The following is a 69,073-nucleotide window of genomic DNA, read 5'->3' as shown; positions in this document are numbered from 1 at the left end:
CCAGTGAGAGCTCAGAAAGAAAGGTGCAGGTCCCCCACTAGAGCCCAGCCCAGCAGAGCAAAGCAGAGCAGAGCAGGCTGGAGAATGTGTGTCTGGGTCTGACTACTTCTCCCATGCTCTTCCATTTGAGCTAACTTCCCCCAGCTGTCTCCAGCCTCCCAGTCAGCGCAAGGGGGAGAAGGGCCGGGGAGGAAGAGCTTTGTGCTCCGCAAGGGCTGGCTTTTTGGGAGGCCAAGGGGGAGAGGGATGGAGGCCACTGGAGGAGCTGAGCCGGCTGACTGACCATGGCTTCTAAAAGAAGGGCAAGCGAAGGTCCCGCGGCTGCCTTGCCGCTGGAGAATGCAGGCATTGATCCCGCTGCCTCTCGCATGCGAAGCGAGCGCTCTACCACTTGAGCTAATTCCCCTACCTTGGCAGATGGCGTCTTGATCCATCCATTCGATAACGGAGGCCACATCGTTCCCTGCGCCAGCCGGTGACTCCTTCCAAAAGGGTCAGGCAAGAAAGGGCTTCCCGTAGGCCGGCTAGCTCAGCTGGTTAGAGCATGGTGCTAATAACGCCAAGGTCATGGGTTCAAGCTCCATGCTGGCCACTGCGGGAGGGAGAGGGTGACTTCTGCTCTTTTGGCTGACTGCTAGGGGTGGCAGAGGCCAAAACCAGGTGGGCCGGGAGTGGGCAAGAGCCCTGCTGGGCACCAGGCAGGACGAGGCTCCGGACACCTCCTTGGTCTCCCCTCCCTGGGCTCCTCACTCCACCTGCTGCCTGAAAGGAACTTGGGCCCGGGGAGGAGACGGGTGAGCCCGGCCAGCTGCCTTCCAGGCTCATAGGAGGCCAGGCTTGAGCTGCCCGCCCAGCGAAGCCAAAATCACAGGCCTGCCGGCTCGCCCCCATTGTCCACAGAGGGTTGACCTGATGGCCCGAATTCTTGCCGGCCGCCAGCTCCACCCAAATGGACCCGACGCCGGATCACGCTCCCCAGCCCAAGCCACAGAGGAAGGCTTAACACTCGGCACCCCAACCTAGGCGAGAGGCTTCACACTGGCCGGCGCAGGGTGACCTTTGGGACTTCCTGGACACCATCCTCCCACCGCCCACAGCCAGACCCCCAAGCCCACACTCGAGCCCACCCCTCTGACAGGAAGGAGCAGGAGGACCACTCCACCCAGGGGCACCACCACTCGAAGTCAGCTTCACTTGCTTTCTCTTCTACCCCTTTCCTCCCAAGTTATGCGCCTCCCGGGAGCCGGCCCTGGGAAGACGCAGGCACGGCACTCTGAGTGGCGGAAGCCAAACGCCCACACCGAGAGTTTAGCACGGGCTCTTGAGGCACTGGAGGAACCCCATGCAGACGCACTGACGGAGCTAAGCTTTACGGCCAAGGGCCCTACCTGTGCAGAAAGCCAACGTGCTTGTGAAAAGACTCCTCTTTCGGCTCCTTCCAAACTTCCAAATGCCTCCAAATGGGAAAACACACACACTGAAACACCCAAACGGTCCTAACGCTGGGGCCAGGTGGAAAAGAAAAGCCAGGAAAAGATTTCTAAATGGCCACCATGCCAGAGTCGTACAGCTCCGCAAGTGAAACCCGTGGGAGGGACATTACACAGAAAAGGGGAATGGAAAGCTGCCCAAATTGAGATGCTGTGGAAAGGTACAGCCCCATCGCTACTCCTACTCTGCACACTTCTTGCAACAGCTGATTAACGGCCAGGTGCTTTTCGCATCCAAGCCCACACCAGGGGAAGACCTTGAGAAGCTTCCCATGGCTTGCCTGGTTCAGCTGGTCAGAGTGCAGCACTCGTGGAGGCCATGGGCACCAACTTATATGGGCTCCTGGGGCTAAAGCCCCAGGAATATGCACAGTCAGGGGCTCTGCTCCACCAATATTTGGAGCTAGGTTTCTCCCCTGCTTGGAGCGCCCCGCCTCTCATTTCCCCCCGCCGCCGCTGCCCGCGCTGGAGCGTCCCCCACTCCCCGCCCTGGAGCGTCCCTGCCTGAACGTAAAGAGTGCGCAGCGCGCGTCTCTCTCCCTTGCTGCTGCTGCTGCCGCCGCCTAAGGGCTACAGCATAAGAGCAGTGCAAGCTGCTGGTGCTGTAGCACCTCAGGAGGGGGAGGGGAGTGGAGGGGGCCGTGCCGTGCTTGGCAGCCCTCCCCTCCCCTGCCCCTACCTGGAGGAGACGCGAAGGGGACTTCCGGCCAGGAGACAGACATCACTCACCTTAGCAGCTGCTGGGGCTTCCGTGAGTGTTTGACCCTGTGATTCCCCCCCTGCCCCAGCCCCAGCCCCCACTCCTGCCCAATGCTGGGGAAGGGGCAGCCCCATCCCCTCCCACCGTCCCCCAGTGAGGCTGTGGTGAGGGGCAGCAGGCTGCAGCAGGGGTCAGGGAGGCAGGAAGCCACATGTGAAGGCAGTGCCCCTCCCCACCACAGGGCAGATGGGGGAGGGGGTTCATAGACGTACCTGAGCAGCTGGGGCTTGGGTGTATTGTGTGACAACTTGCTCTCCCTGTCCCCCCCCCGCCACCACCCTGCAACCCCCCCACTCCTGCCCCACGCTGGGGACGGGGAACCCCATCCCCTACCCCAGTGAGGCGCAGCAGGCTGCACAGGGAGGCAGGAAGCCACATGTGAAGGCAATGCCCCTCCCCAGCACCCACCAACCCACCCGCCACAGGGGGGATGGGAGAGGGAGGCTTCCTAGATCTAAGCAGCTGGGGCTTGGGTGAATTTTATGACACCCTGCTCCCCCCCCCCCACCATAGCCACCACCCTGCCGACCCCACTTCTGCCCCCTGCGGGGCCCGGGGCAGCCCCATCCCCCCGCCACAGGGAAGTTATGGTGAGGGGGAGCAACATGGAAGGCCACCTGTGATGGCAACCCCCACCCCCACCCAGTACCCATCGTAGGGGAGGGGAGTGAGCTTTCTGGACCTGAGAGGGGCTCTAGGAGCATGTGTAGAGTGTGTGTGCCGTGGGGGGCAGGAGGGGTCCCTCCCCTGGAGCTTGCTGCTGCCAGTGGTGGTGATGGGGAGTCCTCTCTGGCCCTAGCCCTGGGGCAGCCTGTCTGCACCCCAAGTTCCTCATTCTTAGCCCTGCCCCACCCCAAAGCCTGCACTCCCAGCACCGAGCACCCTCCTGCACTGTGAACCCCTCATCCCCAGCCCCACCCCAGAACCCTCACCTGAGGGGAAAAACATGCAACTTAAATTTGGTGGTCAGTTTGGGGTATCATTGTATTTAGCACAATATTTGATTATTTTACACCCTTCAAAGTATGTAACTGGTCGTATGCAGGTGTTACGGAGTGGGAATGTTCTTAATGTTTTCTCTGAATACTGTGTGGGTGCCTCAGTTTCCCCAATGCATTTCTCAAGGCTCTAGATGGTGGGATAAGGGGGTGTGATTGTTGTAGAGCCCGAGAGGGCCAGTGTGATGCTGTCTGCACAGAGAATGGCCGACACCCTGTCTCCGGGCAACTGATGGCCTGGGCTCCTCCCCTGCAAAGGTGCCAGCTGAAGGTGTTGGAGACAAAGAGATCAGGTGACCTTCTGTCCCGGGAAAGGAACTGAGCAGAGAGGAGTGGGGGCTGGAGGGGGTTTGGGAGTCTGGAGCTGGCTGGGGACCAGGCGTGAAGTGCAGACAAGGGGGGTCTGGCTCACTGCCCCCAGAATGGACCCGACCGAGGGGTCCGGTTCACTGTACCTACAAGCTCTGTTTTAGACCCTGTTCCTGTCATCAAATAAACCTATGTGTTTATGGCTGGCTGAGAGTCACGTCTGACTGCGAAGTGGGGGGGGGCAGGACCCTCTGGCTTCCCCAGGACCCCACTGGGGCGGGCTCACTGTGGGAAGGGCAGGGAGGGGCAGAGGATGCTGAATGCTCCAAGGAGAGACCCAGGAGGTGAAGCCGTGTGAGCTTCTTGCCCTGCAGACAGTCTGCTCCAAGGGAGAGGAGGCTCCCCAAAGTCCTGATTGGCTTGGTGGGGAGCAGTTCCAGAGCATCGCCCAGGGACTCTGTGACACCTGGTACCCACCACAGGGGAGGCGAGTGGGCTTTCTGGACCTGAGAGAGTCCCTAGGAGCGTGTGCAGTGACTGTGGTGCAGAGTGAGTGTGCTGCGGGGGGGTGGGGAGGATGGGTCCCTCCCCTGGAGCTTGCGGCTGCCGGTAACGGGGACGGGGAGTCCTCTCTGGCCCTAGCCCTGGGGCAGCCTGTCTGCATCCCAAGTTCCTTATCCCCAGCTCTGCACCCCCAGCACCCCAGCCCTGAGCACCCTCCTGCACTGTGAACCCCTCATCCCCAGCCCCACCCCAGAGCCCTCACCTGAGGGGAAAAACGTGCAACTTAAATTTGGTGGTCAGTTTGGAGTATCATTTTGTTTAGCACAATACTTGACTATTTTACACCCCTTTAAAGTGTATAACTAGTTGTATACAGGTGTTACAAAGTGGGGCTGTTCTTAATGTTTTCTCTGAATACTGTGTGGGTGCCTCAGTTTCCCCTGTGCATTTCTCAAGGCTCTAGATGGTGGGAAAGGGGGTGTGATTGTTGTAGAGCCCTAGAGGGCCAGTGTGATGCCATCTGCACAGAGAATGGCCGCAACCCTGTCTCCTGGTGGCCTGGGACGCTCTCCTGCAAGGTGCCAACTGAAGGTGTTGGAGAACAGAGAGATCGGGTGGCCTCCTAATGCCTGGAAAAGAGACAAAAGCCAGAGGAGGGAGTGTCAGTGCCTGTGCAGACTTCCGGGAAGCGCATGGTGTGGAAGGGGATGCTGTGATGCTTTGGAACTACTCCATACAAAGCCAGTCAGGACTCTGGGGGAGCCTCCTCTCTCTGAGCAGACTGTCTCCAGGGCAAGAAGCTCACACCTTCCTGGGTCTGACCTCGGAGCATTCAGCCCTTCCACACTGTGTGCCTTACGCAGCGAGTCTGCACAGGCAGGTCCTGGGGGCAACCAGAGGTCCCTGCACCCCAACTCTGCAGTCAGATGTGCCTCTCAGCCAGACAGTAAAACAGAACGTTTATTAGACAACAGGATCACAGTCTAAAACAGAGCTTGTAGGTACAGAAAACAGGACCCCTCAGTCAGGTCCATCTTGAGGTGTGGGGAGCCCAGACCCAAGTTCTGGGCCTCTCCTGATTTCCCCAGCCAGCTCCATAGAATCATAGAATTCAAGATCAGAAGGGACCATTATGATCATCTAGTCTGACCTCCTGCAAGATGCAGGCCACATAAGCCGATCCACCCACTCCTGAACTAATTCTCTCCCTTGACTCTGCTGTTGAATGCTCCAAATCGTGATTTAGAGACTTCAAGTAGCAGATAATCCACCAGCAAGTGACCCCTGCCCCATGCTTCGGAGGAAGGTGAAAAACCTCCAGGGCCACTGCCAATCTACCCTGGAGGAAAATTCCTTCCCGACCCCAAATATGGCGATCAGCTGAACCCCGAGCATGCAGGCAAGACTCTCCAGCCAGACCCTCTGGAAAGGGCTAACAATATCCCAACATTCACCCTTTGTACTAATTACCAGTGGCACGGTATTGACCTATTGACTAAACCCGTTATCCTATCGTACCATCCCCTCCATAAACTTATCCAGCTTAATCTTAAAGTCATGGAGGTCCTTTGCCCCCACTATTTCCCTCGGTAGGCTGTTCCAGAATTGCACTCCTCTGATGGTTAGAAACCTTCGTCTAATTTCAAGCCTAAATTTCCTAACTGACAATTTATATCCGTTTGTCCTCGTGTTCACATTAGCACTGAGCTGAAATAATTCCTCCAAACTGACACTCCCTCATCTGGCCTTTGTGTCTCTTCCGGACAAGAAGGCCACCTGATTTCTTTATCCCCAACACCGTCAGTTGGCACTTTGCAGGGGAAACTGAGGCACCCACACAGTATTCAGAGAAAACATTAAGAACATTCCCACTTTGTCACAACAGGTGCAACAAAATTTAATACCGTATATTGAAGCAGGCAAGTGCTGCTTCTGACTTTCCACTTTTAATTGACCCTTGTAATCTTGTGGTGCTGACGCATTGTAGCTTCATTTTATATCAGCTTACAGGGTGAGAGCGGGAGGGGGGGACCACCATTTTGGGCCCCACCAAAAATTATACGAACCTGCCGCCTATGATTGAACTGGTGCCCCTGTGCCTGATCTGCTCTTAGCAACAGAAATATAAGCTTACACTATTGGAAAACTTGCCACATTCACGGTATTAAAACCAGTTTAACTTAATGAAGCACACTGTAATGCTGACGCACTAGCACTAAAGAAGTAGCACTATAGAAAAAATTCTGATGTGACAGAATGATGCAAATAATATAATTTTTTAATTTGTCAAAATTGTATTGGAAATTTATATAAAGAGGTATTGAAACAAAGATTTTTTTTTTAATTAAAAGCAATCTTTCTGGCTTTTTTGGCTGCAAAATCAGTTTAATAAGCTGGGTTTCCAAACAGTGGGAAAATATAACCCTAGTTTTACTGCTAGGTAAAGCACAAAGTGACCAAAATGAAGTCAGCACAGAATCATCTCATCTAGATTAAGGTCGCACAGAAATGTTACAGAAGTCCTATTGTGCCTTATTTTTGTTTGGAAAGACATTAGCAATAGTAGCACATTCATATGATAAAATACATGATAAATCACTGCCTCTAAAGTTCCATCAAAAACTGACATTTTCACAGCTCTAGCATGAGCTGCTGTACAGATTCTTCACAAGGAAGTGTCCGTGGCCTTTTTAACTCATATTAACTATGTATTTACTTTATGAAAGTTGGAGAAAACATTGTGAAAACGTAAAACATTGGCTGCCCAACTTCTGGGCTGGCAAAAGCTATACAGACTCACAGGGGGAAAAAAAGCAGGAGAATCTTAGTACAACATATGGTCAGTCTATACCAGGGGTCAGCAACCTTTCAGAAGTGGTGTGCCAAGTTCACTGTAATTTAAGGTTTCTCGTGCCAGTAACACATTTTAACGTTTGTAGAAGGTCTCTCTCTATGTGTATATTATATAAATAAACTATTGTTATTATCTGAGGTCCTACTCAGGCCACTGCCAGCTGAGTAAATGGAACCCCAGACCGGCAGCGGCTGAGCGGGGCTGGTGGCTGGAACCCTAGACAAGGATCCCAGGCCCTGCTCAGCCCGCTGCTGGTCTGGGGTTCTGACCACCAACTCCTGCCAGCCAGGATCCCGGCCGCCAACCCCCCTCAGCCTGCTACCAGCCTGGGATTCTGCTCACCCAGGCTGGCAGGAGGCAGACAGGGGCCGGCGGCTGGGCTCCTGACTGGCAAGGGGCCGGCAGCCGGAACCCCGGAGTAGCAGCAGGCTGAGTGCTGCCGGCACCCCAGACTGGCAGCAGACTGAGCCACTCAACCCCCCACCGGCCCTGCTCAGCCCGCCTCCAGCCCACTCAGCCCGCTGCCGGCTGAGTGAATGGAACCCCAGGCTGACAGCAGGTTGAGTGGTTCAGCCGGCCTGCTCAGCCCGCTGCCAGCCTGGGGTTCCTTGGGGGGTCCCCAGGCCAGCAGCAGGTGCTGAGTGGGGTCGACGGCCGGTATCCCAGCTGGCAATAGGGCAGCAGCCGGAACCCCAGAGCAGTGATGGGCTAAGCCGCTCAGCCTGCCGCTGCGTACCATCAAAAATCAGCTCACCTGCCACCTTTGGGACGTGTGCCGTAGGTTGCCGACCCCTGCTTTATACACTAGTAAGGAGATGAGCATATTACAGTTGTTGGAGGGCTCTTATCAGGAGTAATAGGCTATAGGAAAGTCAGTCGACATTTTTTGTTTCTCTGATGAAAACTGGCCCACTCCCTGCTTCAAACCAAACCTGTCACTAATAATTGTCAACAACTTAATTTTCTGTTTTTGGCTAAGATATTGATTTTTTTTAAAAAAAAATATTGAAATTGGATTCAGGATTGTTAGCAAGAATTTTTGGCAAACAAAGTTGTTAAATGACAATCTAAATGGCAACACAGTACTGCTTTCATGCTTGGCTCACCCCCAGCCTGCTGGTCCAACAGCTGCAGTAGACCCCAAAATCCACCTCTTGGGGTGCAGAATAGCAACAGCAGCAGCAAACCCTCAGGTCCAATCACACGCCAATGGGCACCACCACCAGCCTTACGGACCATGGTGAAGTTAGCCCAGCATCTGATCTCAGGGACAGGTCACCCATGGAGCCACAGCAACTCATCCTGCCCTGTGCAGCTCCCCCCCCGGATGAGATGGATCGCTGGCAGCTGCCAGCCCGGGGGAGAGGCGCTCCCCAGCTAGGGTGACCAGATCCAGATGTCCTGATTTTATAGGGCCAGTCCCGATATTTGGGGCTTTGTCTTATATAGGCACCAATTACCCCCACCTAGGGTGACCAGACAGCAAGTGTGAAAAATCAGGAAGGGGTGGTGGTGGTAAAAGGAGCTTATATAAGAAAAAGACCCCAAAATATCTGCTCACCCTACCCCAACCCCCTGTCCTGATTTTTCACACATCTGGCTAACCCCAGCCCAGCCCTGTGTGACATTCCAATCCTGGCAGAGGAAGTGAGTTACTTTCACTTTCATTCCTCAGCAGGTAGCCAGCCTCCCCCCACCTACCCCCCAGCACCTCACCCAACCCAGCCCTGACGGAAGGGAGGAAGGAGAGAGAGAGGGATGCTCCTGGGGACAGAGGAAAAAGGAGGGGGTGCTCCATGGGGCAGGGCGGGAGAAGAATGGATGTTATGGGGGACAAGGATACTGGTTCCAGAGCTGCAGAGCCTGCCTCACTTCACCTCAGCCAGAGGGAAAAGAGTCACACTAACAGGTGAGCTCCTTCCTCAACCCCTCCCCCCTTACCTTCCCAGAGACCCCAGCAGCCAATCCCCTCCCTCAGACTGTGCTGCATTCAGCTCTCTCTAGGATCCAGCAGCCTGCTCCACTGCTTCCCATCTGTCCAGGCTCCCCGGAGAGCTGTGCCCCATGTGGTTGCCTATGGCTAAGGACAGCCCGGGAGACGTGAGAGAGAGATCAGGCTAGAGCAGAAAATGGCTGGGGGCGGGGTGAAGGGTTTGAAATGCAAAGAGAAGAAAAATCTTCCTCCTGCTCCCTCTCATCAGAGCATCTAAAAACCAGGTGAGAGATACCTCTCCCCCACTGAAACATCAACTCTGGTGGGCTCGGGCTGAGGGAGGATCTTCTCTCTCCAGCAGCTCCAGCACACCTAGGCTGGGACATGGACATCTCCCCCCCAAAGATCTGGTGTGCCTGGCCTGGGACAGGGGAGGGGCTCCTCTCCTCTCCATTGGGGACATGGCGGGATGAGAGATGTGACAGGGCTTTATGGGAAATCATTATTTGCCTGATTTATGTGCCAGTCCTAGTCCTTGCTGACCCAACAGACTGTTTATCCTGCATGCTGATGCCAGTTTGGAGGGTCTGGGAGCACTCTCCTACCAGGAAGTGGAAGGTAAATGTAAATCTGTAGCCTTTGCCAGCTGAGGACTGTCTGATAGCGAAACTCGCTATCCCATCCACCGGCTGCAGTTCTTGGCCTTGAAATGGGCCATCACCGTGAAATTTCCAGACTACTTGTCCAGTGCTCAGTTTCAGATATGGACAGAGAACAATCCACTGACTTCTGTGTTAACAAGGGCTAAGCTGGATGCTACAGGGCAGAGATGGGTGGCTACTTTTGCTAGCCATAACATCAGCATTCAATACCAGTCAGTTGGTATAATAGGGAGTGTGATTTATCAGGATCACCAATTCTTGGCTGGGGGGAGGATGTAAGCAGGGTCAGAATGAACTCTACCCTGCCATCTGTTGGTGATGTGTTGTAAAGGCCTTTTGTTGCTGATGTGCATGGTCACACCCACCCCGCATTGCACGATGGGGGTGCTTGGCCAAATGGTGATTTTGGCTGCTGTGGGATCCCCAAACTCTTTCTTAATAGGGCAGGAGTAATAAAATGTAGTAATCCTGGTCATATGAATCAAAAACAGTAGAACGGTACTTAGCAGTTCATGATTTCGGGACTCACCCGAACCTACATAAAAATCATTAGACAAGGGACATGGGTTCCAAAGAATAGCAATTTAAGACAGATTGAAAAAAATATATGTGTTTAACATCATGAGATTCTTCTGAACTCTCTAAATGCATATTTTATGGTTTTCTTTTCTCTTTAGTTGAAAAATAGAATTAATTATTATCCTATTACAAATAATGTGTTAAAGCATACACTTAAAATCTTAGACAGATAAGTGAAAAATTGAGTTATACTGAAGGAGATGGACTCTGATGCTATTTAAAAGCTTAAGTTCATAGGAATATAGTTTGGAATAAGAACCTGGCAGAAAAGTTTTTCTGGAAGAGTTAGCAGAGCGAGATTGTTAGTCACAGGTCAGTGGGTGGGTTTATGCAAATACTGGACTCTTGAACGGGGGCAGGGGCAGGACCAAGACTTCTTTGGCACATGCACCACCTCTGCAACTAACGTTTGCTACATCACTCCCTAACAAAACACCTTTTACCTCTCAGGGCCAAAATACACCATGAAAGAGATCTAACGGCATAAGCTTAGGGCGAGCAACTGCAGCACTCACAACAATTTGAAGAGATTCAAAACCACCTCTGCCTCTGTCTTTCCACACCAGGGACAGCAGAAAGGACATCAGCAGCACCTGCAAGAGACCAACAAACATCCATTTCTATCTCCCTCCATGTGCTGCCGTTAGGAACCCATACCCCTTAATGGTGAGTACTTGTCAGGCGAGGGTGACGCTCTCAGGCCTCAAATGCCAGGTACAGTTACTCTGTCCTTGATCCAAAATCAACAGGAAAATACACTGGATTACTCCTGCCCCAATAACAAAGAGACTGGGGAACCCGCAGCAGCTGAAATGACCGTTTGGACAAGCACTCCCATCATGCAATCCGGGGTGGGTGTAACCATGCAAATGACATCAGCCCCAAAAGGCCTTGATGACAGATCACCAACAGATGGCAGGGTAGACTTCATACTGACCCTGCTTCAACTAGATTGTGGCAAAGATTCCCAAACACCGAACGTTAAAACTCACCTAACGCGGGTCAATCCATCCTCATCGTCGTAGCCGCTCGTTATACTCCACACCCGATCGTAGCCCTCATATGGACAACATACCCTCCTAACTCAGTGTCTGTACGTTAACCTTTTACCCCCCCTCAGGGCTATTGCAGATTATGTATTCCTTACGCCACCCCATTTTAAACCAAATTTCGCACCCCTTGGGTAAGCTGTACGTTGTTCCCTGAGCACCAGAAACTTCTACGCCGAAACTCTGAACCGCACACTTTTTTTTCCTTTGAACCTCATCTTAATAAAATGCTGACTTTTGTTCGAGATCCCGGCTCCTCTTTGCAAGGCGTGTGCGTTCGCGCCGCGTTTTAGTCTGCTAATATGGCGGGGGGCGATTGAGCCAGAGGTGCTTGCTTGCTGCAGACACGGATCCTAGGCTGAACCTCGTCCCCCACAAGCGTAACTGAAAACAGTTTAAGAAGTGCTCCCGTCTCCGGCACTCAGCTACCCAGCTCCCAGTGGGGTCCAAACCCCAACTAGATCCTTTTTACCCTGTAGAAGCTAGCTGTAAAATCCTGTGACCAGGGCAGCTGCCTAGCAGCCTGCACATCTGCCTGCCAGAGCGAGGGCATGTAAGGCACTAATCCGGATAGTGGCAGCTAGGTGGCAGGGGAAGAGTGTGAAGAAGCAGCAGAGTGGCGCAGCGGGAGCGTGCTGGGCCCATAACCCAGAAGTCGATGGATCAAAACCATTCTCTGCTACACGTGCGCTTGTTTCTTTTCCCTCTGGGCCTTCAAGTGAGCCGGTGACCAGCAGATCCCCAAGAGCCTAGGGATGAGGCAAGAGGTGGCTGAGGCAAAGCGGTGGCCTGCCAGGGAGCTCCCTGGCACCTCTGGCTGCCTGGGCTGAAGGCAAGAGGCAGGCCTGGGCGTGGCGAGGGCCTCCTGTCCTGGAATGAGGCTGCAGTGCTTCCTGGTCCCCTTTTCCCACCCACACCGGCAGGCGGCTGCTGCGGGAGAACACGAGGGAGGCTCTCGGGGCGCTAGGCAGCGCTGTGTGTGTGGCTGTCAGGGGAAAGAGCCGAGGCTCCCGACTCGACCTGCCATTGACTCGCGTGGCTCTGCGCGGCCGTCGGGCGGGGCGGGGCGGGGCGGGCCAGGCCGCGGACGTGACTCAGGCTTGGGCCGCATGGCCGTGCTTTCCTGACGAGGCATGAGGCAGGCCAAGAGCTTTGCACAGCGTACAGGGAAGTGGGAGGGAGGCGTCTTTGAGCCGGCCTGTCTCCTCCGCTTCTCCCTTGCCGCTTGGGCGGAGGCGGGAAGGGAGCGAAATGTTCCCGGCTGAACGTTTTTGTGCTCGGCTTTGAGGATTAAGCCTGAGCCTCCGGCACGGCTGCTGGCAGATGGGTTTCTGAATGGCATCCAGCCTGCTCTTTGGACCACCGGCTGAAAGCACTGAGGCAGCAAAATGGGACCTTTGAGGCTCCCCCCCACAGGCCTCAGGGAAGCAAGGAAGTAGCACGGGCTCAGCGTCGTCCCTGGGTGGGTTCGAACCACCATCCTTTCGGTTAACAGCTGAACGCGCTGACCCATTGCGCCACAGAGACATGGAGGAGCACGGCTGTATTGAGCACAAAAGCCGGGAATCAGCTCAGGGTACGGTATAGCACATGCATGCAGTGGTTAGCCAAGCAACAGCAAGGAACTGGACTGCTATGGAGGGAAAGTTCTGTGGGAAGGAACCGAAAAGAGCACCGGGGCTGTGGTACAGTGCTCGCATACACTTTCTTTGGCCTGTTTTTCTGGAAGAGTTAGCAGAGCGAGATTGTTAGTCACAGGTCAGTGGGTGGGTTTATGCAAATACTGGACTCTTCAACGGGAGCAGGGGCAGGGGCAGACACAAGATTTCTGTGGCACATGTACCACCTCTGCAACTAACGTTTGCAACCTCACTCACTAACAACACACCTTTTATCTCTCAGGGCCAAAATACACCGTGAAAAAGATCTAACAGCATAAGCTTAGGGTGAGCAACTGCAGCACTCACAACAATTTGAAGAGATTCAAAACCACCTCTACCTCTGTCTTTCCACACCCGGGACAGCAAAAAGGACATCAGCAACACCTGCAAGAGACCAAGAAACATCCACTTCTACCCCCAACCATGTGCTGCCGTTAGGAACCCCTACCCCTTAATGCTGAGTACTTTTCAGGCGAGGGTGACGCTCTCAGGCCTCAAATGCCAGGTACAGTTACTCTGTCCTTGATCCAAAATCAACAGGAAAATACACTGGATTACTCCTGCCCCAATAACAAAGAGACTGGGGAACCCGCAGCAGCTGAAATGACCGTTTGGACAAGCATTCCCATCATGCAATCCGGTGTGGGTGTAACCATGCAAATGACATCAGCCCCAAAAGGCCTTGACACGGGCTGGGAGAGTAGTCACCCTGACTTTTGGGAGCGTAGGCGGTTGCCCCGGCAGCGCCTCTGCCGCGTGTTCTACATACTCTGCTTTCTCTTCAGTTCGTATAAATCTTTGCCTTTTACTAAAGATTTCCATGGAGAGGAATGTTGATGAGTTTGTAGCCAATTTTTTAAGGCTTTGCTTTGGCAAGGCTGTTGCCTGCTGTGAGAAAAACAGAAGAGTGCTCCCTGAGCTGGTGTCACTGGCTGAAGCTTTTCTATAGTATGAAAAAAGTATAGTAGGGGGCACCTGGCATTGGCTGCTGTCAGCAGACAGGATACTGGGCTAGGTCTTTAACTTGGACGGGTAGCTGGGAAGACAGTCAATCAGACAGAACCCGTTCAACAAACCTTTTCATTTCCTTGTTATTGCCTGACTCCTTTAATTCTTTTCCTTTTCCTTATTTCCCAGCAGACCGACTAGCCACCAGATTTGGGTGCTAGCAGAGGGACCTGACGAGCTCCTTCTTTTCGGCAGCGTTGAACATGCCAGGGCACAGTCAGATTCTGGATTCTGATCTGAATGTAACGCCTAGCTCTCACCTTTATTTCTGTTTCTTAGCTCTTTTGGGCCATCGATCTTTGGTCTGACCCGTAGGATCCCTGCATTAGGAGAGATGGCTAATTAATGAGCCCATAAACCTTGGAAATCAAATGAAACCTGAAGTCCGTAGAAGACCTCGAAAGGCCCTTGGGGGTGGAGTGCGAGCTGAGGAAGAGTTCCCTGCACAGCTTACATCTCCATTCTCATTTTCCTGTCCTGAGCGGAAAAGCCAGGAAGCAGCTCCGGGTAGGGCGGGCATACCATATGTGTGCAGTGGTTAGACAGGAAACAGCAAGGAACTGGACTCGTATGGAGTGAAACTGTAAGCATCTTCTGTATGCCTGATGACTGCAGGTTTGAGAGAGTTATGTGGGAAGTGGAGGCTTTCGGTGGGCTTTCAGAGGAAATGTAATGGAAAGGCAGCCGAAAGTGGAATCCCAGGTTTTTAAACAATCCTCCACTAACACGCCAAACAGCTCAGGTCTAGTTACTCATTGAAAATTAGAATAAAGTTACAGCAAGATTTCATCATAAATGAAGTCAAACCCTAAAGATTTCAGAACACAACTGCTATAAGGAGCCACGAGGGAAGCAATACAAAGTCAACCTTGCCTCAGAGAAAGGCAGTTAAACAATTTCTCTTTTTTAAAGCAGCATAATCTCCCCAAACGGAAGGGCACTGTTCCCGGAGAAGGGTCCTGGAGAGGGTTTTCCTCGTTGGTGCCGGCCATCCACCTCCCCAAAAGGCGGGAGCTAGGTCGACGGAAGAATTCTTCCGACCAAGGCGCGGACTGACGAGCGCGCCCGATTTACGTTCCCCGTGCAGCCCAGGCCCGAGGGTCGGTGCGTGCTGAACAGTTAAGTCAAAACAGCTCCGTCCGTCAGAGGTGTGCAAAAGGGAAAACCCGCTCCTGGGCGACACGGCCACGCCGCCCTAACCCGCAGCGTAGCTAAAGGGCATTCGGGCAGGCGGTGGGTGGGCCTCAAGCGACGGAAAGCCCTCCTCCAGCTAGGGGTTGTGACAGCCTAGTCTCCGTAGCACAGACAGGGTGGCCACCAAGAGACAGGAACAGACAACGAATGCCAAAGCGTCCCCAGGGCAGGGGGCGAGGCTGCCTGTTGGACGAGGAGACCAGGTGGGACAGGCGTTTTGGACAGGCCGTCCTCCCGTCAAAGGAGGAAGAGCCCGAGAAGAAGGGCCGGGCAAGAAGCTACAAGCAGGGAAAGAAGCAGAGCAGGTAGGCAGGCAGGTCCCCATAGAGCCAAGGAAGGCACCGGTCCAAGCCCCCCAAAAGCAGACTAGAGAGCAGATCAGCTGCAAAAGACCAGGGAAAACCAAGAACACAGAGAGACCCAAGTAAAGTTTCAGAGCTGAGCTTTGCTTACAAGGAGGAACGTGTGACAAAGATACCTAGAAATACAGGGCCTGTGGAAGAGAGCACTCCCAGAGGCCCAGAACAGCAACTGCTTTCCTAAGAATCTGCTTTGCAGTGCACTAAGCCTAAACAGCCCACTGTCAGTTGTCTGTTGTTCAAACCAAACAGCAGGGGAGAGCGCGAATGCAGTACCCCACTATCACAAATTATGCAGTTGAGTTTCCCGCATTTGGGGAAATCGCAGGGGTCAGCACACCCGCAGTGCAATGGATGAGCCTCACCCTGGGAAAACCACCTTCGTGATCATGGTATCTCCCCTGCCAGGTAAGTATGAGTTCCTGCTGCCCGGCCGCCGCCCGCCCTCGCTCGCCCCACACTTATAACACACGGGGCGGACCGCCGCGCCCCCACCGACGGCCTCGCCCACACCGGCCCCCACTGCCGACAGCTGCCCCGACGCGGCCCCCGGAGACCGTCCCTTCCCCACCCCGAGCTCCCGGTGCCAAAGTCGGGCCCTGCCTGGCAGCCTGCGTCCGCTCCCACGATGCTCTGCTCGCACACAGATCTGCATACCTGCTCACGCGGCTCCGCCCCTCCGCTCGGGCCCCTCCCCCTGCCCGCCCAGGCCGCCGCTCTTGCGTGCTCAGCTCTTTGAGCTCAGATGGGGTGTAATGCTCAGATCGAGTGCGACAGACCTTAACTTTGCCATGTGAGGGTCATTCTATCCCCATTACCTGGCTTGCTTATTTATACCTATGACTGTCTTTAACTGTTGTATGCGTGATGTACCCTCACTGCTTGCTGACTGTATCTTGAACTCACCCACAGTATACCCCACATAGGGGACATTGCACACTGTATAAGTTATGTGCTGTCCAATACCAAAGTACTAGCATCCCCGTATACTCTGTATGTCACCCCTGATGACCAGTAACTGATGTTACAAACTCTCTGTATTATCTATTCTTAAACATTTCATAATAAACATTTAAAACTAAAATTGCCCTATACTCTGTATGTCACCCCCGATGACCAATATCTGACATTTCAACTCTCTGTATCGTTCATTTTCAAATATTTTCTAATAAACTTTTAAATCTTGGCCTATCCAAGTGCTTGGCCGTGATCAAGTGTCTTGATGTTTTTGGTCTTTTGGCCTCGAGATGAAAACCTTGTCTGTGTCTTGGGAACCTTGAGGTAAAAAATTATCTAAGTTGTAGCGGGTCCCGTCCCGGGAAGCCAGGCCATCAGAGAGACGACGTGGCCCACCTGCTGCTGGGTAAAGAGTGCAGCTTGCATTTCGCTTCTCTCTCGCTCTCTCCCCACCGGAAGTTGGTCCAATACAAGAATGACCTCCCCTGCCTTGTCTCACGTCAGTTTCTCCTCAGGGCAGAAGGTTGGGCGTTGTCAGCCACTCTCCAGAAACTGGACGGCCACTCGATCCCTTTTGTTACCTGCCAAGTGAGGCTGAGTGCACTGGCAGGCAGCGCCGTTTGAAGAAGTGGAAGATTGGACAAATGACCAGGGAGGAGTATAAAAATATTGCTCAGGCACGCAGGAGTGAAATCAGGAAGGGCAACTCACGCTTGGAGTTGCAGCTAGCAAGAGATGTTAAGAGTAACAACAAGAAGGGTTTCTTCAGGGAGGTTAGCAACAAGAAGAAAGTCAAGGAAAGTGTGGGCCCCTTACAGAATGAGGGAGGCGACCTAGTGACAGAGGATGTGGAAAAAGCTAATGTACTCAATGCTTCCCCACCCTCCCCTTCGTGATTTTGTCTTCACGAACAAAATCAGCTCCCAGACTGCTGCTCTGGGCAGCACAGCATGGAGAGGAGGTGACCAGCCCTCTGTGGAGAAAGAAGTGCTTCGGGACTATTTAGAAAAGCTGGATGAGCACAAATCCATTGGGCCAGATGCGCTGCATCCGAGGGTGCTAAAGGAGTTGGCGGGTGTGATTGCAGAGCCACTGGTCATTATCTTTGAAAATTCATGGCCATTGGGGGAGGTCCCAAATGACTGGGAAAAGGCTAATGTAGTGCCCATCTTTAAAAGAGGGAAGAAAGAAGGAGGATCCGGGGAACTACAGGCCAGTCAGCCTCACCTCACTCCCTGGAAAAATCATGGAGCAGGTCCTCAAGGAATCAATTCTGAAGCACTTAGAGGAGAGGCAAGTGATCAGGAGCGGTCAGCATGGATTCAGCAAGGGCAAGTCACGCCTGACTAACCTAATTGCCTTCTGTGAGGAGAGAACTGGGTCTGTGGATGAGGGAAAAGCAATGGATGTGTTCTTCCTTGACTTTAGCAAAGTTTTTGATACGGTCTCCCACAGTATTCTTGTCGGCAAGTTCAAGAAGTTTGGGCTGGATGAATGGACTATAAGGTGGACTATAAGCTGGCTAGGTCCTCGGGCTCAACGGGTAGTGATCAATGGCTCCACGTCTAATTGGCAGCCGGTCTCAAGCGGCGTGCCCCAAGGCTCGGTCCTGGGGCCGGTTGTGTACAATATCTTCGTTAAGGATCTGGAGGATGGCGTGGACTGCACTCTCAGCAAGTTTGCAGATGACGCTAAACTGGGAGGAGCGGTCGATACGCTGGAGGGTACGGATAGGCTACAGAAGGACCTAGACAAATTGGAGGATTGGGCTGAAAGAAACCTGATGAGGTTCAACAAGGACAAGTGCCCAGTCCTGCCCTTAGGACGGAAGAATCCCGTGCACTGCTCCAGACTAGGGACCGAATGGCTAGGCAGCAGTTCTGCAGAAAAGGACCTAGAGGTTACAGTGGAAGAGAAGCTGGATATGAGTCGACAGCGTGCCCTTGTTGCCAAGAAGGCTAACGGCATTTTGGACTGTATACATAGGGGCATTGCCAGCAGATCGGGGGATGTGGTCGTTCCCGTCTCTTCGACGTTGGTGAGGCCTCATCTGGAGTACCGTGTCCGGTTTTGGGCCCCACACTGCAAGAAGGATGTGGAAAAACTGAAAAGAGTCCAGCATAGGGCAACAAAAGTGATTAGGGGGCTGGAAGACATGATTTATGAGGAGAGGCTGAGGAACTGGGATTGTTTAGTCTGCAGAAGAGAAGAATGAGGGGAGTTGATCGCTGCTTTCAACTACCTGAAAGGGGTTCCAAAGAGGATGGATCTAGACTGTTCTCAGTGGCACCACATGACAGAACCAGGAGCAATGGTCCCAAGTTGCTGGGGGGAAGTATTAGGTTGGATCTTAGGAAAACCCTTTTTCACTAGGAGGGTGGTGAAGCACTGGAATGGGTTCCCTAGGGAGGTGGTGGAATCTCCTTCCTGAGAGGTTTTTAAGGTCAGCCTTGACAAAGCCCTGGCTGGGATGATTTAGTTGGGGATTGGGTTGGACTAGATGACCTCCTGAGGTCCCTTCCAACCCTGATATTCCATGATTTGAAGCTGTTCCCGTGTATCAAGGTGAGCTGCAGCTCAGCGAACCCCAAGGATCTGAGCGAGGCGAGCTACTTTGCAGCAGAGGCAGACCAAGCGGCAGGTACAACGCGGGGTCGCACCCCGGACGGCAGATAGAATCTCATGTGCGATATCCCAGCTCCTGTTACTTTGCAAAGTGTGTGCGTTTGCTCCGGGTTTGAGCTGTGGGCCAAGTGCCCTCTGGCTTCTCGTCCGGGCTCCGTCCTCCATGCGCCTGGGCATCAGCGGGACTGTCTCAGGAGAGCAGCTGCCCCAGCCCAATCTCCGCCCAGCCGGGGAAGGAGCAGAGGCAGCCCGGAGAAAAGACTCCTTTGAGCGCCGGAGACGGCCGGAGCATCTTATTTGCATAGCCACAGTGCATTGCATGCAGCGAAGCGAGTCCCTGGTCGAGGGGCTGGTTTTGCTCCCTGTGTCCCCGGTTTCGATGATCCAACTCGGGCTGCCAATCGGTTCAATTCCATTTCCTCTGAAAGCTAGCGGTGTAGCGGGCTGGGAGAGTAGTCACCCTGACTTTTGGGAGCGTAGGCGGTTGCCCCGGCAGCGCCTCTGCCACGTGTTCTACATACTCTGCTTTCTCTTCAGTTCATATAAATCTTTCGCCTTTTACTAAAGATTTCCGTGGAGAGGAATGTCGATGAGTTTGTACCCAATTTTTTAAGGCTTTGCTTTGGCAAGGCTGTTGCTAGCTGTGAGAAAAACAGAAGAGTGCTCCCTGAGCTGGTATCACTGGCTGAAGCTTTTCTATAGTATGAAAAAAGTATAGTAGGGGGCACCTGGTATTGGCCGCTGTCAGCAGACAGGATACTGGGCTAGGTCTTTAACTTGGACGGGTAGCTGGGAAGACGGTCAATCAGACAGAACCCGTTAGACAAACCTTTTCATTTCCTTGTTATTGCCTGACTCCTTTAATTCTTTTCCTTTTCCTTATTTCCCAGCAGACCGACTAGCCACCAGATTTGGGTGCTAGCAGAGGGACCTGACGAGCTCCTTCTTTTGGGCAGCGTTGAACATGCCAGGGCACAGTCAGCTTCTGGATGCTCATCTGAATGTAACGCCTAGCGCTCACCTTTATTTCTGTTTCTTAGCACTTTTGGGCCATCCATCTTTGGTCTGACCCGTAGGATCCCTGCATTAGGAGAGATGGCTAATTAATGAGCCCATAAACCTTGGAAATCAAATGAAACCTGAAGTCCGTAGAAGACCTCGAAAGGCCCTTGGGGGGTGGAGTGCGAGCTGAGGAAGAGTTCCCTGCACAGCTTACCTCTCCATTCTCGTTTTCCTGTCCTGAGCGCAAAAGCCAGGAAGCAGCTCCGGGTAGGGAGGGGATACCATATGTGTGCAGTGGTTAGACAGGAAACAGCAAGGAACTGGACTCGTATGGAGTGAAACTGTAAGCATCTTCTGTATGCCTGATGACTGCAGGTTTGAGAGAGTTATGTGGGAAGTGGAGGCTTTCCGTGTGCTTTCAGAGGAAATGTAATGGAAAGGCAGCCGAAAGTGGAATCCCAGGTTTTTAAACAATCCTCCACTAACACACCAAACAGCTCAGGTCTAGTTACTCATTGAAAATTAGAATAAAGTTACAGCAAGATTTCATCATAAATGAAGTCAAACCCTAAAGATTTCAGAACACAACTGCTATAAGGAGCCACGAGGGAAGCAATACAAAGTCAACCTTGCCTCAGAGAAAGGCAGTTAAACAATTTCTCTTTTTTAAAGCAGCATAATCTCCCCAAACGGAAGGGCACTGTTCCCGGAGAAGGGTCCTGGAGAGGGTTTTCCTCGTTGGTGCCAGCCATCCACCTCCCCGAAAGGCGGGAGCTAGGTCGACGGAAGAATTCTTCCGACCAAGGCGCGGACTGATGTAGCCGCGCCGATTTACGTTCCCCGTGCAGCCCAGGCCCGAGGGTCGGTGCGTGCTGAACAGTTAAGTCAAAACAGCTCCGTCCGTCAGAGGTGTGCCAAAGGGAAAACCCGCTGCTGGGCGACACGGCCACGCCGCCCTAACCCGCAGCGTAGCTAAAGGGCATTCGGGGAGGCGGTGGGTGGGCCTCAAGCGACGGAAATCCCTCCTCCAGCATGGGGTTGTGACAGCCTAGTCTCCGTAGCACAGACAGGGTGGCCACCAAGAGACAGGAACAGACAGCGAAAGCCAAAGCGGCCCCAGGGCAGGGGGCGAGGCTGCCTGTTGGACGAGGAGACCGGGTGGGACAGGCGTTTTGGACAGGCCGTCCTCCCGTCAAAAGAGGAAGAGCCCGAGAAGAAGGGCCAGGCAAGAAGCTACAAGCAGGGAAAGAAGCAGAGCAGGCAGGCAGGCAGGCAGGCAGCTCCCCTTAGAGCCAAGGAAGGCACCGGTCCAAGCCCCCCAAAAGCAGACTAGAGAGCAGATCAGCTGCAAAAGACTAGGGAAAACCAAGAACACAGAGAGACCCAAGTAAAGTTTCAGAGCTGAGCTTTGCTTACAAGGAGGAACGTGTGACAAAGATACCTAGAAGTACAGGGCCTGTGGAAAAGAGCACTCCCAAAGACCCAGAATAACAGCTGTTTTCCTGAAAATCTGCTTTGCAGTGCACTAAGCCTAAACAGCCCACTATCGGTTGTCTGTTGTTCAAACCAATCACCAGGGGAGAGCACGAACGCAGTCCCCCACTACCACAAATTATGCAGTTGAGTTTCCCGCATTTGGGGAAATCGCAGGGGTCAGCACACCCACAGTGCAATGGATGGGCCTCACCCTGGGAAAACCACCTTTGTGATCATGGTATTTCCCCTACCAGGTAAGTATGAGTTCTTGCTGCCCGGCCGCCGCCCGCCCTCGCTCGCCCCGCACTTATAACACACGGGGCGGACCGCCGAGCCCCCACCGCCGGCCTCGCCCACACCGGCCCCCACTGCCGACAGCTGCCCCGACCTGGCCCCCGGAGACCGTCCCTTCCCCACGCCGAGCTCCCGGTGCCAAAATCGGGCCCTGCCTGGCAGCCTGCGTCCCCTCCCACGATGCTCTGCTCGCACACAGATCTGCATACCTGCTCACGCGGCTCCGCCCCTCCGCTCGGGCCCCTCCCCCTGCCCACCCGGGCCGCCGCTCTTGCGTGCTCAGCTCTTTGAGCTCAGATGGGGTGTAGTGCTCAGATTGAGTGCGACAGACCTTAACTTTGCCATGTGAGGGTCATTCTAGCCCCATTACCTGGCTTGCTTATTTATACCTACGACTGTCTTTAACTGTTGTATGCGTGATGTACCCTCACTGCTTGCTGACTGTATCTTGAACTCACCCACAGTATACCCCACATTGGGGACATTGCACACTGTATAAGTTATGTGCTGTCCAATACCAAAGTACTAGCATCCCCCTATACTCTGTATGTCACCCCTGATGACCAGTAACTGATGTTACAAACTCTCTGTATTATCTATTCTTAAACATTTTCTAATAAACATTTAAAACTAAAATTGCCCTATACTCTGTATGTCACCCCCGATGACCAATATCTGACATTTCAACTCTCTGTATCGTTCATTTTCAAATATTTTCTAATAAACTTTTAAATCTTGGCCTATCCAAGTGCTTGGCCGTGATCAAGTGTCTTGATGTTTTTGGTCTTTTGGCCTCGAGATGAAAACCTTGTCTGTGTCTTGGGAACCTTGAGGTAAAAAATTATCTAAGTTGTAGCGGGTCCCGTCCCGGAAGCCAGGCCATCAGAGAGACGACGTGGCCCACCTGCTGCTGGGGAAAGAGTGCAGCTTGCATTTCGCTTCTCTCTCGCTCTCTCCCCACCGGAAGTTGGTCCAATACAAGAGTGACCTCCCCTGCCTTGTCTCACGTCAGTTTCTCCTCAGGGCAGAAGGTCGGGTGTTGTCAGCCACTCTCCAGAAACTGGACGGCCACTCGATCCCTTTTGTTACCTGCCAAGTGAGGCTGAGTGCACTGGCAGGCAGCGCCGTTTGAAGAAGTGGAAGATTGGACAAATGACCAGGGAGGAGTATAAAAATATTGCTCAGGCACGCAGGAGTGAAATCAGGAAGGGCAACTCACGCTTGGAGTTGCAGCTAGCAAGAGATGTTAAGAGTAACAACAAGAAGGGTTTCTTCAGGGAGGTTAGCAACAAGAAGAAAGTCAAGGAAAGTGTGGGCCCCTTACAGAATGAGGGAGGTGACCTAGTGACAGAGGATGTGGGAAAAGCTAATGTACTCAATGCTTCCCCACCCTCCCCCTTCGTGATTTTGTCTTCACGAACAAAATCAGCTCCCAGACTGCTGCTCTGGGCAGCACAGCATGGAGAGGAGGTGACCAGCCCTCTGTGGAGAAAGAAGTGCTTCGGGACTATTTAGAAAAGCTGGATGAGCACAAATCCATGGGGCCGGATGCGCTGCATCCGAGGGTGCTAAAGGAGTTGGCGGGTGTGATTGCAGAGCCACTGGTCATTATCTTTGAAAATTCATGGCCATTGGGGGAGGTCCCAAATGACTGGGAAAAGGCTAATGTAGTGCCCATCTTTAAAAGAGGGAAGAAAGAAGGAGGATCCGGGGAACTACAGGCCAGTCAGCCTCACCTCACTCCCTGGAAAAATCATGGAGCAGGTCCTCAAGGAATCAATTCTGAAGCACTTAGAGGAGAGGCAAGTGATCAGGAGCGGTCAGCATGGATTCAGCAAGGGCAAGTCACGCCTGACTAACCTAATTGCCTTCTGTGAGGAGAGAACTGGTTCTGTGGATGAGGAAAAGCAATGGATGTGTTCTTCCTTGACTTTAGCAAAGTTTTTGATACGGTCTCCCACAGTATTCTTGTCGGCAAGTTCAAGAAGTTTGGGCTGGATGAATGGACTATAAGGTGGACTATAAGCTGGCTAGGTCCTCGGGCTCAACGGGTAGTGATCAATGGCTCCACGTCTAATTGGCAGCCGGTCTCAAGCGGCGTGCCCCAAGGCTCGGTCCTGGGGCCGGTTGTGTACAATATCTTCGTTAAGGATCTGGAGGATGGCGTGGACTGCACTCTCAGCAAGTTTGCAGATGACGCTAAACTGGGAGGAGCGGTCGATACGCTGGAGGGTACGGATAGGCTACAGAGGACCTAGACAAATTGGAGGATTGGGCTGAAAGAAACCTGATGAGGTTCAACAAGGACAAGTGCCCAGTCCTGCACTTAGGACGGAAGAATCCCGTGCACTGCTCCAGACTAGGGACCGAATGGCTAGGCAGCAGTTCTGCAGAAAAGGACCTAGAGGTTACAGTGGAAGAGAAGCTGGATATGAGTCGACAGCGTGCCCTTGTTGCCAAGAAGGCTAACGGCATTTTGGACTGTATACATAGGGGCATTGCCAGCAGATCGAGGGATGTGGTCATTCCCTTCTCTTCGACGTTGATGAGGCCTCATCTGGAGTACCGTGTCCGGTTTTGGGCCCCACACTGCAAGAAGGATGTGGAAAAACTGAAAAGAGTCCAGCATAGGGCAACAAAAGTGATTAGGGGGCTGGAAGACATGATTTATGAGGAGAGGCTGAGGGAACTGGGATTGTTTAGTCTGCAGAAGAGAAGAATGAGGGGGGAGTTGATCGCTGCTTTCAACTACCTGAAAGGGGTTCCAAAGAGGATGGATCTAGACTGTTCTCAGTGGCACCAGATGACAGAACGAGGAGCAATGGTCCCAAGTTGCGGTGGGGAAGGTTTAGGTTGGATCTTAGGAAAACCCTTTTCACTAGGAGGGTGGTGAAGCACTGGAATGGGTTCCCTAGGGAGGTGGTGGAATCTCCTTCCTGAGAGGTTTTAATGTCAGCCTTGACAAAGCCCTGGCTGGGATGATTTAGTTGGGGATTGGGTTGGACTAGATGACCTCCTGAGGTCCCTTCCAACCCTGATATTCCATGATTTGAAGCTGTTCCCGTGTATCAAGGTGAGCTGCAGCTCAGCGAACCCCAAGGATCTGAGCGAGGCGAGCTACTTTGCAGCAGAGGCAGACCAAGCGGCAGGTACAACGCGGGGTCGCACCCCGGCCGGCAGATAGAATCTCATGTGCGAGATCCCGGCTCCTGTTACTTTGCAAAGTGTGTGCATTTGCTCCGGGTTTTAGCTGTGGGCCAAGTGCCCTCTGGCTTCTCGTCCGGGCTCCGTCCTCCATGCACCTGAGCATCAGCGGGACTGTCTCAGGAGAGCAGCTGCCCCATCCCAATCTCCGCCCAGCCGGGGAAGGAGCAGAGGCAGACCGGAGAAAAGACTCCTTTGAGCGCCGGAGACGGCCGGAGCATCTTATTTGCATAGCCACAGTGCATTGCGTGCAGCGAAGCGAGTCCCTGGTCGAGGGGCTGGTTTTGCTCCCTGTGTCCCCGGTTTCGATGATCCAACTCGGACTGCCAATCGGTTCAATTCCATTTCCTCTGATAGCTAGCGGTGTAGCGGGCTGGGAGAGTAGTCACCCTGACTTTTGGGAGCGTAGGCGGTTGCCCCGGCAGCGCCTCTGCCACAAGTTCTACATACTCTGCTTTCTCTTCAGTTCGTATAAATCTTTCGCCTTTTACTAAAGATTTCCGTGGCGAGGAATGTTGATGAGTTTGTACCCAATTTTTTAAGGCTTTGCTTTGGCAAGGCTGTTGCTTGCTGTGAGAAAAACAGAAGAGTGCTCCCTGAGCTGGTGTCACTGGCTGAAGCTTTTCTATAGTATGAAAAAAGTATATTGGGGGCACCTGGCATTGGCCACTGTCAGCAGACAGGATACTGGGCTAGGTCTTTAACTTGGACGGGTAGCTGGGAAGATGGTCAATCAGACAGAACCCGTTGGACAAACCTTTTCATTTCCTTGTTATTGCCTGACTCCTTTAATTCTTTTCCTTTTCCTTATTTCCCAGCAGACCGACTAGCCACCAGATTTGGGTGCTACCTGACTAGCTCCTTCTTTTGGGCAGCGTTGAACATGCCAGGGCACAGCCAGCTTCTGGATGCTCATCTGAATGTAACGCCTAGCTCTCACCTTTATTTCTGTTTCTTAGCTCTTTTGGGCCATCCATCTTTGGTCTGACCCGTAGGATCCCTGCATTAGGAGAGATGGCTAATTAATGAGCCCATAAACCTTGGAAATCAAATGAAACCTGAAGTCCGTAGAAGACCTCGAAAGGCCCTTGGGGGGTGGAGTGCGAGCTGAGGAAGAGTTCCCTGCACAGCTTACCTCTCCATTCTCGTTTTCCTGTCCTGAGCGCAAAAGCCAGGAAGCAGCTCCGGGTAGGGAGGGGATACCATATGTGTGCAGTGGTTAGACAGGAAACAGCAAGGAACTGGACTCGTATGGAGTGAAACTGTAAGCATCTTCTGTATGCCTGATGGCTGCAGGTTTGAGAGAGTTATGTAGGAAGTGGAGGCTTACGGTGGGCTTTCAGAGGAAATGTAATGGAAAGGCAGCCGAAAGTGGAATCCCAGGTTTTTAAACAATCCTCCACTAACACACCAAACAGCTCAGGTCTAGTTACTCATTGAAAATTAGAATAAAGTTACAGCAAGATTTCATCATAAATGAAGTCAAACCCTAAAGATTTCAGAACACAACTGCTATAAGGAGCCACGAGGGAAGCAATACAAAGTCAACCTTGCCTCAGAGAAAGGCAGTTAAACAATTTCTCTTTTTTAAAGCAGCATAATCTCCCCAAACGGAAGGGCACTGTTCCCGGAGAAGGGTCCTGGAGAGGGTTTTCCTCGTTGGTGCCGGCCATCCACCTCCCCGAAAGGCGGGAGCTAGGTCGACGGAAGAATTCTTCCGACCAAGGCGCGGACTGATGTAGCCGCGCCGATTTACGTTCCCCGTGCAGCCCAGGCCCGAGGGTCGGTGCGTGCTGAACAGTTAAGTCAAAACAGCTCCGTCCGTCAGAGGTGTGCAAAAGGGAAAACCCGCTGCTGGGCGACACGGCCACGCCGCCCTAACCCGCAGCGTAGCTAAAGGGCATTCGGGGAGGCGGTGGGTGGGCCTCAAGCAACGGAAAGCCCTCCTCCAGCATGGGGTTGTGACAGCCTAGTCTCCCTAGCACAGACAGGGTGGCCACCAAGAGACAGGAACAGACAGCGAAAGCCAAAGCGGCCCCAGGGCAGGGGGCGAGGCTGCCTGTTGGACGAGGAGACCGGGTGGGACAGGCGTTTTGGACAGGCCGTCCTCCCGTCAAAAGAGGAAGAGCCCGAGAAGAAGGGCCAGGCAAGAAGCTACAAGCAGGGAAAGAAGCAGAGCAGGCAGGCAGGCAGGCAGCTCCCCTTAGAGCCAAGGAAGGCACCGGTCCAAGCCCCCCAAAAGCAGACTAGAGAGCAGATCAGCTGCAAAAGACTAGGGAAAGCCAAGAACACAGAGAGACCCAAGTAAAGTTTCAGAGCTGAGCTTTGCTTACAAGGAGGAACGTGTGACAAAGATACCTAGAAGTACAGGGCCTGTGGAAAAGAGCACTCCCAAAGGCCCAGAATAACAACTGTTTTCCTGAAAATCTGCTTTGCAGTGCACTAAGCCTTAACAGCCCACTATCGGTTGTCTGTTGTTCAAACCAATCACCAGGGGAGAGCGCGAACGCAGTCCCCCACTACCACAAAATATGCAGTCAAGTTTCCCGCATTTGGGGAAATTGCAGGGGTCAGCACACCCGCAGTGCAATGAATGAGCCTCACCCTGGGAAAACCACCTTTGTGATCATGGCATCTCCCCTGCCAGGTAAGTATGAGTTCCTGCTGCCCGGCCGCCGCCCGCCCTGGCTCGCCCCGCACTTATAACACACGGGGCGGACCGCCGCGCCCCCACCGCCGGCCTCGCCCACACCGGCCCCCACTGCCGACAGCTGCCCCGACGTGGCCCCCGGAGACCGTCCCTTCCCCACGCCGAGCTCCCGGTGCCAAAGTCGGGCCCTGCCTGGCAGCCTGCGTCCGCTCCCACGATGCTCTGCTCGCACACAGATCTGCATACCTGCTCACGCGGCTCCGCCCCTCCGCTCGGGCCCCTCCCCCTGCCCGCCCGGGCCGCCGCTCTTGCGTGCTCAGCTCTTTGAGCTCAGATGGGGTGTAGTGCTCAGATCGAGTGCGATAGACCTTAACTTTGCCATGTGAGGGTCATTCTAGCCCCATTACCTGGCTTGCTTATTTATACCTACGACTGTCTTTAACTGTTGTATGCGTGATGTACCCTCACTGCTTGCTGACTGTATCTTGAACTCACCCACAGTATACCCCACATTGGGGACATTGCACACTGTATAAGTTATGTGCTGTCCAATACCAAAGTACTAGCATCCCCCTATACTCTGTATATCACCCCTGATGACCAGTAACTGATGTTACAAACTTTCTGTATCATCTCTTCTTAAACATTTTCTAATAAACATTTAAATCTATGCTGTCCAATACCAAAACGCTAATATCTCCCTACAACCTGTATGTTACCACCAATGACACGATAACTGACGCTTCAAACACTTTGTATCGTTCATTTTCAAATATTCTCTAATAAACTTTAAATCTGTTCTTATCAGTTGAATATCTGATATGTCCTTTATTTGAGGACTGTATATTAAACTGATTTTTGAAACAGGGGGCTGGAATAGGAGCTTGCTCTGTCCACCCCATGCATTGACCTGGTATTGCAGTGCCTCCAGGACCGGTGGTGCCTCTCCTTCTGGGGAGAATCTTCTGGTTAGAAAAGCAGAAAGAATTTTACTGTAATGATGCCCCTTTAGAGCAGATTTGTTCGAGTTGTTGAAAACAGATTGGAAACCCTTGTTTTCTTTACAATAAAATATTGTTATGTTTTCTTGGGGTCTAATGTTTTGTGAGGCTGTCGATAGATATGTGAGGTTCTTTGTCTTGCTAGAGGATTGTTTAAGGAGCTGGGATCCTTTTTTTCTGTGGCGAGTCTTTTCAACCGTTAGTATGAGGGATGAAGGCTTTCCGGGCTGTTGGGGAGATGGTTGGTTGGTTGGTTGCTTTGTTTGCACGCACAGGCAGAGACGGCGCTGTTTAAAGCTGCTCCCGTGCATCAGGTCAGGTTAGCTGCAGCTCACCGAACCCCAAGGATCTCAGGTAAGCTACTTTGTAGCAGAGGCAGACCAAGCAGCAGGTACAATGCCGGGTCGCACCCCGGCTGGCAGATACAATCTCAATGACTGAGAGACGTTTTCCGTTGGACCGTATGAACTCGAACCGTAAACTCACTGAATGTTAAATCTCACCAAATGAGGGTCAACCCAGCCCCATCATCGTATCCACTCGTTATACTCCACACCTGAACATAGCCGTCATATGAACAACCTACCCTCCTATCTCAGTGTCTGTACGTTGACCCGTTAACCTTTTACTCCCAATCGGGGCTATGGCAGATGATGTATTCCTTACGCCACCTGATCTTAAACTGAATTTTGCACCCCCTCAACAATCTGTACGTTATTCCCTGACCACCAGAAACTTCTACGCCTAAACTCTGTGGCCTACACTTTTAAAAACAAACAAACAAACAAATGAAAAAAAAAACCCATCATCTTAGTAAAATCAGAGGCTGCCAGGAGGTTCAACCCGCTGCTCACTGCAGGACCGATCCCCCACTAAAGGGTCCCCCTCCGGGGCTGAGCTTGCAACCCAGGGTTTAGCAGGCTAATGCTCAAGCCCCCGAGCTACCCCTCCCCCCTACATTGACACTTACTCGTGATCCCGGCTCCTGCTCCTTTGCAAGGTGTGTGCGTCTGCTCCTGGGTTTTAAGCCTGCTAACCCAGCGGGGGCCCGATTGCCCTCTGGCTTCCCGCCCGGCTCCCTCCGCCATGCGCCTGGGCGTCAGCGGGACTGTCTCAGGAGAGCAGCTTTCCCCCTCCCCCGCATCCCAATCTCCGCCCAGCTGGGGAACGCAGCCCTGAGAAAAGACTCCTTTGAGCGCTGGAGGCCGGCGGGGAACTCTCATTTCCATACCCACGGTGCATTGCGTGCAGCGAAGCGAGTCGCTGCTCAAGGGGCTGGTTTTGCTCCCAATGTCCCCGGTTCCCATGAGCCAATTTGGCATTTAAATCGGTTCAATTAAATTTCCTCTAAAAGGGAGAGGTTTAGTGGGGCTGTCGGTGTAGTTACTCCGAGTTGAGCGGAAGGCGCCTTTCCCCTGGCAGTGCCTCTGCAGGTTGCTCTGGTTTCTCTTCAGATGGTATAAATCTTTTGTCTCCCTCTGCTTCCCCGCTCCCGAAAAGCAAAAGCACAAGCACAGCTTTTCCTGGAGAGTAACCGTTATGCGTTTCCGCCCCAGTTTTGTGAGATTGTTATCTCATGTCGTGGGAAGAAAGCAGAATGGGGGTCGGACTTTTGCGCCTTGAACAGAGCGGTGGTGTGTGTTTCCTTGGCTAGCTGCTGCCTGTTTGTGGCTGGGAGGCGACCCTTACCGATGATGGCAGGGGGACAGCTCTCTCTTGTGTTCTGCAGTGATGCTGCAATTTTTTGTTGTGCCCCTCCCCTGCTGCAAACCAGGCAGGCAGGCTTGGTGGCCCGCGGAGGTGGGTCGAGCCCAGGTTTCCTTTGGCAGACGCCTGGTTGAGAACCGGTGCTGTATCCTATAGGGATCTTAGTCATCTCTTGTCTAAGCTGACAAGCCCTAATGTCTGTAGTCTCGTCTCATACTTTGGAAGCCTGCTATTTACCCCTTTCAGTTGTAAAAACTGACTCTTGATTCCTACCCTTTCTTTCCTATCTCCTAACCAGTTACTGATCCATGAGAGGGAGGGGCTTGAGCCGTCTGGAGTAGCTCGTGACTGTGAGTGGCAACCTCAGGGCAGACTGTTGAGAAGCAGGGCACCACCCCCAAAATGGTTGTACGTTCTAGACTTAGATTTCACCAAGTGTCAGATACTGGATGATGTGCCGTTTATGACTTTTTAAACCCAAACTTGCGATTTGGGGATAATTTAAGCGTTCTGTGCAGAGGACTAGAAATACTTTTATTAACCTGTAGTTTAGATCATTTTAACATTCGCTGGAATCACAGTTTTAAATCTGTTCTTATCACTTTAATAACTGATACTTCCTCTATCTCAGGACTAGCTATTACACTGATTTTTGGAATAGGAGACGGAATAGCAGCTTCCTCCATCCACTGCACACAGCGCCCCGTTATTGCGGCACTGAACCTCCAGGAACGGTGGGCCTCCCTATGGGGAGAATATCGTGGTTGAAGAGCAGCGAAGAAAAGTCGTGTTGTCTGTGTTACCATTTGGGTTGTACTAAGAGTATGGTTTCGAGTCATCTGTGACTCTTTCATCAGTTATTAGTTACATCTTATGATTAAGCCTCTGAGTTGAAAGGCTGCTCTTGCAGATTTTACTTTGTCGTTGTTTGCAGGTCAGTTAAACAGCTGCTTTCTTAGTCTATTCTGTGTAGGTTCTTAAACTGCTCTCTTTAGTATACCTTCCAGAATTAATGGCATGGTTTGGCTCGTTCTTTCCCTCGTCTCCCCACAGAAGAGAAAATTTCCATCCCTTTTCCCATTGGGAAAATGCCACCCTCTTAACCTAGGAAACAGTCTCTGTAAATGTTTTGCCCAGACGAGGGCTAGTTCATAGGAGCAGAAGAGGAGGAAGGTTGTGGCCCTTTGAGTCACATTCCTAGCGTGACTCAAGGAAAATAATTAAAGAAAAAAAAAGTGTGGGGGTGCGAGCGCTCGGGCCGCAGGTCAGTGGGTGGGTTTTTGTGGAAAGGAGGAGCGTACAGGGAACTGTCTCTTTTTTTCTTTCTTTCTTTTTTTTTAACAGAATTGTGTGTCAAGGGTTCTTGCTTTGAATTCTTCCACTGGAGTCATTTTAGGGAAGTGAGCCTCACTTAGAGTTACCTCGCTACGGTGTTCGTTGCGTGGCTGAGTGCTCGCCCCGGCGAGGTAGAAAGCGGTGGGGGCAGGGGGTGTGCGCGTGCCGCAAAGCCCGAGCATCGCTTCTCGGCTCTTTGACTTTATCCCCTGAGCCCTGAACCAACCAAACTGAACTCTGCCCCGTGAGGGGCACCCTATCACCATTACCCAGTCCGCTCATTTACTCATGCCCACGACTATCCATAACCTGTTTGTATGAGTGATGTGCCCTCACTGCTTGCTGGCTGTACCTTGAACTCTCCCACCGTATACCCCGCATTGGGGACATGACAGACTGTGTATATGTATATGCTGCCTAACACCAAAATGCTAACATCCCCCCACAACCTGTATGTTACCCCCAATGATACAATAACTGACGCCTCAAACACTTTGTATTGTTTATTTTAAATATTCTCTAATAAAATTTAAATCTGTTCTTATCAGTTTAATCTCTTTTAATATGAGATTTCATACTGAGGGGACCTGACTATGTCCCAAGGGACAGACCCTGTGGCTCCTGCACTATAGCCCGGGGAACCAAGCCCTGTTCAGAAGCATTCTGCTGCCCTGCACAGGCTCCCAGCTATAGTAGCCCCTAGGATTCCAGGAACATGCCGAGCCAGGAAGTCCGAGGACCGAGGTGCTGTCGGAAGGAGCTCCCGTATCCCAAAACCGATGGAGCGAGACCCCGCCACGCGGCGGAGCAGGCGCCATGCTCCCCAGCCACCAGTGGACAACACCGCTATCTGCTTGCCGCCAGATAAACTCCCATCTGCTCATCAGCAACCACAGCCTGAGAAGCCTGTTCCTGAGGACCAGCAGCTGAAAGGAAGCATCCCTGACGACCGGCAGCTGCAAGGAGCCCACCCCACTGCCGAGCGCCATCTGGAGGAACCTACAGCCTCACCATCTCTAACACCAGCTGGAGCCCATTCCCGCCCGCCTCAACTGCCGGAGGAGACGCCCACGGACCAACCGCTACTCCTCATGGGTAAGTGCCCCACTACACCCCAGCCCCCGCCCCCGCGGGGGGACCCCCCCACAGCCTCCCTCCCAGGAGCTGCCTGCACTGCGCTGCTGCTGCAGGGGCTGCCTGAGGAGCCCCACCGCGTGCTCCGGCCACTGCCAGAGACGCGGAAGAGTCCCTGCCGCAAGCCCCGCCACGTGTCCCAGCTGCTGCTGCCCGGGGATCCCAGCCCCACGCCCCGGCTGCCGCGCGGCCAGATCGCTGCTCCCGATCCCCTGGGGGACTCCTGCCCCGCGCCCGGCGGCTGCCCGATCGGCCCGGGGAGCCCCTCGGCGTGCCTCCGCTGCCGCTGCCCTGGGATCTCAGCCCCACGCCCCGGCTGCCGCCGCCTGATCGCCCAGGCAGACCCTCAGCGTGCCTCCGCCGCGGCTGCCCGGGGATCTCCGCCGGCCACTGCCGGAGCCGCCCGAGGATCCCAGCCCCATGCCCCGGCGGCCGCTGCCGGAGCCGCCCGGGGATCCCAGCCCCACGCCCTGGCGGCCGCCGCCTGATCGCCCCGGGCGACCCCCCAAGGTGCCTCGCGCGGCTGCCGGGATCTCGGCCGGCCGCTGCCGGAGCCGCCCGGGATCCCAGCCCACGCCCGGCGGCCGCTGCCAGAGCCGCCCGGGATCCCAGCCCCACGCCCGGCGGCCGCTACGAGCCGCCTGGGGATCCGGCCCCACGCCCGGCGGCCGCTGCCCGAGCCGCCAGGGGTTCCCAGCCCCACGTCCCGCATGCCGCTGCTGCGTGGACTGCCCGGGGACTCCTGTGCCCTGCCCCGGCGGCCACTGCCTGAGCTGCCGGGAGATCCCGGCCCGCACCCGGCTGCCGCCGCCTGATTGGCCCGGGAGCCCTTGGCGTGCCTCCGCCGCCGCTGCCCAGGATCCCAGCCCCACGCCCCGGCGGCCGCTGCCAGAGCCGCCCGGGGATCCCAGCCCCATACCTCGGGGGCCGCTGCCTGAGCCGCCCGGGGATCCCAGCCCCGCGCCCCGGCTTCCGCCGCCGCTTGGGCTGCCAGGAGACTCCTGTCCCCTGCCCCGGCAGCCGCTGCCCGAGCCGCTGGGGGATCCCAGCTCCACGCCCCGGCTGCCGCTGCCCGGGGCTCTAGGGGACTCCTGCCCCGCGTCCCGGCTGTCGGCTTCACTCTGGCAGCCTGAGCTGCCCGGCCACGTGCTCCAGCCGCTAACAGCTGAGCTGCCCGGGGATCCCTGCCCCAGGTCCCAGCCGCCTGTGCGGTCTGGGGAGCCCCGCTACGTGCTCTGGCCGGAGCTGCCAGGGGATCCCTGCCCCACGCCCCGGCTACCGCTGTCGGAGGGGCTCTGCCGCACGTTCCTGCCACCGCTGCTCTGGCCGGGGGATCCCTGCCCCCTGCCCTGGCTGCCGCTTCCCGAGCGGCCCGGGGAGCCTCGCGATGTGCCTGGGCAACTGCCGCCCGGCCGGTCGGGAGACTCCTGTCGGGAGCCCCAGGCACCGCCACTCGCGGCGCCTGGGGAGCCCCTTGATATTTTGCAGCAACTGGGAGTCTGCCCCCCCGCGAACGCGCCGCTCCAGACCTCGCGAGACCGGACCGCCGACCGCCGATCGCTGCAACTGCCACGAGAGGCCTCTCCTGCCCTTCTGCGCCCATCAACCACACCCCCCGCAACCCAGGAGCCCCAGCTGCCGCGAGACGACCCCCCTGTTTTCCTGCAATGGCCGGACACACCCCCTGCACCCCAGGAGCCCCAGCCGCCGCGAGACGACTCCCCTGTTTTCCTGCGATGGCCGGACACGCCTCCTGCACCCCAGGAGCCCCAGCCGCCACGAGATGACGCCCCTGTCTTCCTGCGGTGGCCAGACATGCCTCCTGTACCCCAGCAACCCCTGCCGCCGAGGGGCAACCCCCTGCAGGACACCCACACCTCCCAGGAACTCCAGACACTGGGGGAAACCCCAAACACTCCCCGGACACAGCCACTGATGGAGGATGCCCCCCCCCACCAGCCGTGTGATGGAGGACGACCAAGAGGGCCCTAACGCTCCACAAAATGGCCGCCCCACCCTACACACTGTCTACCTCCAATACCCCCTCACTACAGACGCGCTCAACTGCCCCATCTGCATGCCGCCTCGCCGCTTTACTGAACTCAGAGGGCTCACCAGACACCTGAAGAGATGCCACAGCCTGTCCACCGCCTTCAGCTGTGCCCTCTGCAGCCTGCCTTGCGAGTCCCAAAAGAAGTGCAAGGCACACCAGACCAGCTGCAAGAAGGCCCGCACAACAGCAACCCCGGCCTCGGTCCCCCGCCACCCTGTGCCCCAGCCCACTGCTCCCGGGCCGCAAAGAGCCAGAGGGACCCTGTCGACCGCTGCCCTGAAACCCACTCCAGCCCCCGAGCTGGTGGTCCAGGGCACTGCCGCCAAAACGACGGCTACTGCAGCAAGAAATACTGACCGAGCCCCGACCAACTGGAATCCCTTCACTCCCACCCAAGTCGCCCGGAAGCTCTCTGAGCTAAGGCGTCTCAGTGCCCCTTCCAACCAAGGTGACTCTGCCCCGAGAAGGGTCAGCGCTCCGCCACGCATGGCCGCCCGAGACCCTGCCGCTGGAGGCATCAATGCCGGCTCCCGACACACCCTGCGAGCACCAGCCACGAGGGTCACCAACACAACCCCCCAGCCTGCCCTGCAAACCTCACCCACCGGAGGAGCGGGGACCACTCCTCAGACCGCCCCACACACTGCTACCACTGGAGGCCCCGCCGCTATGACCAGACCACAGCACCAGACCCCCATCGCCAGACAGACCGGCACGGCCCCAAGAGACGCCAGGCCAACCCCGACCACCAGACGGCCGCACGCCCCCACAACAACCCCTCGGACGACAGCCACACACGGAAGCCCGGGCACCGCCCCTACACCCACTGATCCGAACCAAGTCACACCATCAACCAGCAATGCTACTACCCCACTGATGTCTACGCCTCAGGGGCCAACCGAGAAGTCCCCCGAGCCACAAACTAGGTCGCCTACCAACCAAACTGCGGACACAATACCCACGCAGGCCGAGGAACACGAGGATCGGCGGTCGACGACTAAACCAGCCACGCCCTGGCAGACCACCTGGATCGAGAAGCTCCAGGCAGCAGCCTCCTTCGAGGAATTCGATCTGCTCGTTAACAGGCTCACCCAGGAGCTGTCGGCAGAGACCGCCCCCAAGAGGACGCCTAACCAAGAGACCACCCGGCCTACTTTCAAACGACCCGCCCCGAATCACGCCACCTCCACCAGAGGAGCCGGAAGAAGGAATGCCAGCCACCGCTACGACCCGGCAGCAGCTTCCAGGATCCAGAAGCTGTACAGATCGAACCGCCTCAAGGCTGTAAGAGAGGTCCTTGATGGTCCCCCGGCATACTGCACGATCCCGCCCGAGCGCCTCTACCGCTACTTCCTCGGAGTATTTGGCGGCACGCCCAGGAACGACACGCAGCGCCCGGAGTGTCTCCATCCGCTGCCCCGCGTCACCAACGCAGACGGGCTAGAGGCTGACTTCACGCCCAAAGAGGTGTCGGCGCGGCTCTCCAGAACCAAAAACACCGCGCCTGGAAAAGATGGCATCCCCTACGGCCTACTCAAGAAGCGAGACCCCGACTGCCTAGTGCTCTCCGGCATCTTCAACCTGTGTCGGCGCTTCGGCCGGTCGCCCACCTCCTGGAAGAAAGCCATGACAGTCCTTATACACAAGAAGGGTGAAAGAGATGACCCCAGCAACTGGAGACCCATCTCCCTCTGCTCCACGATGTACAAGCTGTACGCCAGCTGCCTGGCAGCCAGAATCACAGAGTGGGCGACGACCGGAGGAGCCATCAGCCCGGCCCAGAAGGGCTTCATGCCGTCAGAGGGGTGCTATGAACACAACTTCCTGCTCCAGACCGTCCTCCAGACGACCAGGAGGGCGCAGAAACAGTGCGCGATAGCGTGGCTCGACCTGGCCAACGCCTTCGGGTCCATCCCCCATCACCACATCTTCAGCACGCTACGGGAGTTCGGGATGCCGGAGACCTTCCTTCGCCTGATCCGTGAACTCTATGAGGGCTGCAGCACCACCATCCGCTCGGTGGAAGGGGAGACCGCCGAGATCCCTATCCGCAGTGGCGTGAAGCAGGGCTGCCCCCTCAGCCCCATCATTTTCAACCTCGCCATGGAACCGCTCCTGCGGGCGATCTCCGACGGCGCCAACGGCTTCGACCTACATGAAGAGAGGGTGAGCATCTTGGCCTACGCGGACGACCTGGTCCTGACCGCGGACGACCCTGAGAGGCTACAGAGCATGCTCGACACCATCGGGAGAGCCGCGAACTGGACGGGTCTCCGTTTCAATGCCAAGAAATGCGCATCCCTCCACATCGACGGGAGCAAGAGGCACTCGGTGCTGACGACAGAGTTCCTCGTCCAGGGTGAGCCCGTCATCCCCCTGGCGGAGGGCCAGGCTTACCAGCACCTCGGCACACCGACGGGCTTCCGCGTCCAGCAGACCCCCGAGGACACAATCCGGGAGATCCTGCAGGACGCCGCCAAGATTGACGCATCCCTGCTGGCGCCATGGCAGAAAATCAACGCCCTCAACACCTTCCTGATCCCCCGCATCGCCTTTGTCCTGAGAGGATCCACCATGGCAAAGGTGCCCCTCACCAAAGCGGACAACACCATCTGGCAGCTGGTGAAGAAGTGGCTGTCCCTACCCCAGAGAGCCAGCAACGAGCTCGTCTACATCGCCCACTGGCACGGGGGCGCCAACGTCCCCCGCATGGGAGACCTCTGCGACATCGCTGTCGTCACGCACGCCTTCCGCCTCCTGAGGTGCCCGGACGCCACGGTCAAGAACATCGCGACGACCGCCCTGCGCGCCGCCACCGCGAAGCGTATCGCCGGATCCCCCTCCGACCAAGATGTGGCCGCCTTCCTGAATGGCTCCCTAGATGGAGAATTCGGCCGATTCAGGGGCGACGTCGCCTCGCTGTGGTCCCGTGCCCGCAACGCCACCCGCCGACTGGGAAAGCGACTGGGCTGCCGCTGGGTATGGAGCGAAGATCGGCGAGAGCCAGGAGTCCTGGTACCGCAGATCGGGACGGAAGACAACACCATCGTCAGCCCTGGAGCCAGAGGCATGCTGGAGAAGACCCTGAAGGCCGCCGTCCACGCGCTCTACGTGGACACCCTGAAGAAAAAACCTGACCAGGGCAAGGCCTTCGAGGTGACCAGCAAGTGGGACTCCAGCAACCACTTCCTCCCCGCAGGCAGCTTCACCCGATTCGCCGACTGGCGGTTCATACACCGCGCCCGGCTGAACTGCGTCCCTCTCAACGGAGCTGTCCGCCACGGGAACCGGGACAAACGCTGCCGGAAGTGTGGCTACGCCATGGAGACCTTGCCACACGTCCTATGCAGCTGCAAGCCCCACGCCAGAGCCTGGCAGCTGCGCCACAACGCCGTCCAGGACCGCCTGGTGAAGGCCATCACCCCGTACCTGGGAAAGATCACCGTCAACCGCGCCATTCCCGGCACCGACAGCACGCTGCGCCCGGACATCGTCGTCACGGACGAGGATCGGAAAAAGATCATCCTCGTCGACGTGACGATCCCGTTCGAAAACAGGACCCCGGCCTTCCGCGAGGCCCGATCCCGCAAGCTTGAGAAATACGCCCCCTTGGCGGACACCTTGCGGTCAAAGGGCTACGAGGTCTGCACCGAGGCCCTGATTGCGGGGGCCCTGGGCGCCTGGGACCCTTACAATGAACGTGTGCTTCGGACCTGTGGGGTGGGCCGTCGCTACGCGCAGCTCATGAGACGCTTAATGGTCTCGGACACTATTCGCTGGTCCAGAGACATTTACACAGAGCACATCACCGGCCACCGCCAATACCAGGAGTGAGCGGGCGTGACTCTGTGCACACGATGGGGGGACGAGACCCATGGACCCCCCCGTCGGACTCTATCCCCTAAGCCCCGAACCCACCAAACTGTACTCCACCATGTGAGGGTCGTCCCAACCCCATTACTCAGCCTGCTTATTCGTGCCCATGACTATCTGTAACCTGTTTGTATGAGTGATGTATCCTCATCGCTTACTTGCCTGTACCTTGAACTGACCCACCGTATACCCCGCATTGGGGACATGACAGACTATGTATATGTATGTGCTGCCTAACACCAAAACGTTAACATCCCCCCACAATCTGTATGTAACCCCCAATGACACAATAACTGACGCATCAAACACTTTGTATCGTTTATTTTAAATATTCTCTAATAAAATTTAAATCTGTTCTTATCAGTTTAATATCTGATATGTCCTTTATTTGAGGACTGTATATTACATTGATTTTTGGAACAGGGAGTTGGAATAGGAGCTTGCTCCATCCGCTCCACGCATCAGCCTGGTATTGCAGTACTTCTGGGCACGGTGCACCTCCCCCAGGGAGAACATACTGGTTTAAGAAAAACAGATCAAAATTCTTTGTGCTCTGTAAAGCTCTGTGCTTCTCGGCTCCTTGGAGCTAAGATCAAGTGTAGTTGAGCTCAGGTCGAGTGCGACAGACCTTAACTTTGCCATGTGCGTGGCTGAGTGCTCGCCCCGGCGAGGTAGAAAGCGGTGGGGGCAGGGGGTGTGCGTGTGCCGCAAAGCCTGAGCATCGCTTCTCGGCTCTTTGAGCTAAGCGCAGCTCATGAGACGCTTAATGGTCTCGGACACTATCCGCTGGTCCAGAGACATTTACACGGAGCACGTCACCGGCCACCGCCAGTACCAGGAGTGAGCGGGCGTGACTCTGTGCACCCACAGGGGGGACGGAACCTGTGGACCCCCCGTTGGACTCTATCCCCTAAGCCATGAACCCACCAAACCATACTCCACCATGTGAGGGTCGTCCCAACCCCATTACTCAGCCTGCTTATTCGTGCCCATGACTATCTGTAACCTGTTTGTATGAGTGATGTACCCTCACCGCTTACTTGCTGTACCTTGAACTGACCCACCGTATACCCCGCATTGGGGACATGACAGACTATGTATATGTATGTGCTGCCTAACACCAAAACGTCAACATCCCCCCACAATCTGTATGTAACCCCCAATGACACAATAACTGACACATCAAACACTTTGTATCGTTTATTTTAAATATTCTCTAATAAAATTTAAATCTGTTCTTATCAGTTTAATCTCTTTTATTATGAGATACATACTGAGGGGACCTAATAATGTCCCATAAGACAGACCCTGGGGCTCCTGCACCACAGCCCAGGGAGCCACCCCCTGTCCAGGAGCACTCTGCTGCCCTGCACAGGCTCCCGACTATAGTAGCCCCTAGGGTCCCAGGGACATGCCGAGCCAGGAAGTCTGGAGACCGAGGTGCTGCAGCAATCAGCTCCCGTATCCCAAGACCGACAGAGCAAGACCCCCCCACACGGGGGAGCAGGCGTCATGCTCCCCAGTTACCAGTGGACCGCCCTGCTATCCGCCTGCCGCCAGACAAACTCCTGGATACTCAGCAACACCCACAGCCCGAGAAACCTCTCCCTGATGACCAGCAGCTGCAAGGAGCCTTACCCGATGACCAGCAGCTGCAAGGAGCTGACCTGACTGCCGAGCACCACCCCCCACCGCAGGAGGAACCTACAGCCTCACCATCGCTAGCACCAGCTGGAGCCCGTTCCCGCCCGCCTCAACTGCCGGAGGAGACGCCCACTAACCAACCACTACTCCCCATGGGTAAGTGCCCCACTGCACCCCAGCCCCGGCCCTCGCGGGGACCCCCCCACAGCCCCGCTATCAGGAGCTACCTGCACTGCGCTGCTGCTGCAGGGGCTGCCTGAGTAGCCCGACTGCGGGCTCCGGCCACTGCCTGAGACGCGGAAGAGTCCCTGCCCCAAGCCCCGCGTCCCAGCTGCTGCTGCCCGGGGATCCCAGCCTGCCCCGGCTGCCGCGCAGCCTGATCGCTGATCCCGATCTGCTGGGGGACTCCTGTCCCGTGCCCTGGTGGCTGCCTGATCAGCCCGGGGAGCCCCATGGCGTACCTCCGCTGCCACTGCCCCGGGATCTCAGCCCCACGCCCCGGCTGCCGCCGCCTGATCGGCCCGGGAGCCCTCGGCGGGCCTCTGCCGCCGCTGCCCGGGGATCTCAGCCCCGCGCCCCGGCCGCCCCCGCCTGGGCGGCCCAAGGAGCCCTGCGGCGTGCTCCCGCTGTTGCTGCCTGAGCCGCCGGGGGACTCCCGGCCCGCGGCCCGTTTGCCGCTCCCTGGGAGTCCCCGGCGCGCTCCCGCCGCTGCAGCTCCAGCTGCCTGGGGATTCCTGCCCACGCCCCAGCGGCCGGTGCCTGAGCCGCTGGGCGATCCCGCCCCACGCCCGGATGCCGCCGCCTGAGCGGGCGCGAGGAGCCCCGCGGCGTGTCTCCGCCGCCGCTGCCCGGAGACTCCTGCCCCACGCCCGGCGGCCGCTGCCCGAGCCGCCGGGGATCCGTCCCCACGCCCCGGATACCGCCGCCTGGGCGGCCCGAGGAGCCCCGCGGTATGCTGCCGCTGCTCGTGCCACCGGGGGACCCCTGTCCCGGCACCGAGCCCCAGCTGCCGCCGCTGCTTGGGCTGCCCAGGGACTCCTGTTCCGCGCCCCAGTGGCCGCTGCCCGAGCCGCTGGGGGACTGCCGCCCCTCGTCCCGGTTACCGCCGCCGCCCTGGGGGGATCCCTGCCCCACGCCCCAGCCACCTGCACAGCCTGGGGAGCCCCGCTATATGCTCTGGCCGGAGCAGCCAAGGGATACCTGCCCCACGCCCCAGCTGCTGCCCGAGGGGCTCTGCCGCACGTTCCTGCTGCCGCCCCTCTGGCCGGGGATCCCTGCCCCCTGCCCTGGCTGCCGCTTCCTGAGCGGCCCGGAGAGCCTCGCGAAGTGCCTGGGCAACCGCCGCCCGGCCTGTCGGGAGCCCCAGGCGCCGCCACTCGCCAGAAAGTTAAGCAACCAGCACCCACAACCTCTACCAGGATAGCATCCTGTCTAGGAACAACTCACTGGTCAATAGCTGGGGTGTGAAATCCTCATTTCTTTGTTGTTCTATCACTGTAGTCCCCACTTTCCTATTGCTTGTCTGTATAATCTCTGTTTGGTTCTGTGATTGTTTCTATCTGCTGTATAATTAAATTGTTGGGTGTAAACCAATTAAGGTGGTAGGGTATAAATGGTTAGATAATCATGTTACAGTATGTTAGGATTGGTTAGTTACATTTCAGTAAAATGAGTGGTTAGGGTATAGCTAAGCAGAACTCCAGTTTTACTATATAGTCTGCAGTCAGTCAGGAAGTAAGGGGGGGAATGGGAATGGGAATGAGAATGAGAAAGGGGGTAGGAGAATTAGAATTATGTTTTGCTAAGGGAGGGAATAGGAAGAGGGAATGGGAACAGGGACATAGGCAAGCCTCTGTGGTGTCAGAGCTGGGAAGGGGGATCCTGAGGAAGGAAATTGGAATCATTGATTGCTGGAAGTTTACCCCAATAAACATTGAATTGTTTGCACCTTTGAGCTTCGTATATTGCTGCTCTCTGGTCACGTGAGAAGGACCAGGGAATGGGAGGGTGATGGGATAAACCCTCTAACAAGTACGTCGTTCAGGGTGTGAAAAACCCCAGAACCAGTATAATTAAACTGACCTAAGCCGTGGTTAGATAGTGCTAAATGAAAGGAAAGATTGTTCTGCCAATGCAGTTATCACAGGAATGGAAAACCCCTCCCCTCACTGAAGCAACTGTCTACTCCACTCAGCCACAACTACTTGTTGTACAGCTGCTGCACTACACCATGATTCTGTTCTCACAAAATTGTCACTTCAAATTGCTCAGATCAGCTCCCCCAGCACACTCACGGTTGTACATTAGTGTAAGTGTGTCCATGGCTGAACAGCAAGAGTTCTTGCCCATTTCCCTTCCAGCTGTAGCATGATTAGTGTGTTTGTGGCTAACAACATTGCTATAGGTTGTTGTTCATTCCCCACACTGACAATTCAGACAGTCCCTTTCCTATTCGAATCTCCACCCTATCATTCCAATACCAGGGGTCAGGATCTCTCTGGGGCACTGAAATGTTTCAGGGGGCTGGTGCATGAACTCAGCCTTGCATTCCATCCCTGATGTTTCATGGACTAACAACAGCAGCAGAAAGAAAGAGCCGAGCCAATATCTCCCTGGCAGGGATGCAGGTGGCCACGTCCCCTCTCTCTGACCATTGCCATTGCAGGAGAGAAGGGTTCACTGGAATCAAATGCCCTGGCTCAGACCAGAGACACAGGGAGGTTTTGCTGTTCATGGATCTCTGCAAATGAAATTGTGTCTCTGTGTGAAATTGAGATGGGAAATGAAACGTCCACATGTGGCCCAGTGCCCTAAGGAATGTGGGTGAAGGACTCTGGCTGAGAAATTATTTAACAGGAATTTGTATCAATTTATTGCCCTGATTAAAAGCTATGGCTAAAAGGCAGCCACTGTTGTTAGTACTTGAACCTGCATGGAGACACCCGAGTGGGTGTCAAGTCCATTATCTTAACGAGGGATAGTGGATTATTTTATCAAGATCCAAATTTCTTGGTCAAGGTCTAGTTAATGTCTAGATGCCAGAGAAAATAATACACTGATGATAATAAGGAGAATATAGAAAGATTTTGCAGTCACTATAGGCATAACTATGACGATTGTTTCGTGTATCACTCTTTATATGTGACACCACCACTGCCTTTCCCTTTAGTCTTCTAGTTAACAAAGGGTAAAACTAAACATCACTTCAGATACAAGGGAGCATTTGTGTTCATTCCTGCGAGCTACACAGGGGTTTGATGTAGCTGCTTTCAATCCTCCAGCTCTGCTGGGATAAGTAGCATTTCAGGCTGTCACTGAATTGAAGAAGGGAGATCATTTTTTGAAAGGTTACGCCTCCTCTTAAAGGTATTTGTCTGGCTGGTAGCCCTGGATCCCAGGTCTCTCCTGAGGGAAGAAAGTTTCTGTGCAAAATACCAAAACTTTTAACAGAGAGGAGGGAAAGGCGATAGCCACATGATGGAGCCAGTATGTACCACAACATGGTTCTTTTATGTGGGATGACTCTGAACACTGACTGATCTCCACTCCCTTGGATTTGAAGAGATGTTTAGTTGTGCACTTGGGAACATATAAGGCTGAAGCAATTTTATGGATGGTGACACTACGATTGAAGGGTTATTTAATGTTGTAGAAATTGTTAAAAACACTGAGCTTCAACTGGAACTGCCTGTTATTAAAGGCTGGTTTCCCCATGTCAGTTCCATAAGCTCTGCTAGAAACACCCTGGGTTCTCTCCTGCCTCGGTGGGAACTGGAGGGAATCGTCCCCTGCTGCCCTTGGCTCCAGGCTGGTTTTTCTGGGGAGGGGACGTGGTATTGATTTGTTTGCTGTTGAGAAGGGAGCCAGGCCAGTTCTCAGGGAACGAGAACTCCCAGCATCTTCCCAGCCCAGCCCAGGCTGCTGCCCTGTCCCAGCCTCTGTTCCCCTGGGGGGCCCGCATGTTTGACTCTAGAGCAGGCCGGGAGCAGCAGCTGAGGCAGAGGACAGCCTGGGCTGGGCAGATAAGGAGTTTAGCAAGCAAAAAAGGTAAAATGGCAGGGAAGTATTACCTTGGACTCGATGGCATTTCTCCATTGGTCTGTCTGCTTGGGGGCAGGGACAATAACACGTCCTGCTGCATTCGTTATTTCAAAGGGCGGTTTAGGATTTTCATTCTCACACACGGTGCACAAAGCAGGACTCAACCTTTGGCGTAAACTAAATGAGCTGCCCACAGATTCTAGCAGCCACAATGAGCATTTGGGTGAGAGCTCAGACCTGCCCCTGTCCCAGAGGGAGTCTGTGTGGGGACTGGACTACTGACCTATCAGCTCTTAACTCCCAAATGCTCAGTAACTCTGTTATCAGTGCCTGTGAGTGTTATTTAAACCATAAGGAAAACCAGACTGGGCTAGACCAAAGGCCCATCTAGCGCTGAATCTTGTCTTCTGACAGTAGCCAATAGCAGGTGCCCCAACAACCAGGCACCACTGGGAGTTGAACCCAGGATCTACTATTTACGAAACAGGTGCTTTAGCCAGCTAAGCCATGGTACCTGTAAGAGACTAAAACACACTGTCTGCCCACACCTGACTCTCTGCCATTGCTACCAGGGCCTGACAAGCTTTGCTTGTCTTTGGATTCTCCAAAGCAGAGGAGCAGGTGACATTTCCCTTACAAGTTGTGTGTGAGTGAATCTTTGGCCAGGTCTGCACTACAAAGTTGTTTCAGCAGAATTATATTGCTCAGGTGTGTGAAAAACACACAACACTCTCTCGGTTGGCAGCTTGTGGCTGGTGCACACACTGCAATGCCACGTCTGGCGACAAAACTGCCCTGTTTTGCTGACAAAATAAAATGACTTTGATGAGAGGTCTAGAGCTTTTTGCAGCAAACTGAAAGTAACAGACTAAATTCTGCTGTTCATTATACCACCACAACTCGCCTTCTCCAGTATCCCACAATGCCTGCTGTGAACTTGCCTGCCCTGCATTCCTGCTACAGAGCCACAGGCCCCTCCCCTTTCATTGCTCTGGGAAGTTCTGAAAGCTGAGCGTCCTGCTCTGCTCCGGCAGCCAGGAGTAAATCACCGCCGTGGATGCTGCTCTCTCCTGCCCTGCGAACACAGAGCAGGGTGGTGGGAACTTCCTGACAGTGTAGGGGGGCCACTGGCATCTGAACTGTGACTCCCCCAGGACACCCCTTCCCTCGAGGAGGCTCTTACCTTCTAAACAGGGACTTCTGTTTTCTAGTAAAATCACTAAAAGGGAAGGAGAAAACTCAAAAGAGGTTCCTCCTGGCGCTCATGTGCCTGAACCCGAATACTCTCTCAGTCCTCAAAGAGAGACCTGGAGAAGGAGACTTGCTGAAGCAAAGCCACAGGGGTCTCTGAGGTTTCCCTGGCCCCTCGCCCCTGTCCTGCCTGGCTGATGTCAGCATCTCTCTGTGAGGTCACCACCTCCCCACCACCTTTGACCAATAGTCTGAGGTCCTGCAAAAAGCCTTTGTGATGTCACTGCCACACCCCTCCCTTGCTGTGCCAATGTCCTGCCCCTGGCCAGGCACTTTGGAGGTTTGAGCTACTCCCTGTGGATCACCCCACTCAAGGAGCGTTCGTTCTAGGCAGCGAGCCGGCTAGACAGGAAAACATCAGACGCTGCTCCCAATGCTACACTCAGTTTTTCAGAAATTAGTCGATTTTATGGCCAGAAGAGACCACTAGAGCATCTTATTTGACCCCCTGCATATCACAGGCTTCCTGTATGACACAATAGCTACTTTTGGGCAACTTTGAGCTTGTGGGTTCAAAGATGGGGACCCGCAGGTATTCTCCCCCCACCCTAACCCTTAGGGTAGGATTCCTTCTCGCTGCCACCAGTCAGGTTAAAGTGTCTGACACACTGTCTGTCCCCCAAGCTTCCTCTGGGAAACCCAGATTCAAACCCCTTGAATCTCTACACACAGGGAAGCAGCCCACTTCCCCCCTCCCTCTCCTGCTTTCTCTGCTTGGAGACAACCCTTGTCTCCACAGAGTGGTGCCTAGCTTCCTTCCCCTGAATCCACAGGTAAGGAACGTAACCAAGTCCTGAACTTAAAAGAGTTTATTAAAAGAATAAAAGAAAGAAGAGAAAAAAATACACAATCTCTATGAATCCAAGATAGACATTCATAGGGTCTAATCTTATTAATCCCTAGAGAAATTTCTCCCTTTTCCTCAGTACAAACAATACAGGCAAAATTACGAATAATCAATACAAACACACAGAATTGTGTGGGGAAATCGCAGGGGTCAGCACACCTGCAGTGCAATGGATGATCCTCACCCTGAGAAAACCACCTTCGTGATCATGGTAAGGAACTTAACCAAGTCCTGAACTTAAAAGAGTTTATTAAAAGAATAAAAGAAAGAAGAAAAAAAAATACACAATCTCTATGAATCCAAGATAGACATTCATAGGGTCTAATCTTATTAATCCCTGGAGAAATTTCTCCCTTTTTGTCAGTACAAACAATACAGGCAAAATTACAAATAATCAATACAAACACACAGAATTGTGTGGGGAAATTGCAGGGGTCAGCACACCTACAGTGCAATGGATAATCCTCATCCTGAGAAAACCACCTTCGTGATCATGGTATCTCCCCTGCCAGGTAAGTATGAGTTCCTGCTGCCCGGCCGCCGCCCACCCTCGCTCGCCCCGTACTTATAACACACGGGGCGGACCGCCATGCCCCCACCGCCGGCCTCGCCCACACCGGCCCCCACTGCCGACAGCTGCCCCGACGCGTCCCCCAGAGCCCCTCCCTTCCCCACGCTGAGCTCCCGGTGCCAAAGTCGGGCCCTGCCTGGCAGCCTGCGTCCGCTCCCACAATGCTCTGCTCGCACACAGATCTGCATACCCGCCCACGCGGCTCCGCCCCTCCGCTAGGGCCCCTCCCCCTGCCCGCCTGGGCCACCGCTCTTGCCTGCCCTGTAGTGGTAGCCGGGTCCCATCCCGGGAAGCCAGGCCATCAGAGAGACGGCGTGGCCCACCTGCTGCTGGGGAAAGAGCGCAGCTTGCGTGTCGCTTCTCTCTCTCTCGCTCTCCCCCCACCGGCAGTTGGTCCAATATAGGAATGACCTCCCCTCCCCTCGCAAAAAACCCACTTTTCCAAACAGATCTTCTTTCCCTGCCCCCTAATTTTGCTTTCACACCCTGGGACCATCTCCTCGCTTTGTCTCTCCCCCCACCCCCAGGTGAAGCAGAGATGGCGGCAACTTCAGCCACTGGAGACAGCCCCAGCGAGCGCTGCAGCCACCCTGGGGGGAGGGGGTGTTTGCAGACACAGGAAGGGAGCAGCTGGGAGCGGTGGGTGCTGGGAACAAGGAGGCAGGAGAACAAAGCCCAGAGATGGGACATTGGGCAGCTCCTGGGGCGGGGCTCTGGCACAGACGGGGCGGGCAGCTCCTGGGGGCGGGGCTCTGACACAGCCCGGGGCAGGACAGCTCCTGGGGCGGGGCTCTGGCACAGCCTGGGGCAGGGCAGCTCCTGGGGGCGAGGCTCTGCACAGACAGGGGCAGGGCAGCTCCTGGGGCGGGGGCTTGCACAACCCGGGGCAGGGCAGCTCCTGGGGGCGGGGCTCTGGCACATTGTGACGCAGGAGCCTGGCTCAGCAGCTGCTCCTGGTGGCCACGTGCTGCCAGCAGTGCTGGAGCCGCCGAGCCGGGCGGAGCCGCTGTTCTCAGCTGCAGCAGGATCTGCCCCGGCCCCGCTGGGATCCAGGTGGGGCCAGAGCCTGGGGCCCGGGGTTCCCCGTTGTGTGGCTGGCGGGGGCGGGAGGGGAGAAGCCGGAGCTGCAGGCGGGGGAAGGGCAGTGGGGCAGGTGGGGGTTGAACGGTCTCTGTGCAGCCGGGAAAGTCCAGGGGGAGAGTGTGTGTGAGTGGGGGGGGGAGATACCTGCCTCCTTCTCCTGCCTGTGCCACTTCCCTCCCAAGTACTGGTAACAAGTCTCTCTGGTTCTCCCCCTTTTCTCTCCCCTCACCACACAGGACTATCAAACCCAAGGAGATTCCCTCGTTTTTCCTAAAATTGTTGACTCTCTAGTCTCTTATTTTTCCTGATTTTTTTTCTATAATTTTCAAATGTCAATTTAAATTCTCCTCATATTTGGGGGGCTTCGCCCCACCCCCCATTTCATCAGCAGCAATTCGTCTTTGTTTGGGTGGGAAATTGTTGCCCTGAGTCATTCCCCAAAAGGGATGGGGGTTACTGGGTGCTGTTTGGGGGAGCCCTGAGACACAGCTCCCTCTGGGGTGGAGATGGGGTGGCCGTTCTCTGCCAGCCACAGGGCATGGCTGGGGCACCGGTGGGGAAGGAGGAACCAGTGTCCCCTATGGAGCCTGCCCAGCCCCTTTGGTTCTGCTCCTTTCTAGCATTTTGTTCAGAGACTTTATTACTGCAGAGGCTGAAAAACGTCTGTGGATTTACCCTGGCAGGAGGGGTCAGGTCTACACTGTAATAAAGAGATCAAGCATTTTCCAGCATGGCAGAGTCTAGGATGTCTGTCTGCAGGGAAAGGGCCTGGGGGAATTGTGATGTGAAATGAACTAAAGCCAGTTCTGAAACCTCCACAACTGCCCTTCTCATCCTGCCAGGCTGCAGAATGACGCCCACGTCTCGCTCCGGTTCATCCCATCCTCCTATGGGACAGGGAAGGGAAATGGCTTCAGAGGATCCCATTCAGGTAGGGATTATTGGGGGTTATTGGTGGGTTCCTGCTGGAGGGAGAGTGACAGCAGATACACAGGAGGTGGGAGGCTTGGGCAGTCTGGTTTAGAGGTTGGTGCGGGGCAGGAAATTCACAGGGTGGAGAATGGGAGGAAGCCAGGGTGTGGCAAACCTGTTGGGACTTTTTTAATATGTGGCTTCCATTCTAGGAACAGACCCATGAGGTTAGAAGGTGGAAATGCTCTGATTTGTGGAAGAGCAAAGAACACACCTAGGTGGGGCTAGGTAAAGGGAGCAGAATCCCAGGGCTGGAGCCTCACCCGACTAACCAGCGGCTGCTGTGAGATGTAGAGGGGCACCCACCAATGAGGCTTAGTCAGGGGTTCTCAACTGTTTTCTTTCTGAGGCCCCTCAACATGTTATGAAACCCCCACTGCCCTGCATATGCCTGGTTTTCTGCACAGAAAAGCCAGGGCTGGTGTTAGGGGGTAGCAAACGGGTATTGCCTGGGGCTCCATGTGACAGGGACCCCCACAGAGCTAATTGCTCCAGCTTTGGCTTCAGCCCCTGGTGGCAGGGCTCATGGCCCCAGGCAGGGAGGTTTGGGCTTTCTGCCCTGGGCCCAAGCGAGTCTAACACTGGCCCTGCTTGGAGGAGCCCCTGAAACCAGCTCGCAGCCCCCCAGAGGTCCAGGGACCCCTGCTTGAGAACCACGGCCTTAGGGGATATGCCCCTCCCCCATACCCAGCTCCAGGGCTGGCCTTAGAGAAAATGGCGCCCTGGGTGAACTTGTATTTTGGTGCCCCCCATCACCCCTGGCCCTCACGGGCTCCCCACCATCACGTCCAGGCCCCGGTGCCTCCCTCTAGTGCTTAAATTGTATTGAAAGAGGTGCCAGAGCTCAGCCATGGCACAAATTCAGCACTGGCAGGGCGGCCTGATAGCAGCGGGTGCTGGCCGAGCGCCCAGCTCTGAAGGCCGTGCCACCGCCAGCAGCAGCAGCGCAGAAGTGAGGGTGGCCTGGTGTGTGGTGTATTGTGCAGCCTTTTATTTAAAGTGCAGTTTGTAATGTGGCATTACACCGCCGCGGGGTCGGCTCTGGTGGCGACAGTTTCAAGCTTAACAGAGTGAAAGTCGCCTCTGCTACTTGCTTCAAATGTACAGTCTCTAGGAACACACACAGACCAAGGGTAGTGACCACACAGACATTCACAGGTACAAGGTCTAGTCGGTTTTACAAGTTTTATTGAAGTTACAGTTAAGGTTATGAATACCCAAGGCATATAGACATTCTATAAAGATCTGAGCAAAAGTTACAACTCTAGTTCTACTCACATCCTGTTCAATAGGGTCTGAGGTATCTCTCATGGATTGATCATCAGTAGAGGGATGGTTCCTGCTGGAATTTCCCACAGAGAGCTCAATTTTCCTGCTCTGGGCACCCCCTTTTTATAATGAGATTCTGATTATACCTCATTAGCATTGACACACAACCTGTATCCTGTGGTTAAGGCACATTTGGAAACAGAGGTGCCTTTACAAAAAAAAAAATATTTAAAATTAATCTTCCTGCTAATTGTTCACCCTGTTACCACTTGGTACCTCTTTTCCCATCATCTTAATACAGCCACATATTAAATTTAAAAGTAAATTTAGAACAATCAGGAGACAATACAGCAAGATATTCCCTATCCCAAGCCTTGAGGTATCAGTTCTGGAGCTTTAATGCAGGTATCAGAAACACAAGGTTGATGCTTTTTACCGCATCTTTAGTAGAGATAAATAAAAATAAATAAAATCTGCTTACTTTCTCTAACAGACACGCTCCATGTTACTGCCATTATCTCCTCTATTTTAGTCAATTGTTTTTCATTCCACTGAAAACATATTAAACTTTTTTTTCTCTTTTTTACGAATGGGAATTTATTTCTCTAGTTATTTTGGCATTTGTGTTAACTGGTCACTATCATGTAGGTGACTCACTAACATTTCACTCCATCATTGCTATTAGTATCATACTTGGAACTGTATTTATTTTCATAGACATTTTAAGTTACTTTACAGACAGATTTAAAAATACAATCTGAAGATAAGTGATCTTCATCTGCACAGTGTCTAAAGTTTTGAGTTTAGCTAATTTTTTTTTAAATGAGCCCTGCTAAGGTAAGTACATGCAAAATGTAGAGTCTGTTATTTGACTGTACCATTTTAAATAATGAATGACAAAGCACAATACGATAATAACAGTAATAATGATAATTACTCCAGCCAGGACAGGTGAGGCATTTTAGAACTCATTACTCAAAGAATTGAATTTAAGCATAAGACAGAAATAAAATTTTGAAATGCACAGACCAGTTAGAAAGCTAAAATACCAGCACTGTCATCCTGACCGAATGTGAAAGAATAAAATTACAGAGACTATGTGCACTTTGCGCATTTTGACAGGAAGTAAAAAGAAGTAATAACAGTAATTGAAGTGTCTATTGTGGGGTGAGTGGGGGGGGGGGCGGGGGTGAGACACACCCGCTGTCACTTCCAGCCCAGCGGCACTCACTAGTCCGAAGGCTCCTTCACACAGCAGCAGGGGCCAGCAGCTCCCACTCCTGACCCAGAGGCAACAGCACAGAATCTTGTCCCCCCACCTGAGCTCAGCAGAGACTGGGCAGAGGCAGGAGGGTGGGGCCTCCCTGACATCAGCAAACACCCCCCCCCCCCTGCACAGCACACGGGAGGCTCCTGGGAGCCGCTTGGCCGGGGCAGCTTTCAGTGGGGAGGGGCAGGGCTGCAGGAACAGGTGCAGGGGCAGACAGCTGAAGAGAAGTGGGGGGAGGAGAGACAGGACACTCCTCAGCAAGGCCCCCCTGGACCGTCATGTCGTCTGCCCCCCACTAAGTCTGGTCCTGTCCTGCTCTTCACAATGAGAACAGCGCTGGGCTCCCTGCCAGCGAGCTCTCCCTGCGCCCTGCTAGGGGCTCCATCCCCTGTGTCCGTCTGTGGCTAGTTGTGGGGGGATGGATCTGCTGAGAGAGACAAGGGGCTCTCGCTTCGTCCCCTCACCCTGGTGTTTCCTGGCTGCTCTGAGCAGGGTGGGGGTGGGACTCCTGACCGTGAGCCACCCAGAGCTTCCCGTTGATTGGCTCCTCTCCCCTGTGTGTGGTGGGGTTGTGACGGGGGCAGCAGGTACTGAGTGTGGGACTCTCACTCTTTCAGGGGCCGGTGACCTTCGAGGAGGTGGCTGTGTATTTCACCAGGAGAGAGGGGGCTCTGCTGGACCCCGCTCAGAGAGCCCTGCACAGGGATGTCATGCAGGAGAACTATGAGACGGTGACCTCGCTGGGTGAGGAGTCCTGTCCCCTGGGTTATTAGAAGCTGTGGGGGCTCTAAAAAACCCGAGTAGTAATAACTTTATACCTTTAATTGTCATACAAGTTTTGACAAGTTCCCTTGCCCCCCTTTTTTTGCCTTATCTCCCACCCACTAGAATAATTTTTGGACATGTGCCTTTTTGGTGCCAACAGTCATTTGAAAATTGCATTTAATGTATCCTTATAGGATACCTTAATAACTACATTAATCACTGTAGCTTTCATGCCGTTACCTCATTTTAGGAGGAAAATATGCCACCTGTAGAATTCTAAATTGAGTTAATAGGTGTATGACTCATGCCTGGCTTGTGTGACAGTCAGGTGAGCTCCTCTTTTGATAGGAGAGTGTATAATGTTGCCATTCAGGACCCCACAGGTGAAGGGAGAACAGAGCCGTGGGAGGGGAGGAGAAGGGGGGAGTAGATAATTCTGGGGTGCCAGGACATGGGGCGGGTGTGTGCAGGGTTAGAGCTAAGAAGCAGCAGAGAGGGAGGAGGTTGTGAGAGAGGAGGAGGGAACACAAGAAGTTCCCAAGGTGCCGGGAGGTGGTGCCGGCTGAGAGTAATGGGAAGAAAGGGAGGGGAGTGTGGGGGAAGGGCACCCGGGAAGTGGGCTGGGTGGGTCAGTGGGAGGGAGGAGAGGTTTGGGGATCCAGAGCTCTGGGGGATCCCAGACCTTTAACCCCAAATCCCTACCCAAGCCTTGTTGCTTTAGAGCCTCCACTCCAGTTTTCTTTCTGTTCAGTTTCACTTCATTATACATCCCCCCACAATATTATTATTATTATAACTCTTGACCTCCCTCTCCCACTCATTACCCCCCTCCCCATATGACCTCCCCATCTCAATGCACAGTGACCCCGGCCTCCAACCCTGAGTCCTTGCTGCATCCTCCCTCCCACACCAGGGCCACATCCCAGGCACCAATGGGCGCTTGGCTGATGATGTCACAGGGCGGTGGTGTAGCCTGGACAGTTTCTACACTTATAAGATTACAGGTTGGGGCACAACTTGCCCTTGTACAGGGCTACTCAGAGTTAATTGAGAAGATGGAATTTGGTGAAACACAGAAACGTGATTTAATCCAGACAGTTATAACTGAACTCATAGGCCAGGCTCAATACACGTAACGATTAAACTAAGGTAAGTACAGTAAAGAGGGTTTTGCACTGTGCATACTTACAAGATACGGACACCATTGGAAAGAAAGATCGACGGGCAAAGGAGCCCATCAGAAGGGAGCCCTGCTTCAGTTTACACTGTCTCAGGGACCCGACAAAATGAAAACCTGGTAACTAGGAGAGGTATTTTATCCACTTCCTTATGGTAATAGGATGGCTATATACCATATCTGCTCCTTTTCTCTGATTACAAGAATGTCAATAGCTGCCCCAACCCATACGTGGCCTTTGGGAAGTCCATAAGCATCAAGCATTAATACTCATGATTTACATCACTTATTAATTAATAATTCCAATCTATGAATGTGCTGCAACCTAATTGCTAAAGCCCACCCCAAACTTCCTTCTTTTCAGAAGAATTAGGGGCTGTTGCTCCTGGATTTTAGTGTTTAATTCCCCAGCCTTCTCCACACACTGGGGAGTTTAATTCTCCCTCCCATTACACCTGAGTCACTAGATTTCCTAATTCCCCAAAATGTGCTTTTGTGATGCCACAGTTCTAGAGTAGCGAAGCCTTTGACCTGCCTCCATGTGGTGCTCAAGCAATGGCCTCTCGGGTATCAGGCCTCTAGCCAGCCCCTCTCTATGGGTGGGGACCCACATGCCTCTCCTGTTTGACCAGGCTGTGAGGATTGCAGCTTGTCCTCCACTGTGTTCACTGGACTGACCTCCAGTTCCTGTGCTTTGCTTTCTCTCCAAGGGCTGTGAGCAGTGTGTGTGTGTGTGTGTGTGTGTGTGTGTGTGTGTGTGTGAGAGAGAGAGAGGCAGGAATTTTGGTGATGCCAATACACACCTCAGTTTCCCTCTGTGGTTGGTATTGCTATGATTATAAAGAGCAGGAGACATGAGGTGTTTTGTCACGGAGCTGTCATGGGGTGATATGAATGGGTCATTAAGGACTGGCTGGGACCAACCTACATCAGTGGAATACCCGACAGAGACAAGGGAATAATTGTCACCTGTCCATGGGAGGATCTCAGCTTGGCTGAGTGAAGCATACATGGACTCATGATGTTTTTGGGAGCAGGAAGAACTGGGTTTGCAGATGCAGGGAGCTCTACCGGAGCGAAGACAAATGGACAGGCTCAGTGAAAGGAAACCAAACTGTTTTCTACAGCAGCCTGGCTCAAGGGCATTGCCCAGTATGGACTATATCGTCGTCTTTGCTTCTCTGTGCTAATCTAAAGACGTTCAGTGCTGTATTTCAGTTGACTAATGAACCCTGCTATGATTTAAAAGTCTGCCCAGTGTCACAGCACAAACTTGCTCTGTGCATTGACTGAGGAACAGTCTCTGAACAGGAGTGTAGTTCGGCTGGACCTGCTGGCAGAGCTACAGGTTGAAGTAGGAGTGTTGAAGCCAGAGGCTCAGTCTCAGGTGCTGAAGCTACATGGCCTGTCCTTGTGGACGAGTGGGAGCCCTTGGTGGTCTAGTGCACTCAAGGGGCACCTCCCAAGCACAGTTTAAAAGCCAGGGCATTGCACAGATCCTGTGGATCCATGACAGTGGCATTGTGCCTTATGGGGAAAAGATATAAAGCAAGAAAAGCATCAAAATGTTTATTTACCATCAGTCCTCTTGGGAATCCCCGATCATTCCAAAGTGTATTAAAAACCTTCTTTAAAAGCTTACGTCTGGGTTATCAGGTCATGTCAGTTTGTAGCCCAAAAAGGCCCTTCTCAGTCAGCTCAAACTCAACTGTTTCTCCCCAAAAAGTCTGTCATATTCAGTCTCCCGAAAGAGGTAAAATCAGTCCCTGCCCCTTTCTGTGCGGGGCAAAGCTTCAGAAGATGGAGTTCTGCATAACCAGCCTTGAGATCCAGCCTTAGTGACACCAGATTGCACAGGAAACCCATCTCCCCATCCCTCAGCCTCCCCGGTGTCATCTGGCCCATCTCAGCACCACAGTCTGTGAAGTATTCGTGGTTTCAAGGGCTGGCTCAAAGATACAGATAACAGTCATAAGTAGGGCCAGTGTTTGCTGGCAGCGAAAACAGAGTAATTGACAAGCATGAGCAATATATAATCCTTTACAGCCGGAAAGTGCATTGTGGGCAGGGGACAGGAGCCAGCTGTGTGGGGAAGGTGGGACCCAGACACTGGGCATTGAGAGCCTACAGCCGGCTGTGTGCTGGGGAGACTGGGCATGAATCAGCTGTGTGCAGGGGAGATGAGCAGGGGAGAGGTGCTGTGGACGCAGCCAAGAGCACCGTCTGCGCTGCAGCACGATGAGGGTGCCCAGCGTCCCACTGCCAAGTGCCCCATCTCCCAAGGGGAAGCTCCAGTGTTTTTTCTGAGCCCAGACTTGTATGAGGAGGGAAGAAATTGGCAGCAAGTCTCAAAAGCAGCCAGCCCCCAGCCTCTGCCCCGTGCCCTGGGGAGGAGTCAGGGGTCTCCAGGCAGAAATGTGGGGTTTGTGACCCTGCATCCCCAACCACCTTCTGTTCAGCTATTCTGGATACGAAGGGTGATTCCAGAAATGAAGAGTAGTTTCAGGGGGAAATGCAGTAATAGCAGCAATTTCCGGAAAACACTGGCCCTAGTCATAACATTAAATACAATAGTCTCAAGTTCTATACCTGTGTTCATCAGATCTGCCCCTCTGCCTTCACATAGTTCACCCTGCTGGCGGGTTCCACCTCTTCCCTCATCTGTGTCTGTCTTGTCTAGTTAGACTGTAAATTCTTCAGGGCCTGGGCCATCTTCTATTCTGGGTTTGTGCTGTGCCCAGCACAACAGGGGCCCACGGTTCATTGGCTCTTAGGCACTAAGGTCATGAATATGAGTTATAATAATAACTCTTCTGCCACTTTGAGCCAAGGAAGCCGGCCTTGGGGTGTTACGTCTTAAAAATGAGCTGGGGTTAAAACCATGGAATATTCCTTGTGACAAGTATCCCACAAATTCCATGGACCTTCCTTGTTTTCTTTCCCTTCCCAGGGTTTCCAGTTTCCAAACCTGATGTGATCTCGCAGCTGGAATGAGGGGAACAGCCGTGGGTCTCAGACCTCTATGGCTCTGAAAAAAAGTGCTCCCGAGAGCTGTGTGCACAGGTGAGGAATTGGGTGAACCATCTCAACAACTGTCTGTGAATACAGGAAACATTTGGGATGCCCTACAAAGACTCTCCAAGTTGTAAGTGCTCCAAGTTCAGAACTGTTCCCTGCAGATGTGACCTCCAGACTCACAGCTCTACTGGTGCCCATCACTCCCAACCTGTAGCCTCCTGGGTTCCCCCCAGCTCTAGTGGTGCCCCTCACTCCCGACCCGCAGCCCCTGCTATCCCAGTCCTGACCTCCAGACTCACAGCTCTGCTGGTGCCCCTCACTCCTGACCCGCAGCCCCCTAGGCTCCCCGCTGAGCTCCCCAGTCACTGCAATGCCGGTGCCCCTCACTCCTGACCCGCAGCCCCCTGCGCTCCCTCCAATTCTGACAGTGCCCCTCACTCCTGATCCACAGCCCCCTGGGCTCCCTTCAGCTCTGCTGGTGTTCCTCACTCCCGACCCGCAGCCCCTGCCATCCCAGTCCTGAACTCCAGACTCACAGCTCTGCTGGTGCCCCTCACTCCCGACCCGCAGCCCCTGCTATCCCAGTGCTGATCTCCAGACTCACAGCTCTGCTGGTGCCCATCACTCCTGACCCGCAGCCCCCTGCACTCCCTCCAGCTCTGCTGGTGCCCCTCACTCCTGACCCGCAGCCCCTGCCATCCCAGTCCTGACCTCCAGACTCACAGCTCTGGTGGTGCCCCTCACTCCCGACCTGCAGCCCCCTGGGTTCCCCCCAGCTCTAGTGGTGCCCCTCACTCCTGACCCGCAGCCCCTGCTATCCCAGTCCTTACCTCCAGACTCACAGCTCTCCTGGTGCCCCTCACTCCCGACCCGCAGCCCCCTGCTCTCCCTCCAGCTCTGGTGGTGCCCCTCACTCCCGACCCGCAGCCCCCTGCACTCCCTCCAGCTCTGCTGGTGCCCCTCACTCCCGACCTGCAGCCCCTGCTATCCCAGTCCTGAACTCCAGACTCACAGCTCTGCTGGTGCCCCTCACTCCCGACCCGCAGCCCCCTGCGCTCCCTCCAGCTCTGGTGGTGCCCCTCACTCCCGACCCGCAGCCCCCTGCGCTCCCTCCAGCTCTCCTGGTGCCCCTCACTCCCGACCGGCCGCCCCCTGGACTCCCTGCTGAGTTCCTCAGTCACTGTGCTGCCGGTGCCCCACACTCCCGCTCTGCAGCCCCTGCTATCCCAGTCCTGACCTCCAGACTCAAAGCTCTGCTGGTGCCCCTCACTCCCGACCTGCAGCCCCCTGGGTTCCCCCCAGCTCTAGTGGTGCCCCTCACTCCTGACCCGCAGCCCCTGCTATCCCAGTCCTGACCTCCAGACTCACAGCTCTGCTGGTGCCCCTCACTCCCGACCTGCAGCCCCTGCCATTCCAGTCCTGACCTCCAGACTCACAGCTCTGCTGGTGCCCCTCACTCCCGACCTGCAGCTCCCTGGGTTCCCCCCAGCTCTAGTGGTGCCCCTCACTCCTGACCCGCAGCCCCTGCTATCCCAGTCCTGACCTCCAGACTCACAGCTCTCCTAGTGCCCCTCACTCCCGACCCGCAGCCCCCTGCGCTCCCTCCAGCTCTGCTGGTGCCCCTCACTCCCTACCTGCAGCCCCTGCTATCCCAGTCCTGATCTCCAGACTCACAGCTCTGCTGGTGCCCATCACTCCCGACCCGCAGCCCCCTGCGCTCCCTCCAGCTCTGCTGGTGCCCCTCACTCCTGACCTGCAGCCCCTGCCATCCCAGTCCTGACCTCCAGACTCACAGCTCTCCTGGTGCCCCTCACTCCCGACCCGCAGCCCCCTGCGCTCCCTCCAGCTCTGCTGGTGCCCCTCACTCCCGACCCGCAGCCCCTGCTATCCCAGTCCTGACCTCCAGACTCACAGCTCTGCTGGTGCCCCTCACTCCTGACCCGCAGCCCCCTAGGCTCCCCGCTGAGCTCCCCAGTCACTGCGATGCCAGTGCCCCTTACTCCTGATCCGCAGCCCCCTGGGCTCCCTTCAGCTCTGCTGGTGTTCCTCACTCCCGACCCGCAGCCCCTGCCATCCCAGTCCTGACCTCCAGACTCACAGCTCTGCTGGTGCCCCTCACTCCCGACCTGCAGCCCCTGCCATCCCAGTCCTGAACTCCAGACTCACAGCTCTGCTGGTGCCCCTCACTCCCGGCCCGCAGCCCCTGCTATCCCAGTGCTGATCTCCAGATTCACAGCTCTGCTGGTGCCCATCACTCCTGACCCGCAGCCCCCTGCACTCCCTCCAGCTCTGCTGGTGCCCCTCACTCCCGACCTGCAGCTCCCTGTGTTCCCCCCAGCTCTAGTGGTGCCCCTCACTCCTGACCCGCAGCCCCTGCTATCCCAGTCCTGACCTCCAGACTCACAGCTCTCCTGGTGCCCCTCACTCCTGACCCGCAGCCCCCTGCGCTCCCTCCAGTTCTGACAGTGCCCCTCACTCCTGATCCGCAGCCCCCTGGGCTCCCTTCAGCTCTGCTGGTGTTCCTCACTCCCGACCCGCAGCCCCTGCCATCCCAGTCCTGACCTCCAGACTCACAGCTCTGCTGGTGCCCCTCAATCCCGACCCGCAGCCCCCTGCGCTCCTCCAGCTCTGCTGGTGCACCTCACTCCCGACCCACAGCCCCCTGGACTCCCTGCTGAGTTCCTCAGTCACTGTGCTGCCGGTGCCCCTCACTGCCGATCTGCAGCCCCTGCTATCCCAGTCCTGACCTCCAGACTCAAAGCTCTGCTGGTGCCCCTCACTCCCGACCTGCAGCCCCCTGGGTTCCCCCCAGCTCTAGTGGTGCCCCTCACTCCTGACCCGCAGCCCCTGCTATCCCAGTCCTGACCTCCAGACTCACAGCTCTGCTGGTGCCCATCACTCCCGACCTGCAGCCCCTGCCATTCCAGTCCTGACCTCCAGACTCACAGCTCTGCTGGTGCCCCTCACTCCCGACCTGCAGCTCCCTGTGTTCCCCCCAGCTCTAGTGGTGCCCCTCACTCCTGACCCGCAGCCCCTGCTATCCCAGTCCTGACCTCCAGACTCACAGCTCTCCTGGTGCCCCTCACTCCCGACCCGCAGCCCCCTGCGCTCCCTCCAGCTCTGCTGGTGCCCCTCACTCCTGACCTGCAGCCCCTGCCATCCCAGTCCTGACCTCCAGACTCACAGCTCTGCTGGTGCCCCTCACTCTAGTCACACTTTCTACACATCTAACATTAGTATATAATGTAATACAGATCTATCCCAACACCTGCGGGACATCCTCTGGTAAGGCGGATTCGGCGGCATGCCTGCGGGAGGTCCTCTGGTAACGCGGATTCAGCAGCATGCCTGCGGGAGGTCTGCCGGTCCCGTGCCTTTGGCGTAACCACCACCGAATTGCTGCTGAAGCCGCATGACTGGCAGAGCTCCCGCAGGCATGCCACCTAATCCGCATCACCAGGGGACCTCCTGCAGGCAGCCTGACTGCCACCCTCACTGCGATCGGCAGGCTGCCCTCCGCAGCTTGCTGCGCTGGTGCCTGGAGCCACCCCTGTCCCTGACCCAGGGCAGAGGATATTGGAAGCTGAATATCCAGAGCTTGCAAGATAAAGGAGCAGGGGGGCGAAGCCTGGTGGTGTTGGCAGAACGGGAAAACATCAGAGGGTTCTATGGCAACCAGGGGGATTGGTGGGAGTCGGTGAGGGAGGAGTTGGCGGCTTTGTTCCGGGGGCTGGGGAAACACCACAACATTAAAGAAACCAACGGTGCCATGTCCTGCAGCGTCGCCTGTGGGATTTCCACAAGAGCATCCAGGCAGGGGAGCCAGTCAGCATGTGACTGTACGACCGGATCAAGCGCCAGCTGCCCGAGTTCCAGGAGATGAGGCTGCAGCTGGCCGATATGAGCGGGAGCACCGAGTGAAGGGGTTTGAATCATAACTCCAAAGTGGGAGAACAACTCCCCCCACTTGTGCTCAGTCTCCTCTAGGGGGCTGGGCTGGGATCTCTAAGGAAGGAAGCACAGGAAAAAACAGTCTCCCCTATGGAACCCAGGAGTCCTGGCTCCCAGTCCCCCTGCTCTAGACCCCTTCGACCCCCAGAGCCAGGGATAGAACCCAGGGGTCCGGGTGCCCATCCCCCCCCCTGCTCTGACCACTCAACCCCACTCCCCTCCCAGGGTGGTGCAGGGGTCACTGGGTCTGTGTCCCAGCTCTGCTAAGAGCCTTGACTGATTTTCCCAAAGTGCTTCCTTCTGAATCCAGCACATCTGCCCCGCCCGGTCACTGCCCACCCCCGTGTGGGGGCACCAGCACTGTGCCGAGTCGTGATGGGAAATTGTCCAAGCTGGCCCAGGAGAGACGTGTGTGTCCCTGCTGCCCCCTGCTGGTGGGGCTGAGCCCCACTCTGTGTGTGAGTGTGTGGTGGTTTTGCAGGATTTTGTATCCTGCAGCAAGTGACACACACACATATTGACGCACAAGGGACTCACACAATCCCAAGAACACTTACACACAACACACCCAGAGGGGCATGCTAGCTCCACCCCCAAAGAGAGAAACAATCACACTCCCCAGCCACACTCACAATCACACACCAGAATATTCGCAATTGTGCGCAGAGACACAACCGCACACAGTTCACTCCCACTGCTCCCAACACAAAGACCTCCTGCCCCACACAGCGTGTGCCGAGGCCTGTGGAACTCACTGCCACTGGACAGCTACCAATGAGAATGGACCTTTCCAGGATACCAATAGACATGGCCATGGCGACAGAGGGGGCTGGGCTCCCAGGGTCTGACCCGAGCTGAGACTGGTTCTGACCTAGAGGGGGGTCTATCCAGCAGGGGCCACGTGACCACACACAAACCCACCAGAAGCGCCTTTCTTAGAGGGTCTCCCAGGCCATCCCCCACCCTGCCCCGGGGTGAGTAACAAAGGGGCAGTACGGGACTCTGGGCCGTGTCACAACCCGGCCCCAGCCCCTCGCTCCCACACGCTGGTGAGTTGGGTAACTGCCGAGGGATTGCACAAGAGAGAGTCAGAGCCAGGGAGAGAACCCAGGAAATTCAAGATCTGATGGTTAATTTCAAAATCAAGAAAAGGGAAGGAGAAAACTCGAAAGAGGTTCCTCCTGGCGCTCATGTCCATGAACCCGAATACTCTCTCAAGCCTGGTCTACACTAGGCGTTTAAACCGGTTTTAGGAGTGTAAAACCGATTTAACACCACACCCGTCCACACTAAGAGGCCCTTTATATCGGTATAAAGGGCTCTTTAAACCGGTTTCTGTACTCCTCCCTAACAAGAGGAGTAGCGCTAATATCGGTATTACCATATCGGATTGGGGTTAGTGTGGCCGCAGATCGACGGTATTGGCCTCCGGGCGGTATCCCACAGTGCACCACTGACCGCTCTGGACAGCAATCTGAACTCGGATGCAGTGGCCAGGTAGACAGGAAAAGCCCCGTGAACTTTTGAATATTTCCTGTTTGCCCAGCATGGAGCTCCGATCAGCACAGGTGGTGATGCAGTTAAAAATCAAAATAAAGAAAGAGCTCCAGCATGGACGATGCGGACGTGATCGCTGTAAGGGCAGGCAAATCTGTTCTATCAGCGCTCCGTTACAGAAGACGAAATTCAAAATCATTTTTTAAATATCTCCAGACAGACGCCATAGCAGGGGCTCAGCGCACTGCTGCGTGGCAAGCGTAACGGAAAGCCAAAGAATCAAATGGAGGCTCATGGACTGGAGGACTCAAGCTATCCCACAGTTCCTGCAGTCTCTGAAAAGCATTTGCATTCTTGGCTGAGCTCCAAATGCTTCTAGGGTCAAACACCGTGTCCGCGGTGGGTCAGGGCATAGCTAGGCAATTTACGCACCCACTCACCCACCCCCAGAAGTGAAAGGGAAAACAATCCTCTCTTGACTCTTTTACATGTCACCCTATCTTTACTGAATGCTGCAGATAGACGCGATGGTGCAGCACTCAACACCAACATCCTTGCTCCCCCCCCCGCCATGGGTGGCTGATGGTACAATAAGACTGATACCCATCGTCATCATCAGCCTATTGGCACATGGGGCAGTGCAAAAGGACTGGTAACCATGCTGACTAGCATCCGTCAGGTCAATCAAGGGCACCTGGCCCTAATTTTTCCTGGTAGATGGTACAATATGGCTGATAACCATCATCATCATAGCAACAGGGGGCTGAGCTTCATCAGCCCCCACCCTTCATGTGTAAAGAAAAGATTCAATTGCCCCTGGACTAGTAGCAGGATGCTGGGCTCCTCTCCTCCACAGTCCTTAATGTCCTATGTGGACTATCATAGCAACTGGAGGCTGCCTTCCACTCATTTCTCACTAACAAGTATTCCTGCATTCTTTATTACTTCATCACACAAGTGGGGGGACAATGCTATGGTAGCCCAGGAAGGCTGGGGAAGAATGGAATGAACAGGTGGGGTTGTTGCAGGAGCACCCCCTGTGAATAGCATACAGCTCATAATCTATGCAGGATCTGACACAGAGCAGCTGTGCTCTCTGGTTCTCTGATACAGTGGTTCTCTAGTACACTTGCCCATATTCTAGGCAGGACTGATTCTATTTTTTGATACCAAAAAGGAGGGATTGACTCAGGGAGTCATTCCCAATTTTGGCTTTTGCGCCCCTGGCTAAGAGCAGCAAAGGCACAAAATGAGTGCGAAACAGGCTCCATGATTGCCATGCTATGGCATCTGCCAGGGCAATCCAGGGAAAAAAGGCATGAAATGCTTGTCTGCCGTTGCTTTCCCAGCGGAAGGAGTGACTGACGACATTTACCCAGAACCACCCGCGACAGTGATTTTTGCCACATCAGGCACTGGGATCTCAACCCGGAAATTCAAAGGGGCGGGGTAGGCTGCGGGAACTATGGGATAGCTACGGAATAGCTACCCACAGTGCAATGCTCCAGAAATCGACGCTAGCCTCGGACCGTGGACGCACACTACCGATTTAATGTGTTTAGTGTGGCCGCGCACACTCGATTTTATACAATCTGTTTTGTTAAACCGGTTTATGTAAATTCGGAATAATCCCATAGTGTAGACGTACCCTCAGTCCTCAAAGAGAGACCTGGAGAAGGAGACTTGCTGAAGCAAAGCCACAGGGGTCTCTGAGGTGTCCCTGACCCCTCGCCCCTGTCCTGCCTGGCTGATGTCAGCATCTCTCTGTGAGGTCACCACCTCCCCGCTTTGACCAATAGTCTGAGGTCCTGCAAAGGCCTTTGTGATGTCACTGCCACACCCCTCCCTTGCTGGGCCAATGTCCTGCCCCTGGCCAGGCACTTTGGAGGTTTGAGCTACTCCCTCAAGAACAAATGGATATAAATTGGCAGTCGGGAAGTTTAGGCTTGAAATTAGACGAAGGTTTCTAACCATCAGGGGAGTGAAATTCTGGAACAGCCTACCAAGGGAAACAGTGGGGGCGAAGGACCTCTCTGGCTTTAAGATTAAGCTTGATAAGTTTATGGAGGGAATGGTTTGATAGGAGAACGTGATTTAGTCAATAGGTCAATAACGTGCAACCACTGGTAATTAGTACCGAGGGTCAATGCTGGGATATTGAAAGTCTTTTTCCTGAGTGTCTGGCTGGAGAGTCTTGCCCGCATGCTCGGGGTTCAGCTGATCGCCATATTTGGAGTCGGGAAGGAATTTTCCTCCAGGGTAGATTGGCAGAGACCCTGGAGGTTTTTCGCCTTCCTCCGCAGCATGGGGCAGGGGTCGCTTGCTGGAGGATTATCTGCTACTTGAAGTCTTTAAATCAGGATTTGGGGACTTCAACAGCTGAGTCAAGGGAGAGAATTATTTCAGGAGTGGGTAGGTCAGCTTTTGTGGCCTGCATCTTGCGGGAGGTCAGACTAGATGATCATAATGGTTCCTTCTGATCTTAAGTTCTATGATTCTATGATTCCCTGTGGATCACCCCATTCAAGGAGCGTTCGTTCTAGGCAGCAAGCCGGTAGTTTTGGATCATCTGCAAATTTTGTCAGCTCACTGTTTAGCAGGTTGTTTATGAATATGTTGACTAGTACTGGAAACTAGTTACCTGTTTCCATCCTGAAAACTGACCATTTATTCCTACCCTTTGTTTCTTGTCTTTTAACCGGTTATTGATCCATGTGAGGACCGTCCGGAGGTGAATATAAGCCGGTATGTTCCGGTATGGGGTACCGGCAAAAGTCGGTATGCTGTGCCAGCCCGGCCCGGCTTCCCCAGGCTGGTGATTTAAAGGGCCCAGGGCTCCCTGTAGCGGCCGGAGCCCCTGGCCCTTTAAATCACCTCCCGAGCCCCCCTGCCGGAGCCCCAGGGAGCAAATCACTGCCGTGGATGCTGCTCTCTCCCGCTCTGCCAACACAGAGCAAGGGTGGCAGAAGCTTCCTTACAGTGGGGGGGGGCACCGTTGTCCGAACTGGGGCACCCCCATGACCCCCCTTCCCTCAGGACCCCCGCGCACACCACCTCTCCCCCCGAGGCCACACCCACAGACGCCTCTTCCCCAAGACTGCACCCTCCCCCCCCCTCATTTGTCCTAACAGCCAGTAAAGAGTGGTGGGGCCATGGCCCTCTAAACCCCTTGTTCCAGCACCGCTGACACAGAGCTAAGCAGGCAGCAGTGTGCGTGTGTGACAGAGAGTGCTGTGCTGTGCTGAGCCAGGGAGAGAAGGGGGCTGATGTCGGGGCTGTCCCCTGCCTCAGGACTGGTCGCTTCCAGCAGCTGTCTGAACTTAGAGACAGTGTGCGACACACTCACTCTTCCGCAACACACACACTGTCTTCCCCCCCACACACACACATGCTCTCTACTCTATCACACACATTGCAGTTGGAAAGCAGCTGGCAATCTAGTAGGATGCCCATGGAACAATGGGATAGAAACTTGCATCATGTGATGCTGTACCAGCCCGTGAGGCATTGCAAACCCTTCCCAAAGCACCCTGCAGCCAGCTGCACAGTGGGATAGCTACCCACAGTGCACTGCTCTCTGTGGCAATCCAAGAGATGCTAGCATGGATGTGCTCTGGTGACACAGGGGCATAGGGTGGACATGCAACAGCTGTTCAATTAAAACACTTTAACTTAAGCCACATTATTCTTTCATGTAGACATAACTGAAGAGTGAGACAAGACCCAGCTCCATTGAAACTAAAGAACCACAACTTCCTGCGTAGTTGGCAGGATTTGAACCTGCGCAGGGAGACCCCAATGGATTTCTAGTCCATCGCCTTAACCACTCGGCCACAACTACTTGCTTGATATGTGGCTTTCACTGCACTCTAGTTCTGTTCTCACTGAGTGATCAATTCCAGTTGTTTCCTCAGACCAGCTTCCACAACACACACACTGCTGTGCCCTTGTGTAAGTGTGTCCATGGCTGAACTGCAAGAATTCCTGCTCCTTTCCCTTCTGGCTGGAGCACGAGGAGAATGTGTTTGTGGTTAATGATGTCGCTGTAGATTGTTGTCCATTTCCTGCCTCGATCATTCAGACAGTCCCTGTCCCGTCATATCCCCAGTACATCAGTGATTGTGATAGCAGGGGGCAGGTTTTCTCTGGGGCACTGAGCTTTGCCAGGGGGTTGATGGCTCCTTTCTTTCCTCACCCTGGAGTAAACTCGCTTTTTATTCCATCCTTGATGTTTCAAGGAATAACAACAGATGATCAAAAAAAGAGGTGGACAGGGTAGGTCTCAGGAGGGGCAGAGAGGTGTGGGCGATGGACAGGGGAGGGGGCAGAGAGGGGGGGCAGTAGGCAGACCTTGGGTTAGGGGGTGGAGAGGCGCGAGGAGGCCTTGCGGGAGGAGAGGAGCGAGTGATCAGCAGGCCTCAGCCAAAGAGCAGGGGTGGGAAGTGGCCAAATGGGAGTGAGGGTGGAGCACAGGGGGGGCCTCGGAGGGAGGAGAATGAGGGAAGGGGGTGGAGTGGGGGGACAGCACCACGGTCTGGGAAGGGGCCGCCCACAGGATTCAGGGGGCCTGGGGCAAAACAATTTCAGGGGCCCCTTCCATAAAAAAAAGTTGCAATACTATAGAATCCTGTATTCTCCTGGGGGCCCTGCAGGGCCTGGGGCAAATTGACCCCCCCCGCCCCTCTCTGGGCGGCCCTGCCCTCAGCCTCTCCTCGTAAGTCCCCTGCCCCCTAGACTCTCTCCAATTTGTTTCTGTAGTGTGTGTGTGTGTATGTGGGGAACTGGACACAATGCTCCAGATGTGGCCTCAGCAGTGCTGACTAGAGGGGAATAATCACTTCCCTCCATCTGCTGGCAACGCTCCTACTAATCCAGCCCAATATGACCAGTTACCCATATTGAATGCAGACACAGCAATAGTTAATACATTGATTCCTGTGCATTCAGGAGGTTATTTCCCACCTATTCATAAATAATGAAGCTGCTCTAAGCGGAGGGGAGAGAGATGTCCCGTCTGTGCAGTTAACCTATCTCCCCGAGAGGTGGTAGCTATGTCAGTGGGGGGAAGTTATGTTGGTGGGTGTGCAAGCTGTGGTGTCTACGTGTGTATATAAAGTTTAATCAAACCCCATTTTTTAAACCCCTGTGGTCTGGGAATAGGAAAGGAGCTCTCAGAGGCAGAGCCCATCCTTCAAAATCCTTAAGATCACGGACTTGCCTATGCAAATGTCCTGGAGGTATAGCTCAGTGGTAGAGTATTTGACTGCAAATCAAGTAGTCCTTGGTTCAAATTCAAGTGCCCCCTTACAAGCTTGTTTCTTCAATAAAAATAATTCCATTTCTAGTATGCTCAGGAGCTCTACTATATAGGGATTCCTGAAATGAATGGACACACTTACTGTTTTCCTGTGCAAATGCATAAACACCTAGCAAACGTCCCCCAGCAGAAATCACTTTCAATCCTCTAAGTGTCGTGGTTTGTTTTCATCAATGAAACAAAGACACATGAAGACACATTTGCAGGTCCTTGGCCTCCATGGGCTACAATGTGCAGAAGAAGAAGAACCACATCCACTTGGGAGGCATGGACTAGTCTGTATTACATTTGGTAAGTAAGTTGCCATTGGGACTGAAAACTCTACTGGAGGTGGACAGGAGCCTGTTACAAAAATAAAATAACCAAGATTTACCAAACTCCCTGTTACACATTCAATCCTCTGTGTGTGCACACGGCATCAATTGGGGCTCTAATAAATGGCAGCCTTCCTTTAACACAGATCGTTGTTCCTTGTAACTTTCAGATACATTCAAATGGCAGCTGTTTAGAGGTCATGTGCTGCTAGTTCAGAGCAGCAGCAGAGTCTCTGTACGTTACCAACCATAGAGCTGGGTGTGTCTGCATCCAAGTAACTGCAGAGTCAGTGTAGTCCCAGCCAGTTAATTGCACAGTCTCTCTTTCTGGTCTCATTGATCATTTGGGTAGAAACAGCAACGGTTTGGTGGGTTTTGGTTTTTTTCCCCTTCGTTTTCTCCCAAGGAATGTGTGATCTTGAGCATGTTAGTTTAAGTTCCCTGCGGGTCAGGAAAATTCCATCTCCTTGAAATAGCTGGGGAAGTGACCTGTTTGTATAACCTAGAATAAAGGAGCTTTTATAAAGCAGTTTCATCTTTAAATATGCTGGGATAAAAATAGTAAATAGTAAATTCCACAGCCAGACACCAGGCCAGGATCAATTGATGGGGCCAGGGTCAATTAATTACAGAAGAAACAAACTCTTGGGAAGTAGCTGTAATTTGTCCCCAAACCTTTCCTTGTTCTCATATGCTATCAGGGATTCTCTTCTAGAGGGCAGAGTTAAGGTTATCTAGGCATGTACCCTCACTCTGTATTCCCTGTTTTTCCAGTGTTTGAGTTTTACTGAACTCGATGTTCTGGAAGGTAAGAGATATTCACAGTCAAAGTTAACTCTGTGTTAACAAAGGTTTTGTTAGTGGCAAAAAATGTGACTAATCCCTCACTGCGGTAATTCCACTGACTTCAGTGTGCTCTTTCCCGATTTCTAGTTCCAAAAAAATAAGCAAATTAAAACAACCTTGAGACCTAAAATGCTGTGAGAAAATGGAAATTTTAGTAGCTCAAATAATTCAGTTTCTTCTGTGTCTTGTGTGTGTGTAAATGGCACAACACATTAATTTATAAGCACATCTTTCTTAACTTCTTTAAATATTCTGTAGTACATTGACTAGATCAGGTGGGTTGTTCAATGCAGTGAGGTTTTCATGCATTGCCCAATACATATTTTTCATATTATGTAAATGAACACAACTCATTGAACACAAAATTGTGTATTTCATGCTGTGAACTGTGTTGGTAGCTCAAATTAATAGGTTTATTTTCTCTCTCTCTCTCTCTCTCTCTCTCTCTCTCTCTCTCTCTCTCTCTGTGAGGCACAACAAAATAATTTAGTGATCAGCTGTGCCGCCAAGCCAGGCAGCGGCACAGCTGATCGCAGCGGCCCAGGAGCCGGCCAACAGGGCGGCTAACA

The 69,073-nt window shown here is 54.3% G+C and overlaps 1 protein-coding gene, 13 non-coding genes and 1 pseudogene across 14 annotated transcripts; 8 read left to right on the top strand and 7 right to left on the bottom strand.

Moving 5' to 3' along the window:
• The first annotated feature begins 518 nt into the window (after positions 1–518).
• TRNAI-AAU lies at positions 519–592 on the top strand. The gene has a single exon. It is a non-coding gene; the product is annotated as a tRNA-Ile (tRNA).
• An 11,999-nt stretch (positions 593–12,591) lies between these two features.
• TRNAN-GUU lies at positions 12,592–12,665 on the bottom strand. The gene has a single exon. It is a non-coding gene; the product is annotated as a tRNA-Asn (tRNA).
• An 899-nt stretch (positions 12,666–13,564) lies between these two features.
• Positions 13,565–13,679, top strand: LOC120376074. The gene has a single exon (XR_005586996.1). It is a non-coding gene; the product is annotated as a U5 spliceosomal RNA (small nuclear RNA).
• Positions 13,680–15,612: 1,933 nt separating this feature from the next.
• On the bottom strand, positions 15,613–15,776 carry LOC120376213. The gene has a single exon (XR_005587118.1). It is a non-coding gene; the product is annotated as a U1 spliceosomal RNA (small nuclear RNA).
• A 3,683-nt stretch (positions 15,777–19,459) lies between these two features.
• LOC120376025 lies at positions 19,460–19,575 on the top strand. The gene has a single exon (XR_005586950.1). It is a non-coding gene; the product is annotated as a U5 spliceosomal RNA (small nuclear RNA).
• Positions 19,576–21,518: 1,943 nt separating this feature from the next.
• On the bottom strand, positions 21,519–21,682 carry LOC120376198. The gene has a single exon (XR_005587105.1). It is a non-coding gene; the product is annotated as a U1 spliceosomal RNA (small nuclear RNA).
• Positions 21,683–25,364: 3,682 nt separating this feature from the next.
• LOC120376031 lies at positions 25,365–25,480 on the top strand. The gene has a single exon (XR_005586956.1). It is a non-coding gene; the product is annotated as a U5 spliceosomal RNA (small nuclear RNA).
• A 1,929-nt stretch (positions 25,481–27,409) lies between these two features.
• Positions 27,410–27,573, bottom strand: LOC120376197. The gene has a single exon (XR_005587104.1). It is a non-coding gene; the product is annotated as a U1 spliceosomal RNA (small nuclear RNA).
• A 756-nt stretch (positions 27,574–28,329) lies between these two features.
• LOC120376445 lies at positions 28,330–28,515 on the top strand. Its single transcript, XR_005587322.1, has one exon. It is a non-coding gene; the product is annotated as a U2 spliceosomal RNA (small nuclear RNA).
• A 2,314-nt stretch (positions 28,516–30,829) lies between these two features.
• Positions 30,830–31,021, top strand: LOC120376526. Its single transcript, XR_005587387.1, has one exon. It is a non-coding gene; the product is annotated as a U2 spliceosomal RNA (small nuclear RNA).
• Positions 31,022–32,390: 1,369 nt separating this feature from the next.
• On the top strand, positions 32,391–34,737 carry LOC120375617 (basic proline-rich protein-like). The gene is made up of 3 exons (XM_039496352.1): positions 32,391–32,706; positions 32,845–33,016; positions 33,084–34,737. Exons 1-3 carry the CDS (start codon positions 32,391–32,393, stop codon positions 34,735–34,737), a joined length of 2,142 nt encoding a protein of 713 aa, XP_039352286.1.
• A 4,252-nt stretch (positions 34,738–38,989) lies between these two features.
• Positions 38,990–39,174, top strand: LOC120376405. Its single transcript, XR_005587285.1, has one exon. It is a non-coding gene; the product is annotated as a U2 spliceosomal RNA (small nuclear RNA).
• A 7,370-nt stretch (positions 39,175–46,544) lies between these two features.
• LOC120376307 lies at positions 46,545–46,690 on the bottom strand (annotated as a pseudogene).
• A 118-nt stretch (positions 46,691–46,808) lies between these two features.
• On the bottom strand, positions 46,809–46,974 carry LOC120376302. Its single transcript, XR_005587196.1, has one exon. It is a non-coding gene; the product is annotated as a U1 spliceosomal RNA (small nuclear RNA).
• An 18,812-nt stretch (positions 46,975–65,786) lies between these two features.
• On the bottom strand, positions 65,787–65,868 carry TRNAS-AGA. Its single transcript has one exon. It is a non-coding gene; the product is annotated as a tRNA-Ser (tRNA).
• Positions 65,869–69,073: the final 3,205 nt, after the last annotated feature.

Source organism: Mauremys reevesii, linkage group 12 (assembly GCF_016161935.1).
Source record: "Mauremys reevesii isolate NIE-2019 linkage group 12, ASM1616193v1, whole genome shotgun sequence".
Lineage (NCBI taxonomy): Eukaryota > Metazoa > Chordata > Testudines > Geoemydidae > Mauremys > Mauremys reevesii.
This window is presented reverse-complemented; position numbering and strand designations above follow the sequence as displayed.

Coding starts and splice junctions, on each gene's coding strand:
- LOC120375617 (XM_039496352.1), top strand. CDS start 32,391: ATGGAGCGAGACCCCGCCACGCGGCGGAGCAGGCGCCATGCTCCCCAG. Junction 32,707..32,844: donor CCAACCGCTACTCCTCATGG/GTAAGTGCCCCA, acceptor GGCCACTGCCAG/AGACGCGGAAGAGTCCCTGC. Junction 33,017..33,083: donor GGCCCGGGGAGCCCCTCGGC/GTGCCTCCGCTG, acceptor CTGATCGCCCAG/GCAGACCCTCAGCGTGCCTC.